Source organism: Delphinapterus leucas, chromosome 1 (genome assembly GCF_059928025.1).
Source record: "Delphinapterus leucas isolate spDelLeu-1000000601 "Yukka" chromosome 1, BTC_Dleu_Yukka2, whole genome shotgun sequence".
Classification (NCBI taxonomy): domain Eukaryota; kingdom Metazoa; phylum Chordata; class Mammalia; order Artiodactyla; family Monodontidae; genus Delphinapterus; species Delphinapterus leucas.
Window position 1 is genome coordinate 176210919 of NC_143129.1, and position 56781 is coordinate 176267699.

The 56781-nt window shown below is 53.8% G+C and overlaps 1 protein-coding gene across 2 annotated transcripts; it reads left to right on the plus strand.

Moving 5' to 3' along the window:
• The first annotated feature begins 7202 nt into the window (after nt 1–7202).
• On the plus strand, nt 7203–56546 carry IFFO2 (intermediate filament family orphan 2). Of its 2 annotated transcripts, XM_022551887.3 has the most exons (9): nt 7205–8211; nt 41186–41246; nt 42497–42592; nt 43760–43900; nt 45265–45404; nt 49497–49617; nt 49754–49846; nt 50778–50908; nt 52141–56546. In XM_022551887.3, the coding sequence occupies exons 1-9, from the start codon at nt 7556–7558 to the stop codon at nt 52244–52246; spliced, it is 1545 nt and encodes a 514-aa protein (XP_022407595.2). In that variant the 5' UTR covers nt 7205–7555; the 3' UTR covers nt 52247–56546. The 2 variants fall into 2 exon arrangements, with proteins under 2 accessions (XP_089756197.1, XP_022407595.2); XM_089900071.1 differs by lacking the exon at nt 42497–42592 and having other exon boundaries at nt 7203–8211.
• Nucleotides 56547–56781: the final 235 nt, after the last annotated feature.

The following is a 56781-nucleotide window of genomic DNA, read 5'->3' on the forward strand; positions in this document are numbered from 1 at the left end:
GTCAAAACAAGACAGCAAATGAAGAAGGAGACTGCTACCAAAACCAAGATCTGGAGGATAAGTAAGTGCTAGCTAGTGAGAAGGAGACAAGTGTCCCTGGAGGCGGAACCAGCATGTGCAAAGGCCCAGAGGCAGGGTTGCATGGTGTTGCTTCTCATCGTGGCTCTGGGCTCATCTGATGAAGCTCCTGCCCCTCGCTTCCCTGTGCCCCTTTCTACTCACTCGAAGGCCGTCACCGTGGAACAGGGTGGCAGAACTCACTTCAATGGCTCCCTTCTCAGATCAACATCTGACTGTTCCATCTTTGGGTTGTTGAGGAAGAGGCTGGAGCTGGAGCAGGTCGGATGGGACTTGGAGTTAAAAGTTGGGTTCAAAGCTCAACTGTTCCATTAATTGTGTGTTTTGGGGTAGGCCCTTCACCCCCTAAGCCTCAGCCTCCCCATCTGTAAGGTGGATCTTTAACAGGTAGGGTTTCAGTGACAGAGTCAGGGTAGAGAAGATGTTTAACAGATGCCAGTCATGTGGAAATGAAGGAATAAGGCCTGAAAGCAAGGGCCTCCCCAAATTTGTGGCTCCCCCTAAAATGATCCAGCATGACCCTGCTTAGCCTTCTGCAACCCTCAGCCTTGATTTCCTACCTCGTGGAGCTCAAACCACTCCCTAGAACGGTGCCTGGCAGGGTGCTGAGGAATGTTGACTCATGACAGCCGGTGCTTAATACATGTCAGGTGCTGCTTTCAGCTCTGTGGACTTGTTTCACCCTCAGGGTAACCCCATGAACGACTACCATCCCATTTTACAGAGGGAGAAACTGAGGCACAGAGCAGTTGAGTAACTTACCCACAGTCACACAGTTAATTGATTGAGCCTGGACCTGCATCCCCTGCTCGTAACCACACTGCCATACAGCCCAGCTGGCCTTCATGAGAGAGGCCTGCGGAGGCCTGGAGAAGGTGCTGGAAGCAACCAGGGCTCCCCCAAGGCTGCTGACCAAGATCAGGGATGTCCAGGCAGCCAGGACACTCTGGTGCCCTGACATCAGTGAAACCCACACCCTTTACGAGGAAGGCAAACCCACCCAGAATAATTGTTGAGCCAACAGGCAGCTTAAGCCGCCTGTAAGCCTGCAGATGTCCAGGAGGGATGAGGCTGGGCAACATGCTGCCGAAGTCGCCCTTTCTGCCAGAGTTTTTTTTTTTTTGACTGTTTTTATTGTCATTGTTGTTTTTGGGGAGGTGAGATGGGCCATCTCAAGAATTTCCCTGTGCCTTGTAAAGGATTAATTTTCACCTGTAGCATCACGTGGGACTAATAACCACTCCCTTTCCTCTGTGCCATCATGTTTTATTGCTTTCTTTCATTTCACCATGAAGAAACCTGATGGGAGTATTCTAGAAACTGCAGCCTGGGGTTGGGGATGGGGGACTCAGGGGGGGGGCAGTTCATTCTCCCTGGCAGTAGGACTGGGCTCAGATGCCAGAGAGGGCCATTGGGTGTGGGATCATGGGAGACGCTTATTTTTTCCCCTGCTTCTTAAGACATTTATGGGCTTTTCACACTGGCATAAGCAAAAAGAATGAAAAAAAATTATGGTGATAATAGCTAATATTTATTGAGCATTTACTTCATGCTGACTTTATATGCATTAACTCATTTAACCCTTACAACCCCCCTCTGGGGTAACTACTCTTATTAGTCCTATTTCCAGATGGGGAACTGATATGCAGAAAAGTAAAGTAAATAAGGTAATGAAAAATTCAAACTACCAAAATTTTAAAAGAGATTGGCAATAGAAAGCAAGGCCCTACCAATGCCATAATGTGGATGAACTTCAAAAACATGATGCTTAGTGAAAGAAGCCAGACACGAGGGATCACATATTGTATGATTCCATTTATAGGGAATGTCCACAAAAGGCAAATCTAAAGAGACAGAATGTAGATTAGTGGTTGCCGAGGGCAGGAGGTGGAAACAAGGAGTAACAGTAAATGGCGTGAGTGAGAGATCATACTGGGAGAGGTGACATATTCTAAAACTGATTTATAGTGATAGCTGTGCAACTTGGTTAATGCACTAAAAACTGTTGAAGTGGGTGGATTGTATGATATGTAAAAAAATGCCTCAATAAAGTTGTCAAACCAAGAAATGTAATTAAAATGTGAAAATCTAACCCTTATTGAACACCTCTTAGGCACTTTACAGGAATTTTTTCCAGTGCCAACAGCTCATTCAGTTGTTTACCTAAACTCATCTTTGTTGAGCACCTATTATGTGCCAGGCACCATGCCAGAACATGGGGGTACAGTAGTGAACTGGACCTGGTTCTTGTTCAAGATCCCTGCCCTGCTGGAAATCACGGTCTAGCAGGTGTTGGGGAGTAGGGCGGGGGTGGGGTGGAGATGACAATGAAAAAGCCAGCAATGGCAAGAGAGTGTATCTGGGGCTGTCATGTTGTAGGCATGGTGCTGGTATAGCCCAGAGGAAGCAACCCCATTCAGGCCTGGCAGGTGCTGGGAGGACAGGGAGGCTGGGACCTGAAGGATGAGGGGGTAGTTAGCTGGTGAAATGGCAGAGGGCTACAGTGGGGAAAATGAAAGTTGTTTGACTATTCTTTCTTTCTTTTCTTTCTTTTCTTTCTTTCTTTCTTTCTTTCTTTCTTTCTTTCTTTCTTTCTTTCTTTCTTTCTTTCTTTCTCTCTTTCTCTTTCTCTCTTTCTCTCTCTCTCTTTCTCTTTCTCTCTTTCTTTCTTCTCTTTCTCTCTTTCTCTCTCTCTTCTTTCTTTCTGTAACTGTTTATTGACAGCCTGCCAGGGGCCTGGCACTTTGACAGGGCAGGTGGCAGAGGCAGAGGGTATAAGGGCCTTGTGGGTGAAGTCATACCCATTTCACTGATGGGCCTCAGAGAGGTCAAGTGACTTGCCAGTTTACACAGCTGGAGCAGAGATACAAACCTAAGCCAACTTTTGTTCAAAAGCCCATCTCTGGAAGAAGAGACCAGGCAGGTCAGACACACTGCTGTGAATCTGAGGGCCACGGGTAGGTATCCTGCTAAGAAAACCCATCCTTGATCAGCAAGTGGAGGCTGGCATCCTTCCTGGGGATATTCCTTTGTCTGTTGGAACAACTCCTCCCTCCACCTGGTGAGGGCCCATCTGTAGCCCCTTTGGATTATTGATGGGGGAGGTGAGGGTACCCAGGGCTGAAGGGAAGGGACCACTGATTTCACTGTCTGGCTTGGGGTGGTACTGAGCATTGGAGAGGGAGTGGGGGCCAGAATTCTAGACCAGACTTTGCCACTAATTATCTGGGGCTAGTTCCCACCCCTCTCTGGGCCTCAATTCTCTTGTCTCTAAAATGGGAGCATTGGGCTTGCTGCACTCTAAGCTCTGTCTGGCTGACATTGATGACCATGACTTCTGGCTATAGAAGTCTCAGGAACTATATGGGCTGGAAGAAGAGTGACCAACTCATCCCGGTTTGCCTGGAACTTTCTGGGTTTTAGCATTGAAAGCCCCACATCAAGGAAAACTCCTTGATCCTGGGCAAATGGGGACAGTTGGTCACTCTAGCTGCAAGGGCATTAGGCTGGCCTCCCCTCTCATCTTGCCCACAAAGAGCAAGACACACAGCATCTCGCTTTTGCACCTATGTGGCCACAGAACTACTTTCTAGCCATTTTGTTTGTACAAATCATGTTTCTAGGACTCAGTTGAAAAGCCCTTCAAGTCCAGGTACCACTTCGTCCATTTCCTTTGGATCTCCTGGCCTTGCGCAGCCATCTCTTCCTGGTCAGGCTTCCCTCCGCTGCACTTCGGCCCGGTCTCAGGATGGTCCGTTGGGTTGTTTGTCTCCATTAGCTCCCCCAGGGCTCCTGGAGCTCTTGCATTGCTCACGGCTGTTTCTCTAGTGTTAGGGCAGGGTCTGTGCTAAAGCAGGAGCTCAAAAAATAATCTTGGAATGTCTGGATCTCTCCAGGCCCAGGACAGGGCTGGGTGCCTCCCACCCCACCCCGCCCCTCCAGGAGGGCTTCACACTCCAATTCCAGGGCAATGCTGTTGGCAGGGCAGATCCTTCAGAGAAAAGACAGCAGGGAACCACTCCCCAGGTGTGTCTTCTTAACCCTTTCTGTGGGTTAAGGCCCCTTAGGCATCTGGTGAAGCCTGTGGATCCACCTCATAATAAATTTTTAAAAATTGCATTCGGACAACAGTGAAAACAATTTTACTAAAATACAACTATCAAAGTACTAAAAAAATTTGTGATATAGTAACATGTGTTAATACATTAAGTAAGATTTAGTGGTGAGTCGAATACGATCTTAATTTCAGAGCGTGGTAGCTTAAGTGATACTTTGAGATATATAGAAACTGAAGGTGATGTGAAAATACCTGTGATTTCTATTAGTGACAAAATCACAGGGACTTCTATTTGTTGCCTGCATTCATGATCAAGGGAGATGCTGAATGCCATTTAGGGATTAATGAAAATAAAGATATAATTTTTGTCCATGGCATGGACCTCTCAGAATTCTATCCTCATCCCCCCCAGGGTCCGTGAACTCCTGTTTTAAGGCAAAGGGTTTTGATTCTTTAGGTTAAACAAGAAAATCACCAAGAGAGGAGAGAACAAAGAGTGAAGAGCAGTGACCACATTGGGTTGGGTTAAAAAGAGAAATGTTTCAAGACAGGTGAGTTTCAGCTCTGAGTGTTGGAAAGGTGAGCCTATTTTCGGAAGGGAGCAAGGAACTGGGGGTTGAGGGAAGGAAACTGGGGAGGGTTGGCTCCTGTGACTAAACAGCCGACTAACATCACAGCCACGACCTCACCCCAGAGTATGCTTGTGTCTCCTTTGTGTCTCTTCTGTCACTGAGAAAACCAAGCCATTGTCCCTGTGAGACAGGGTACCTGCCCGCAAGCTTACACACAAAGAAATGGAACAAACACAAAAATTAATAACAAGACAAAAATTAAATTGCAATTGAAAAAATGCAGCCTGAAGAATGTGGAACATGCCACATACCTGGTTATGTGCACACAGTGCAAGCCGCAGGCGTTCAAAGGTACGGGTTACCTCCCCTCTGAGGTTTTTTTTTTTTTTAGACATCTTTATTGGAGTATAATTGCTTTACAATGGTGTGTTAGTTTCTGCTTTATAACAAAGTGAATCAGTTATACATATACATATGTTCCCATATCTCTTCCCTCTTGCATCTCCCTCACTCCCACCCTCCCTATCCCACCCCTCTAGGTGGTCACAAAAACCACCGAGCTGATCTCCCTGTGCTATGCGGCTGCTTCCCACTAGCTATCTATTTTACATTTGGTAGTGTATGTATGTCCATGCCACTCTCTCATTTTGTCACAGTTTACCCTTCCCCCTCCCCACATCCTCAAGTCCATGCTCTAGTAGGTCTGTGTCTTTATTCCTGTCCTGCCCCTAGGTTCTTCAGAACTTTTTTTTCCCTTAGATTCCATATATATGTGTTAGCATACGGTATTTGTTTTTCTCTTTCTGTCTTACTTCACGCTGTATGACTGACTCTAGGTCCATCTACCTCACTACAAATAGCTCAATTTCGTTTCTTTTTATGGCTGAGTAATATTCCATTGTATATATGTGCCACATCTTCTTTATCCATTCATCCGATGATGGACACTTAGGTTGCTTCCATGTCCTGGCTATTGTAAACAGAGCTGCAATAAACATTTTGGTACATGACTCATTTTGAATTATGGTTTTCTCAGGGTATATGCCCAGTAGTGGGATTGCTGGGTCATATGGTAGTTCTATTTGTAGTTTTTTAAGGAACCTCCATACTGTTCTCCATAGTGGCTGTATCAATTTACATTCCCACCAGCAGTGCAGGAGTGTTCCCTTTTCTCCACACCCTCTCCAGCATTTATTGTTTCTAGATTTTTTGATGATGGCCCTCTGAGGTTTGTGGTGAGGATCCAACGGGGAAATGGACAAGAGGCCAGCAGCATCGGTAGGCGGGTTAGAGCATGTGTTTGGGGATGGATCGCTGTTCCTCTGGTCTCAGCGACCTCTGTAAAATCGGGATAACAACTATGGCACCTGACATATACTTAGCACTCAATAATGGGAACTACTATTAGCGTTCAAAAAATTACCATAGATGTTTGCAAACTGGTTTAAGAGACACCAGGAGACTGGAGAACTTCGTCTTTACGGTGGTAAATATGAAAACAGACTTGAATGAATGAGTGAATGAATGAATGAATGCGTCCTCTGGTGGGCTCCGCCCTCTATACCTGTTCTGCCCTCAAGCTGCCCCCCAAGCAGTTCGATGGCCCGCTCTGGGGTCAGCTGCATCTCAGCATATGAGTGTGCGGTGGTGGGGAGGTGGTCATTCAGGGCGGGGGCGCGGCAGCAGCCCAGGCTGAGCTTGCGGGTGTCACATTCCGGGAGGGTCTTCGCTCAGTCTCCCCACTCCTGTCCCCACCATCCGTGCGGCGCATCTTTGGACCCGGGGACCAGCGGGCTCGGCATTGCCCAGGCCAGTCTCGGGACGACGAGGCCCGCAGTTAGAGGCGGGGGCAAGCGGTAGAGGAGCGCTCCCGGGTCCACCGCGTGGGGGACCTGCCGCTGAAAACGCTGCCTTATCCTGGGAAGGTCGAACTAGGCCGCCCCAGGCTGGAGTGGGGGTGGGGTTCGGATACACCTTCGGAGGCTCTGGTCCCCCGGCTCTTCCAGGCCGAGGTCTCCCTCACCTCGTGGTAATCTGGGGCCGGGGAGTTGGGGTGGGGTGGAAGAGAAGCGGGGTCTCCTTGACAGAGGACGTGGGGGAGGGGACTTCCTAAAGGGGGAAACGAGCGCTGCCGTGGCTGCTTGTCCCTTTAAGAGGCCGGGCTGGCTCTGCGGCGGTTCCACCTAACCGCGTGCCTGGTGCAGCTCTGCGGTCTGTGTCCCCGGGCAAAGAATCCTAGCCCGGCTGGAGGGCTGGACCCGGCGCAGGGGAGGGAGTGGTCCAGCCCGGAGCTGGGCGGAGCCAAAGCTGCAGACAGCAAGTCCACCGAGCCGAGAAAACGGTGGAGCCCGGGAATGGGAGGAGCCACGGGGCCGTGGGCGGGGCCCGGCGCTGCGGGCTTCGGGGACCCTGCCTCCAGCTTTGGGAGCGCCGCAGAGGAGGGCGGGGTGGGCGGGGCGAGCTTGGGAGCGGGGCCTGTGTCTGCAGTGGGCGGGGCCCGCCGCAGAGGGGCAGTGCAGGCTGAGAGTCCTCTGCGCGCTAATAACCGCGGAGCCTCCACAGCGTCTCTGACAGCCCCGGCGCCGGTATCAGCGATCCTCGATACCTCGCGCAAGCCGCCGCGGCCTCCACCACGACCCAAGTCCAGTCCCTCGCCTCGGCGCCCACATCCGGGGGCGGTCCGGCTCGCTGTCTCTGCGGAGGCCGCATCTGGCGTGCATCTGGAACCGACCGGCAGGTCGCGCTGGATCCTGCGCCCTCCCTGGCCCGGCCGCGCCGGGAGCCCTGCCCGGAGCTGGAGCCGCACTTGGAGCCGCGGGCCCGGGTCCCTGAGCCGCGTAGCCGGCGCATGGTGAACTCGCTGATATTCGGGGAGATGGCCTTGGCCTCCGTCTGCCCGCCGAGCGGCTCCGGGGGGACCTGCCCCGGCGCGGGTGGCGGCGGCGGGGCCGGGCCAGGGCCATCGCCGGTGACGGCGGCGCTGCGGGACGACCTGGGCTCCAACATCCACCTACTGAAGGGGCTCAACGTGCGCTTCCGCTGCTTCCTGGCCAAAGTGCACGAGCTGGAGCGGCGCAACCGGCTGCTGGAGAAGCAGCTGGAGCAGCAGCAGAGCGAGCGCGAGCGGAGGCTGCGCTACAAGACCTTCTCCCGCGAGCAGGCCGTGCAGACCGGGCCCGAGCTGCTGCAGCCACCCGCGCCCGGCGGCGGGCACGGCAGCGGCGCGGCGGCCGGAGCCAACGCCAACGCCGCGGCTCTGGGCGGCCTGCCCCCCGGCGGCGGCTCGCAGCCGCAGCACTACGGCCGCCTGCCCGGGACCATCTGGAGCTACACGCAGGTGCGGCGCACGGGCGGCGGCGGCGTGGAGACCGTGCAGGGCCCCGGCGTGTCGTGGGTGCACCCCGACGGCGTGGGCGTGCAGATCGACACCATCACGCCCGAGATCCGCGCGCTCTACAACGTGCTGGCCAAGGTGAAGCGCGAGCGCGACGAGTACAAGCGGAGGTGAGTGGGACCCCGCTCCTGCCCCCGCACTCCCAGCCGGGGGGGGGTCTTCCCTGTCTCCGCGGCCAAGGAATGTGTGCGTTCGGGAGGGGCCGGGGGCGGCAGCTGGTTCTGGCAGGTGGGCTGGAAGCTGTATTTGCAGAACGCCCTACACACGCTTGGAAAACTCAGTTATCTAGTTCCAAGAATGGGAGCGGGCGCTAACTATGGTGGGGGACACCTCCGCTCCGTCACTGGACCAGGCACATTGTTTTCTAGGTGACATAGTGACCATTGGTGTTTTCCGTGCTCTCATCTAATCCTCATGGCAACGCAAAGTGTGGGGCATTCTTATCCTCATTTCGTAGATGAGAGAACCGAGGCACAGAGATGCAAGTGACTTGCCTAAGATGGCTTGGCTAATAGGTGGTGAAGCCAGGATGTGAAATACTACCTGGCTAGTCTGTCTTCCAGCTTAGGTATTTTCCCAAGGATGTAGAAGGTGGGCTCTCCTCTGTCAATGGATGAAAAGAAATAACTCTTAAGTAATCCACTGGCTTCTTGTTCCTTGAATTAAAAAGTCATGTGTTTAAGAATGGTTGGATCTGTCCACCGAGGCCAGGGTCTGCTGTCTTGCTCCAGCTCTGTAAGGTCCAGCTGGCTGGGCTGGATAACCAGACCTACATCAGACTGGCCACGAGCTTTTAGAAACAGCTACCTTCACCTCTCTTCTCCCCACCCCTAATTCTCATGGTTTTTTGGACCCCAACAAACTCAGCCCTAAAGGCCCACAGAAGGAGATAACCTTAGGCTGGAAGACTGGGCACCGAATGGACCCAGACCACTGTCTCTGCTGGAGTATGGCACAGACTGCCTGCTGAACTGGCTAGCACCTTCCTGCCCAGCCCAGATTCCCTAGCTGGGAAACTGACATTGCTTCCTGCCTGCAACCTGGCTGACAGTATTGTCAAATCGGCCTTCTGATAAGAGTAGAGGGGTCTGTCTGTAGCATCTCAGGCATGGATAGGGGCAGGGCCCTCTGCTGTCCCAGGCATGGGCAACTCTGCATTGGGAGCTGTGGCTCTGAACTTCAGGGCTTGGAGGATGCACTGAGAAGCATCTTTCCTCCATTCCTCGAGTCCTAGTGCTCACATGAGCACAGAGAGCTGGGCATGGGTCTCCTTCCTTTTCCTCTACTGGCAGGCTGGCCACTGGGCGGGATTCACGTGCCAGCTCCATTACCTGCCTGTGAGAACCACTGGCTGAACCACGTGGTCACGGAACCACTCGGAAGCCTGTTTACTTATCAGAGAAATGGGAATAATAAAATCCATCCACAGTTGCCCAAGGGGTGAGTAGGCTGGTGATGCTTTTTGGAAGGTATACAGTAATCAACTTGACATTACTAAAGATGATCAGCTCTGTCAAGCTGTCAGGGAGCAGTTGCCTGGAGTCTCAGGTCTCTCATGCAGGGCTTGGCTTCCTGGGGGTAGGTCTTGGACCCTGCGGGGAGCAAGCTACTCTTCTGGGCTGGTTGTTTCTCCTGAGGACTTGAGAATGGCCTGGTGCCTCGCCATGCGGCGGCCACCTCTCTGCCCCTAGTGGGCAGCTTCCTTGGGGTGGGGCAGAGAAACAGGCACTTGCTCTCGATGGTGAAACTTGGAGGGATGGGCCCTTCTGTCTGCCACTGTTGATTGTGTCGTCATGCCCCAGGCTTGCGCTGTGTTTGTTTTATTGTGTGTGTGCTTTTGGGACCTGGCTACTAAGGAGATGAAAAAACTGTGCCCAATCTTAGAGGGAGATGGGTCGGCATTGAGCAATGCCCTGTTCAAGTTGCACCCAGGGTGTGGGGTGTGATGTCAGCTTCTGGCACTGGCCTGGAGTGACATGGGTGCTGCTGAGACAGGTGGAGTGTGGGTGTCTCTCTTCCCGCCCTTCTGGGGTGAGTGTGTACCTTCTCTTTCCCCATTTTTTTTCTTTTTTTTGTGAACTGGGGAGGCGCATCTTTTCTGAAGTTGATTCAGGGCTCAAGTTGGATTTTTTCAAAGCAAGTTTACTCCCGTCTTTGAGCCTCAGTTTCCCTATCTGTAAAAGCGAGAGGAGGGTGGTCTAGAACTGTCCCTGAAGCCCCCGGCTGCCTCAGAGATACCTTAGGCAGTTCCTTGAATATTAAATAAAAGTTAATGTTTTAAAAATGTTAAAATGGTCATAAAGGTGTGCTCAGTCACTTTTAAGTTCTTAGTGTTAACTCATGGAAGTCTACTTAACATTGATTTGTTAGTACTTGGCCTCAAGTTAGAGCCTTCCCCTGCCTTCTCTTTGTCAGAAGAGTACTCTGAGATTACAAAGCAAACTGCTTAAAGCTGGTCCCATTTGTAGCTACTAATCTGTGTGAGTCAGGATTTTCTTAATACTCTGTAGCCAAAACCAGAGATAGAATTAAAGCGAAGGTGGACCTGTCATCCATAATCCCAGTTCTAAATGTTAATGGATCAAAATAGCCTTATCAACCTCATGGATTTAATTTAGAATAGGTAACTGCTATATCACTGAGCCTACAATATAAATGTATACAAGTAACATTCTGTTTTTACTTGTTTCTGTATTTGGGTTTATCATAAGAATTTTCTTTTGGGAAGAGGGCAGGCATACGATCAGCTTTTTGAAAAGCTTAAGAACCACTGGGTTAGATGATCTCAAAGGGTCTTCCCAGCCTTGACAATGTGTAAATCTGAGTTTGAACTCCCTGCACACTTCTGATCTCCTGTTCGTAAGAGAATGAGACCAAGGTGTTTACCTGGGCTCTTGGCCACTGAAGGCTTCAGATCGTTCCAGGATGTCTAGCGTGGAGCCCCAAGCAGTGGCCAACAGAAGGAGCCTGTGCCGGGAAAGGAAAGGTTCCAGGGTTTCCTCTGGTCCACCTGGAGGAACTCGCAGCCTTGGAGATGTTCATTCTGCGTCTCCAAAGGGCACCCTGGGTTGTGTAGCTCAGTGTTCTCCAAGCTGGGGACTTTTGGGGTTCCACCTCCATGAACTGTGGCCATATTCATGTACCACCATCCATATTATTTCTTACGTAAAATATTTTATATAGCCTTATGGGGTATAATTTACATATCATGAAATTCTCCCATTTTACGTGTACAGTTCAATGACTTTTAGCCAGTCCACTGAGCTGTGCAACTATCAGTACAATTCAGTTCTAGAACACTTGCAACACTTCTGCCCTTTTGCAGTGAATCCCTGTTCCCACCCCAGACCAGGCACCACTGATATGCTTCCTATTTCTATAGATTTGCCTTTCCTGGGCATTTCATATAAATGGAGTCATACAGTTTGTAGTCTTTTGTGTCTGGCTTCTTTCACTTAGATGATGCTTGTACAGTCCATCCATGCTATAGCTTATATCAGCAGTACATTCCTTTATAATGCTGAATAATATTCCACTGTATGGGTAGACTACATTTTGTATATCCATTCACATACATAGTCAATAAAATGTAAATTTAACAAGTCACCTGTGTGCTACGTCACATCATCTTGTGTGCTGTCAGTGCTACAGGATCCGTGCTTTGGAAATACCAACCCAAACCAGAGCCCCTGGCCTGGGGGTGACTGGGCCCTGGCCCCGATCACTCCTGCTTTGGTTTCCTTTTGGTCCAATCAGCTCTGAGCTCTTTACCATGAGGGAAATGTGGTCACTGAAACTGTAGCCGACAAGGTTGTCAAGCATTGATTTGAAAACCAAAACAAACATCTCTACCCTGTCACCATGCAGTGCCACCAAAATACCCTGTTCTGAGTTTGCAAGCTTTCCCTGGGAGATTCCTGCTGAAACTAGATAAACTTTAGACAGGCAGAGAGTTTTCTAAATGGGCATCCTAGAGACCCAGACTCCAGGTCTGGCTCTACCATTAGGCGCTGTGTGACCTCAGGCCAATTCCTGCCCTCTCTGAGCCTTAGGTCCCCTACCTATACACAACAGGGTTCCTTTAGGTGATCCCTGCCAGCTCGCTCTACATTTCGGTCTGTGATTTGGAGGGGCCCAGTTCAGGGCTGCTCTTTCTGCCTCCTGAGATGACAGTGTGGCCTTTCTCTGTTCCGGGCCTCCCCCTCTCCTGCCTCAGGCCCCGTGTGGTTTGGAACGAGCTGGTTTTGTTGCCTCCCCTTGCAAGTTGCTGAGTGTCTGTGCCCCTGACTCCAGTCAGCCTGAAAGTTCTTGGTTTGTTTTCCCTGGAGCTTTGTTTGAGAGCCAGGATGACCACAGTGATCATTTAGCCTAGTGGTTTGCAAGTGGACTCTTTGGAGCCCTGGAGTCTAGAAGAGGGTGTCTTGGGGATGATTCTGGGGACAGTCCGGGGGGCTGACCACCTAGGATTCGGCCAACATCAAACACAGCAGCTCCACTTTCATGATTCTCAGATTAATATTCTGAGGGAGATTCGATTGGAAACCAGGGTTTTACAGTTTAGAAGAAAAGAAAGAAAGAAATCACTGATTCAGCTAAATACTTTCATTTTAGACTTGGGGAAACTGAGGCCCAGAGGGAGCTGACCCACAAAGCCGAGCCAGGCAGAACTTCTGTCTGCCATTGAGAGCTTTCTTCCCTGCCCTGAGGTGATGGCCGCATCATTTGCCTTCCACTGGGGCTTGGCAGAATTCTCTCCACCTTTTTATGTGTCTGCCTTTAAGCATTTTTTAAAAAGCCACTTTCAGAGATAGGCGGGACTTTTGTCACAGCTATTTCTGATCATGAGCCGGAAGCGGCTGGGCCCGAATGGAGGGCTCCAAAAAGGGCTGGTGGGTGAGCCAGCTGGAGCGTCCCTTGCCTTTTCCCGTCATGTGCTGGGAGGCCCTTGAGCAGGTGGGTGCTGGCCCCTAAGTGCCCCAAAGCCACAAGACTGCCCTGGAAAGCTGGTCAGAGGGCTTCGTTCCCTGCCACTTCCATTGTTTCCGAAGCTGCTGATATGGAGTCTTTATTTCTGATTTTCCTGGGAGGCAGCCTGGGATGGTGGAAAAAGGGATTGAATCCCGGTTCTGCCACTCTCTGTGGGACTATGGGCAATTGCTTGGCCTCTCTGAGCTGCCTGAGACACTGCTTTCTGTAAAAGAGGGAGAATAACTCCCCTAGGGATCTGAAAGGAGTAAATAAGCTCATGTGTTAAGGCACATGAAGCTCCCGGGACGTCCCCCATCCCAGAGCCCTCCCCCCGCCCCTGCAATATCTGTTCCCTTCATTTACAAGGATCTCTCAGCACAGCGCTGGACTGACATATCCATTTCAGGACCCATCGTCGCTCTCTGTCCTGTGGAAGGCGCCAGAGATGGTGCTGGGGGCGGAGGGAGAAAGGGCTACTTCTTTGCCCAGCATCTAAGGAGGCTGTTCTTCCTAGTCTTAGTGGTTGATTTGTGCCTCCGGGAATCTCTGGCCACCCTCTGCCCTTTCTCCCAACCTCCTTTAAAAGAAGCACGCCCCCGCCCCCCGCCCCCAACCCCAACCCCGCCTTCATTTAGCTCCTCAGTATTCCAAGTCTCTTGGGTTAGGCTGGCAGACTCTTTGGGAACAAATTTGGGAGGGCTTTTCAGAGCTTCATGCTAGAAGGAGGGGAATGAGGTCCCAGAAAAGAAAAGGAAACAGGAAGCAGGAAGCAGGGATACAGCTGACACTGAAGATTCCTTCTCCCAGGAATTTGAGGCGGGGCTTTTGCCTTGGCCACCGGATACAGGCCCCTGGGCCCCACCAGCTTACATACACACACACACAGACACACACGCACACGCACACACACATGCACGCACGCATGCACGCACGCACAAGCGTGCTCTCAGGCTCTCTCTCCAAGCCCGTGGCTGCATCCCCACACGTGTCGGTATTTGAAAGACATAGAAGGGTAGACCCAGAACTTTCACACATCCCTTGCTGCTAAGAGATGCATGGACTTCCAAGGGAATTGATTTGAACCATGCCACGTGTCAGTGATACCGGAGGCTGCGGACTTCGCATGTGGAGTCCTGGCTTTCGATCACGTTGATGAGATTCAACCGGGTTGGTGCTCCGTTTATTTCCCAGGTCATAGATGGCAGGAGGCCCACGGCAGGGAAGGAGGCAGCCCTATTGTAACCTCAGGGTCAGGATATGTTGCTCTCCCCTGACTTTCTTGCATTGGGCATTCCTGAGCACCCACTGCCTCCCCATCACAGGACTGTACACCCTGAATTGTAATTGGCTGGGATGTATCTGCCCCCTCCACTGACTGTAAGCTCTGTGGGGGCCGGCTCTGGGTCTGTCTTCTTCGCCTTGTACACAGAGAACCCATCCAGGGCCTGGGCAGAGTCCATGCTGAGCAAGTATTTGTGCAGTGAGGGGCGCTCTGTGCCCGGCTGCTGCGTGCTGGTAGGCCCCAGTGAGGCTGGGTTGACACAATAACTGACACGCATGGACTCTACATCCGGCGGACTCACAGCTTGTGGAGAGCAGGGTCTGGACCTGGAGTCAGGAGACACGCGCTCCAGTCCTGACACATCAGTTCAACAAGTTTGAATGAATACCTGTCTCCTGGTGCCACATGCTGGGCCGCCAGTGCAGGAGTTAAAAGCTGAACGAGCTTGGGCTATCACTTTGCCTCTCTGAGCCTCAGTTTCCTCATCTGGAAAAGGGGGATGCTGAGATCTGTGTCCCAACATTGTGAGAGCATTAAATGGGCTCACAGAGCTACAGTACATTGTAGGTGGTGAAGTTCCAAGAGTTACACAGCCAGATTTCACAGGGCAGAAGGGGTGAGCAGTGCTGGCTTTGTGAGTTGGGCAGAAGTCAAGAACGGGGCTTGAACCTGGGGAGAGGGTAGTCCATGACCTTGCTGGCAGCATCTGGGGGTTGTGAAGCCTCTTGGCAGGACTGGTGCTTATAAGATTCCAGGCCAGGTGGGAGGCTGGTGAATATTTCTGATGCTGCCGCCTGCCTGCCAGGGCAGTGCCCTCCCAACCCCAGTGGGCACCCATGCTTGGCTTCCTGGGCAGGATGTAGTTTCTTGCTCTAGTTCTTGGTACAAGAGTAGTTGTCACCCAATACTAAATCTGGCAAATGCCTCAGGTTCCCTTGAGGGCCTGTGGCCTGGCTGAGCCCCCTGGGGTGTAGCAGGGGGCAGTTAGAGCCCTGTGGAGTCCAGGTCGTGGTCCTGGCTTGCCTAGGGTGTTGCCCACCTGGGCGTGGGGACACTGGGAAGATGGGCTCGCCCAGTGCCCTAGGAACACTGTTGTCTCTATAACTCTATTGGAGTGATCTGCATTCTGTGCATGCCATTTAATCTCTTGCACCTTGATGTGTTGCTCTGTAAAATGGGGATAAGTTTTCTTATGCGTTCTGCTTCCCAGTGTTGTTATAAGAATCAGTTGAGGGGCTTCCCTGGTGGTGCAGTGGTTGAGAATCCGCCTGCCAGTGCAGGGGACACGGGTTCGATCCCTGGTCCGGGAAGATCCCACATGCCGCGGAGCAACTAAGCCCGTGCGCCACAACTACTGAGCCTGTGCTCTAGAGCCTGTGAGCCACAACTACTGAGCCTGTGCTCTAGAGCCTGTGAGCCACAACTACTGAGCCTGCTTGCCAAAACTACTGAAGCCCTGCGAGCCTAGAGCCCGTGCTCCACAACAAGAGAAGCCACCGTGATAACAAGCCTGTGCACCGTAACTAGGGAAAGCCCGTGCACAGCAACAAAGAAAGACCCGACACAGCCAAAAATAAATAATAAAATAAAATAATTTAAAAAATAATAAAATAAAATAAATCATAGTGAGTTCATAGCCACCATTAATTGAGTACCTACTACGTGCTAAGCTCTGTGATGAATTCTTTAAATAAGTGAGATTTAATTATTAGAGCAATTCCAAGAGGTAGGATTGATTCTGTTCATTTTACAGATGAGAGTTTCAGAAGGGTGAAGAACTCTGCCCCAGATCTCCCAGCGAGTCCAGCCTCAGTCTCCAGACCCCAAGTTCAGTGCTCTGCCTGGCAGAGACGCAGGCTGGCTTCGTCTCATGCGGCCTGGAGGCTGGTGATGCTGGCACAGGGTGGAGGAAGCAGACGAGAGGCAGGCTGAGGTGTGGGTCTCCCCGGCACCTGTCACAATATTGCCGGGGCGGGTGGCGGAACAGGAGGTGGCCACCATGCAGGGAAGACTTCCTGCTGTGACTTTAGAGTAATTATTTCTGGCGAAGCCAATGAATCACTGGCAACGCAGGCAGATGAGCCTCCTGGGCCGCCATAGAGGGCAGGCCAGCCCCCCTGATCTCTGAGGATTGAGCTCTGGGGAGGGGGAGTTCCTGGGTTGGCAAAGCTAGGCTGGGAGACCTGGGGGTGAGGGTGGGGGAAGGGATGGCGAGCTAGGAACACTAATCATTACCTGTCAGGCACTTTCCATGTGATCTGATTTAAACCTTGTGACAACCCTGCACGATGGAAACCGAGGCTCAGAGAGGAAAATTAACTTGCCCCAAGTCACACAGCAAAGTCAGGACTGGATGTGGGTCTCAGACTCTAAGTTTCAATGCTCCTTTTCATGCCCAGCGCCTGAGCACTCCCAGGTCAGTGGTCAGGGGCTCACTGCCTGATGACGAGCAGGAGAGAGCAGTGGACATTCTGGTGGCCAGAGGGAAGCTGGCCTCCACCCTGGGCTCAGGTCTGACTTTTGCTTTCGGTTGGTGCTGTGAACTTTGCCAGGGTATAAGGAACTTGTTACAGTCATTCTGTGCCTCTTGTTGGGGAAGATGAGGTTGCTGGATGTGGGTGTCTGAGAAACCAAGGTTCTGTTCTCTGGACAGTGGCTGGGCACCCACCGTGTGCCAGGCCCCATGCTGGGCACTGGGGTGAAGCAGACACAGCCCCTGCCCTCAGGAGCTCGGTGTCTGGGGACACAGACAAATGGGACAATGTCACGTGACAAGTACCTGCCCAAATAGTGCCTGTGCATACTAGAGGCACAATAAATAGTAATTAATTTAAAAAATATTTATATACCATGTACCCTTTGCCAGGCTCCATTCAAAGCAGTTTACAAATATTTAATTTATATGACCTCATAACAACTCTGTGAGTTGGATACTATCATTAGCCCATTTTAGAGATGCTGAAACTGAACCATAGAGACACTGAGGGAAGCCGGGCCAAGACAGTAAGTGGCGAGTCAAGATTCAAACCCAGGAAGTCAGGCTCCAGATCCAACCTTTTATCCTGTGTGGTACCCGGGAAGGGGCATGTGCATTGCAAGCAGCTTTCCTGCTCTGAGCCTCAGTTTTCCCTTCTGTGTAATGGGGGTAATAAATCTGGCTTCATGAGGCCGTTTGGAAGATTAAACGAAGTGATGCCTGTGGAAGCATCTTATAAACTGTTGAGTGCTGTGCCCACGGTGACTAAGTGATCGGAAGCCCTGGGCCACACCCACACTGCTGTTTCTTCTCCAACTTCTCATGCAACCTGGGGCTACTTGAAGTTCCATGAAAGGTCTTGTCCTCCCCTTGCCTTTATATCACATCTCCCCTAGATCCCAAGTCAAAGGACAAAAACCTTTGGAACTAAACAGCTCGGAGCAGAGCGTTTGTGTGGAACTTGGAAGCTGGGAAGAGAGGAGTCCAAGAGTGTTTCCACTGCTTATCAGCTCCGTGACCTTGAGAGAGTCCTTGCTTCCTTACCTGCAAAATGGGGATGGATAGGCATATTGCATGGGTGGCATGAGAAAGGGACTGAGGTGACGGCCCTCAGACACTGGCAGCTGCTGTGATGATTTTTTAAATTAATTTTTATTGGAGTATAGTCGCTTTACAATGTTGTGTTAGTTGCTACTGTACAGCAAAGTGAATCAGCTATATGTATACATATATCCCCTCTTTTTTGGATTTCCTTCCCATTTAGGTCACCACAGAGCCTTGAGTAGAGTTCCCTGAGCTATACAGTAGGTTCTCATTAGTTATCTATTTTATACATAGTAGTGTATATATGTGCCATGGTGATTCTTCAGTGAGACTGGGGGTCCTGGGGAGAGAAGCAAGGGGGCACTCCGGTGGCACTGGGGCCCCGGCCTGGGCTGTGCTGGGTCGGGGCTGTCTCCAGGGCGGCTCTGAGATGCTTGCTCAGCGCTCTCTGGCCTGCGTGCTCTGACTGCAGGATGTACAGGTGCACACAGCCCCTGCTCATCTGCTGCGCGACGGAGAGACACCCCCACAGTGGAGACACTGCCTTCCACCCTCTTAATTGGCATTTTTATTACTTGGGTTATTGAAGGAGTTTCTTGGCTCGCTGCCACCTGTTTGCCGTCTAGGGGGAGGGGAAGAGCTGGGTCTAAGTGGACCTTGTGAAATTCCCCAGCAGACAGGCCTCTCTCTGGGCAGAGTCGGTATATCTTCCCGGGGCCCACTGGCACCCCCGTTTTGTCCCCGCCTGCTGTGGTTAATGGGCAGAAGGCCATCTGGGGGCAGGGTGTGGGTGGAGACTGAGACTGGAATAGATGTGGGGAAAGCTTCTTGCAAAGTCAGAACACTGGACCAGAGAGAGAGCCTTGGAGCACTAGGCGGGACACTGGTGGGACCCTGTAGTGCCTGAAATCCAGGGATTCTGGAAGACAGCTGAGCCAGCTTAGGGCCAGTCAAGGAAGGCTTCCTGGAGGAGACATCAGCTGAGTTGTGTTTTGAAGGTCCAGTAAGAGTGGAAGAGAAGGGGGAAGGGTGCTGCTGGTAGAGAGAACAGCTTGTGCCAAGACCTGTAGCTGAGATTGCCATGCTGGTGCACAACCCAGGCCCGGGCTGGAGTCAGGACACAGCCAGAACCTGGCCTGCCTGCTCTTTCTTCTCCGCCTTTCTGGCCTGCCTCCCTCCTCATGGCCTCCTTGGCTCTCTTTGCTCTGTTTTGCTGTCTCTCCTCCTCTCTCCTTTCCCTCTTTCCCTTCTTTCTTGTTTTGGTCTCTGTTCCCTATGGCTGGAGGCAGGGGAGGGCTGTGAGGGGGTCTCTGTCCCCCACCCCCGCCCAATGCCAGGCCTTGGTGGGGGGCTCTTTGTTTGCTGCTGGGGCGTTGTGAGCCCGTGCGTGAGCCCGTGGGTGTGCGCGTGTGTCTGTGAGTATGGGGCTGAGAGCCTCTTTCTACCCGCTGTGGACTTGGAGGCCCCGGGGTCAGGACCCCACCTCTGTCCAAGGCAGACCCCTTGTACTATGGGCCTGGGGTCTTGACATCAGTTTGGGTGAGAGGGGGGGTTGCCTGGTGAGAGGGATAGCTGCCAGGTTAGAGGTCAATGCCGTCATGGGGGCCTCAGCCTCCCCCGCCCCCATCAAGGTCTCGGCCTGTGATTAGACACCGGTCGGTCGGGGAGTGAGCTGGGGAGGCTAAGCTGCTCACCTTACCTCTCCCGCCTGACTGCCCCACCTGCCCCTTCTCCCTCACACCTGTGCCTTCCTCATACCCCCTGGTGGGCCCAGAGGGTTTGAGGCTCTCTCTGAGGTCAGTTAATCTATCCCCCTGCTTCTAGGAGACGTCGTTCCCCTGTCATCCCAGATGACTAAATGTGCCTGGTGTCTTTTGAAGAAGACCTTCTGAGAGTCCGTCCCTCAGTGTTTTATCTTTTTCTCTCCACCCCCACCCACATACCCATGACCGTTTTACAGATGAGAAAACTGAGGCCCAGAGAAGGAGAGCAGCTCCCTTGAGGTCACACAGCACAGTAGGGGCTAGAACCCAGGTCCCCTAAACAGAGTTCCTTTGAAACCCTTGGGCTAAGGGATCCTTCTGGAGGCTGCTGGTCCTTTAAGGAGGGCTTTGGAAAACTTGCAGAGGCCAGAGAACGTAGAGTGAAGAGGCCTCGGAGCCTGTCAAAGTGGAGCCCACACACACTGAGCCGTGCCCCTTGGCCAGACATCCGGGTCCTCAGTGCTGCCGATGAGGCTCTCTTGGCCTACAAAAGAGACACCTGAGTTTGTCTCCTCGTAACCAGAGGCAATTTCCTGAGATCGGCCTGGCGTCGGCGTCTTGACTGAGTGGCCGACTGACCTACTGTCCCTGTCTGCCAGCCGCGTGCTCAGCTGTGCATTTCTCTGTGCCTTGGTTTCCTCTTGTATAAAATGGGATGACGAGACCCACAGGGTTGTTGATGAGCCTGGCCCACTGAGGGCCATTCCCATCCCCTTTTCTCTGGGGTGAGCCCTGGAGTTGGAGGTCTGAGAACTTTGCCCACAGTGAGGAGTTGGGTGAACCACAAAGGCTGATCCCCCAGTCTTTACAAAGACCATGTTTCTTGAGTCCCCAGCCTGGGGCTGGGCCCTAACAAATAGTATGTTTGGATCTGTACACAGTTTTCTATGGAAAGTCTTGATATTACATTGCAACTGGTTTGACACTTGCCTTTAAAGAAAGTGTTGATGTTTAAAACATCAGGACTTATTCAAGTTGGGAAAACTGGGGTCAGAGCTCACCAGGCTACTGACAGAGCCACGATTAACCTGATGCTGAGTTCAGGGAAGCCCCAACGTGTAGGTTGTTCCTTTCTGGGCCTTAAGGCGTAGTACATCCATGGGGAATTAAAAAGAAATTATTTGTTCACTCTTCCTCGGTTGCATTGTCAGCCTGCGATCGGGGCCTTCACTCGGGTGGGAGCTCTGATCCTGGAGTGAGATCGCCTGGGTTCCCATCACCACCTCGGGGATGGGTGTAAAATGGGGATGACATCTGTAAAATGTCTGTAAAATGGGGATGACAGCCTTAGCTCACAGGTAGTAAAGAGGGTTCAGTGCGATGGTGCACGCCGAGGGCTAAGTGGGGTGCCGGCCCCGGAGTTGTTATTGCTCTGTCCCTTCTGTCCCAGCCTGGCCCTCACCAGCCCCCAAGCCCCCACACAGTGAGAACTGCCTCTTCCCTCCCCATTCCAGCTGCAGAGTGGCCTTTGTGTTCAGAGCACTTCCTTTCCCCAGCAGAGCTGCCTGCTTGGCTGGCAAGGAGGAGGTCGCATCCCCTGTCCTCCCCAGCAGACTGTCAGAACAGGATCACTGGTAGGGCAAGACCTAGCATTCGAGGCTGTGGCCAGCACTCTGTGTCACCTGCAGCCTGTGGCTTCCAGTGGCCTTGCTGGAGAGCGGTCTTGAATGGGGAGTCTGTCTGTGTCCCTGCCTCCCTGGGGAGGGGCCCCCTAAGTCCCAGCATCCTTGTGCGGATACGGAGGCAGCCTTGGGACCCGTCCCTGGCCTGAGGTCTCACTGTGAGGCCGGGGCAGAGCTGGGATTTGAACCTGAATCTGGTGGGCTCTTCCAGAATAATTCTGGCCACACTCCCAGGCTCAGTCTTTCAGGTTGAGGAATGGGCTGCATGTTCCTGGCCCTGGCCCTTGGGCTGAGATACAGGAGTTCAAGTCCTATCTTACACCTCGGGGATCACCGGGGCAGCTCTTCTTCCTGAAGGCCATGGGAATATGGCTCCCGGGTTCTTGTCCAGCCCACTGACTATCGCTGCGAGGCCTTGTGGGTGAAGCACCCGCTCCCAGACCTTGGCAGAGAGGTGACGGACGTTGAAGGCTGTCCTGGCATTGTTTTTCCAGAGTTGATGTCAAGGCAGCTGGTTTAGGGTTTCGCCTCTGAGACAAAGGCTGCTTTGTAGCTTCTGCTGGGTTTAAGTCCAGGCATATCACCCTCCTGAGGTGGGAAGTGAGGTGGAAGGGATTGTAGAGAAACTCTGGGAGGCTTCACTCACCCTCACCTCCTCCAGGAAGGAAGCCAGGATCTCATAACCCCATTATACTCCTCTCACCGTTCCCCGAGCACATCCCATGTGCCTGTTCAAAACTTCACGGATGTTTTGAACTGCACAAGACTCTTGAACCTCGTAAGACTCTTGAAGGGTAGCTGTGGTTAATGCGCACTGTACAGATGAGGACACAGTCTCGGCAGGTGAAATGACTTGTTACTTGTCATGGCCAGAAAGTGGCAGAGCTGGCATGTGAACTTGGGTCTTAAAAGATCGTCACTGGGGTTCCATTACTGTCCAGTCTCATTTCAAACCCAGCTTTGGGACGGTGCTTCAGGAGGTTGAGGCGCCCCAGGGGAAGGCTGGAGCAGATAGCTGATGGGATCCATAGCTTCTCTTCTCAGGATGTTGGGTCACGGTGCTTGGAGCATGTGTTGCATATTTAAGAATGTGTGTGTGGGTGTGAGCACAAGTTAGAGAAGGGGGCTGGATGCTGGAAGGTCTATAGTCATGGAAAGGTGATTCCAGGGAGCCCTTGAGGGCAAGTGTAAGGAATCATCCCAGGGGACACCTAGGACCTTCTGCTCTTCTTTTTCAGGAATTACTCTGCTTGATCATTCATTCATCCATCCATCCATCTATTCATTCATCCACCTATTCATCCATCCATCCACCCATCCATCCATCATTTTTAGGCTGCTTGTGCTTGGCCCTATGCTTGGGCCCTGGGGATGATGCTGCATGGACTGGAAAGGCAGACTTCTATCCCTAGGGAGCTTGCCAAATGACTGTGAAATCAGACTTGCAAGAGTCCTTAGAGATGTTTGATTTCTCCCCCAGCACACACTTTTCAGAGGAGTAGTGACTTGCTAAAGGTTACACAGCAAGTTGGTGGAAAACCTAGGACTCACAGCCAGGTCTGTGGATCCCAGCCCCATGTTCTTGCATCTCTGCTGTGCTGACAGACGGCTCCACTCCTGGCTGGCAGCCCTCTCACCTGGCCCTTCCTTCCTTGGCTATTTTGATGTGTTCTCGGGCTTTTCTGGAGTCCTCTGCAGCCTCTCTCCTGAGAGACATCCAGAGATCCTGGTTGGACCAGCGTACAGGCCCCAGGCTGGAGCTGGGCCTGGCTGTGCTGTACCCTGAGATGACACCGTTGTCCACTTGCAATGTCAGGTTGGCTGGGCACCCGAGTGCAGAGACTCTGAGGCCCTGCTTTGCTTGTGGACTCCAGCTTGCTGTCCCCAGAGGGTCTCCAGAGGTCATCTGTTCCTCCCTCACCTTGAGGGTAGGACCTCTGCAAAACCCACTTAAAGGTTTTACTGCCTGGGAAGGACATTCCAGGGCCTTCTAGCATCCTTGTAGGCTTTTCCATTGGGAAATGCTTCCTGGTCTCTAGCCATAACCCCATACGCTGCATTTCCCCTTGCTTAGCCTTCCATTGAGTAGGGGAATGGGTGGGCACTGCCTGGTGAAGACCCTTCCTGAGTTCTCCAGGCAGCATCAGTCCCCCACCGAATCTCAGAAGCTTACCTTCTTCCTGCCTGAAGTTCCTCTTGACTCATGCATGCTCTCGTTGGGACATGCTTTTTGTGTAGAAAGGATCTGGCTGGTCCCTCTAGGATTCCACAAGTTCCTGGGGGAGCCGGGGGCGGGGCACAGGGAGGAGGTACATTTCTTCTCCTGGAGTCATGGAGCCGTCTGAGCCGTAAGTGGCCCTGGAGCCCAGGGATCACCCCGGCCCCACCTTTCCTGATGGGGAAACTGAGGCCCAGAGAGGTTGAGCTAGCATGTCTGCGGCCATTCAGACAGCCTTCACAGGGCAGTGCTGTTTCTGGGGTTTGGGTCGGGGAGTGGGTTTTCCAGCCTGCTAAAGGTAGCTGGTGGCCCTCAGACCTGGCAGTCACTGCCCCAGATGGGTGTCCTGGAAGCGAGGCAGCTGGCTTCATTGTTCTCGACAGCCAGGAGCCAGTACCCACCCCGCTCACTCTCTGGGTTGGCAGATTCCTGGCGGGCCAGGCCACCCCTCAGAGCCAGGCAGTGGCACCTCCTCCACTCCCACATGCTCCGTGGTTCCCTCTCACCCCGCTGCCTCGCTGACTCCCTTTTGGCCCCTGGGAGGCCTCTCACCTCTAAGGGTGGAGGGCAGGAGGCCTGAGTGTTACGACGGTAATTAAGTTGCCCGGGGGATGCTAGCTCCCGTGCTAGGGCAGGAATGGGTTGAGCAGCTCTGTGTGCTGGGGCAGGAGTCCCAGCTGGTGTCCTGGCCCCTCAGGCCAACCAGGCCATCTGGCTTGGCAGACGTCACACCAAGTTTCATCTCTCCCAAGGCAAAGTCACCAGGAGGAAGCCGCCTGCTCCCTTTGTGGGCCTGCTGGGGTGGGCGTGGACCAGCCGTCTGTCCCTAGGAGGCCAGGCAGGTTGGGAAAGGGCCCACCACTGGCAGGCTGCCCAGGGGGGTGGCTGGTGGAGGGAGAGCCTGAGCTCCCAGGGATGGTCAGAGCTTCCTTGTGCAGATGGGTCCCGGGACGGGCTGGAACACAGGCAGAGCGGGACTTGCACCCAGGCCCTGCTAGCTGCTCCTCCCCGGGGCTTCAGCCCCCAAGCTCATCCATTCATCCAGTGCATAAATACCAGCTGAGGGCCTGCATGTGCTGGGTACTTGGTATCCAAGTCTACCAGACAGCGCCCCAGTCCCAGTGTGGGGGAGAGGGGCGCAGAGAATGAAGCCTCTGAGGGGCAAAATGGCACATCTCAGCCAAGCCCAGGACCCTGGACCCTGGACCAGCCCCCTAGCCCCAGCAGCTGGAAGTGGGATCTGCTCACTAAGGTGAGCAAAGTAACATGAGATGCTTGGTACTCATGATCTTGTATAATCTTCACAACCCAGTGAGGTAGGTACTGTTATCCCATTTTACAGATGAGGAAACTGAGACTCAGAGAGGTAAAGTCACTTTTACCAGGTCACCAGCTGGGGCATGGCCATGGCTGAGTCTCTCTCTCTGACTTACAAATCTTTTGAGATAAAGAGGCAGCAGTGGGGCCGTGTGAGTGGCCTCACCCCTTCCCCCAGGCTTCTCCTTCTCATCCCTCTGTCTTGGACCATCTCCTTTTTGGCTTCTTGCTGAGTCCAGGCCAGGGGTTGTGTGGCTGGAGGACCGAGTCTCAGGGGGAGAGAGGCCCCGATTGGGTTTGAGTTGAGAAGGGAATCTGTGCCGGTCCCTTGGCGGGGCTGGGATTGGTGGTCATCTGCCTCCTCCCCCTGGGCTGGGCACCTGGCAGGATCCAGGCAGCTTGGGGATCTTTAGTGTCTGCAGGAAGCCCTGCCCATCTGAGGGTCCTCGGGGCTGGGCCAGGCCTAGGAGAACCTCACTTCAGCAACCCCTCTGTTGGGGCCTAGTGGGGCCCAGGGTAGGGGCTCTGTGCTTCACTCTTACAGTTTGGAGGTGATGCCACTTGGGGTCTATTCTGACCCCCAGGAGACTGAGGTACATGCTCCCTGACCTTCTCCATCATGGTGCCACCTGGCACGGAGAAAAGGAACCTAGGCCTTGGGGTCAGAGAGACCTGTGTCCTACTGCAGCATCTGCTGTTGCATATGGAGAGCAGAGGCGGGCGAGTCTGGTGGTTATGAGTTTGGGCTCTGGAGCCAGACTGCCTGGCTTTAAGTCCTGGCTCCACCGCTTCTGAGCTCTGTGACCTTGCACACATTGCTTCACTTCCCTGGGCCTCAGTTTCCTCCTCTGTAAAATGGGCATAATAATAGCACCTACCTCATAAGGCTGTTGTGAGGATTAAATGAGTTGATAGTGCCTATCACATCCTAACATTTCATATTGTTAACTATTATGATTAGGGAACCTGGACAAGTTGCCTTACCTCTGTGAGCCTCAGTTTCCCCATTGGCAGAATGGGGGTGAGGAAACTAGAGGCTCCAATAAGGTGCTCTGCCAGGGGTGTTACTGTCGCAGAAGGTTCTCTGAGAGTCTGCTATTTTTGACCTCTCTCTCCTCTAGAGGTGTACCCCAGCCCTGTGGATGGATGGGAGGAGCGCTGTGTGTGTGTGTGTGTGTGTGTGTGTGTGTGTGTGAAGTGCCCTTCCCACTGGTTCACATCACGTTGAATGTCAGGGCTGCATGGTGGCAGGAGGCTGGTATTAAGTCATGAGTCCGTCCCCTTGAGCTGTGTGTAGTCACTAATCCCGCTTGGTGTGGTGACTGCATTCTAATTACCTGTCCCGGCTGTGCCTGCAGCCTTCCCAGCCAGTTATGACACTGATGGTGCTCCACATGCAGGTGGTAGCTGCCATGACCCATCCCTCGTCGCACCAGCTGCACATGTAATTGGTTCCTGGGGTCCTTGTCACTCTTCCCTCCTTCCTTCCTGGTGATTGCTCAGGACTGTCCTCCTCTCTCCCAGCGGCATGGCAGGAAACATACAGGCTCTGGGTTGCAGTCCCTGCTCTGCCGCTGCCTGGCTGTGTGACCTTGGGCACGTCACTTCACCACTCTGAGCTTCGGGCTTCTCATTTACAAATGGCCTGGGCTTCTGAGCATCCCCTTCTGAGGTCCTGAGGGCTCATGTTCTGTGATTTTTTTTCCCCCCATTACGCCTGGAGCCTGATGTACTTGCCAATCCTCATTTAATCCAAGAGGGGGGTCATTCTCCCCCATTTCACAGGTGAGGAGACTGAGGCACAGAGAGGTGACCTGGGGAGGTTTAAACCCAGGATGTGGTGTATGCCAACCCTTGCCTGGTGGGATCTGCTTGGTTGCCGACCCCTCATTGGTCCAGGCGTGCTTAGCTCGGAGTGAGTGACATGGCTGTGATGGGGAGATGGCATTGAGCTGCAGACCCGCAGTGTCGTGCATTTACCTGCAGGACGGCAAGGTCACTTGAAATAAACAACAGAGAGATCCAAAGTGCACATTAGGCTTCCAAAATAGCCTTGGGAGTTGCTGTTTTTCCTCAAAGCTATAAACATATCCTTGGGTGGGGCTCCCCCAGCCTCCTGGGCACAGACCCCCTGGGCCTCCAGCTTCTTGGCCTGGTGTCCAGACCCCCTCCTGGCTTCTGGATTTGAACAAGAGATGGAGTCCCAGAGGCTGAGAGCTGCTGACACCAGGGATGGGGGTTGGGTGGAGGGTCCCTGGGGGCTCGGCCAGGCCTGGGCAGAGAGGCTGAGTCCTGGGGTCGGAGAGCTGTGAGCACTAACCTGCCCATCGGGGGCCCCATGAGAGGCAGGCGCGGGTGTCAAGGTGAGGGAAGGGGATTGTTGGAGGAGATTAGAAGAGCTGGCAGGGACTGTGGAGGTTGTCTGGGAAACTGAGGCTGACGGGGAGGGGCGGGGTGGGCAGGGAGGTCATGTCCAAGGCCACACAGTGAGCTGGTGCTACACTGACTCCAGATAGGGTCTCCTAAGGAAGGCCCTGGAGGGGATATTCCATGGGCCCTTTATCCAGCGAACATATATTTAGTTCCTACTGTGTACCAGGATCTATACTGCACCCTGGAGTTGCAGCTGGGAGCCAGAGATGGGTCTCATCTTACAAGGGCTGAGTTAAGTAGAGGAAACGAACAGGTGAACAGATAACCTCAGTAGCAAATGACCAGTGCCTTTGGAGTACAGAAGAGGGGCGTTTGACCCTGACTGAGGAGCCAGGGAAGGCTTCCTGGAGGAGCGGGTATACAAACTGAGGCCTGAAGTTGGCATAAGCTTCAGAAAAAGCTTCAGAGAAAGAAATGACAAAGTGGCATGTAGAGGGAGCCTTCCAGGCAGAGTATACAGCACAGGCAAAGGCTTGGAGGTGCGATGCAGCTTGTCAGGCCGGGCTGGAGGTGCCCTAGGGGACGCTGTTTTATCTTGCCCCACCCTAGCACGTGGCCACTTGCTCCGGGGCTCATCACACACCAGGTGGGAATGTCTACCCTTTTGGAAGAGAGGTGATGGGGCCCATTTCTCATATAAGCCTGATCGCACAGCCCTTGCTCCTTGGAGAAGGCAGAGGGCCACCCAGTGAGGGCGAGGAAGGACAGTATTTATGGTGGGGTCTTCCTCCACCCATGGGAGAGGCAGCCTTTTGACTAATGGGGAAACTGAGGCACAAAACAATGTTGCTGCTGAGCTGGAGTCAGGACCCAGGGACCCTGCTTTTCCTTGGCTTGCTGGGCGGCTGCTGAGCCCCATGAGAGTACAGCTTTGTCACATCCAGAGCTTTTGAGGTTCACAGAAGCCTTTTCCATGTCCATACCCTTGAGACAGCAACCCACTCCATGGAGGTAACTAGACAAATATGCAGATATGTATGTACTAAGATCCTCTTACGGTGTTGATTAGATTGCCAGGACTTGGGAATGACACTGCAGGACCCATTAGGTCAGCGGTGCCACGGCCACCCGCTGTATCACCTGCTGGGAAGGGTGCTTGCTATGTGTTGTTAAGTGGGAAAAGCACACTTGAAAATCGCACATGGTCTGATCCCACTTTCACTATTAAAAGATCTCACACGAGAACAAAAAATCTCATAAGAAAGCATTGGGAAGGATGTGCAGCCCGTGTTAATGGAGATTCTCTCAGGGATGGAGGATTGGGTGGGTTTTTCAATTCTTTTTTTGTTTGTTTGGCTTACCTGATTTTTTTTGTTTTTTCTGTTTCTTGTGTAATCGTAAAATACTCAGGCAATTTAAAATAAGGGGAAAACGAATGGGTATTTTTGTCTTAATGGCTTTGTTTTTTTTGACTAGGAGATACATTACATGATTCGAAATTTAAACGATACAGAAGAAATTTGGATGCATGCTACAACATGGATGAACCCTGGGGACATTATGCTAAGTGTGACCGATAAGCCGGTCACAAAAAGACAAGTACTGTATGATTTCACTTATATGAGGAACCCAGAGTAGTCAGATTCCTGGAGACAGAAAGTATATAGAATGGTGGTTGCCAGGGGCTGGCGGGGAGGGGGAATGGGAAGTTACTGTTTAACGGGGACAGAGTTTCAGCTTTGCAAGATGAAGAGTTCTAGAGATGGGTGGGGTTTCCATAACAGTGTAAACGTACTTAATGCCACTGAACTGTACACTTAAAAATGGTTAAAATGACAAATTTTATATTATGAGAATTTTACTACAATTTAGAAAATGGTACAGAAGGGGACAGAGTGACGAGTCTCCCTCCCACCCTGTCCCCAGCCACAAGGCTCTCCCTCTGGAGGCAACCACTGTTTTCAGTGTCATGGTGGAGACTGCTTGCTTTCCGCCCTCCTGCCCTGGGTACCTTGGGCAGGGGCAACTCGGATGAGGCCCCTTCACTGATGAGCAGAGCAAAGATGCCTTCCATTCCAAGAGCCTGGGATGAGCACCCCCTCCCATCCCCACTTCCAGGGCACGAGGCAGCGGTGCCCAGAGCTTCTAGCCCTGTTGGGTTGGGGGATTGAGGACCGGAGGCTGGGAGATGGGGCAGAGGTCCTGCCTGGGGAAAGCCCCGGCACTCGCTGTCCCTCTCGCAGTGGGAGGAGAGTGTTCTTGATTCAGTCCTGTGCTTCTAAGTGGGCACTTGGGAAATGTTTGTTGAATCTGTCGTGGGAGAAAGAAGATAGAATCTAAGCCAACAGCCAGAGGGGTTGGGCTGCAGTGGACCCTGAGTCTGCTGGGCTGGGCATCCCAGAAACACCCCACACTCACTCACTGGGGCGTCCTCGGTGCCGGCTCTTATGCCAGCGCTGGAATGTGGCGCTGGATTGGACACGAGGGGGGTGAGACATCCTCCTGAAGTGAGACAAGCCTCCAAAGACTTGTTTGACGGCCCCATGTGTCACCAGGCTTTGAGAGCAGGGAGTCTGGTTTGGTACCCGGGGATGCTGCCTGGTGCCTGGGGCCCTGACCATCCACTCAGCAGAGCTGCCCCCCCAAGCTGAGCTGCCCATCCTCCATGGCAGGAGAGACAACATAAAGACCACGTTCCGTGGCTAACCAGTGTCCATCTATTGAGCGTTACTAGGAGCTGAGCTCTGTGCTAAGCGCATAGCGGATGCTGACTCATTTAATACACCAGCCCCACAAGGCAGGTGCTTCCACTGGCCCCCACCTTAAAGATGGGAATCAGGAGCACAGGAGGTTCAGTGCTTTGCCGCAGCCACGTAGGGGTGGGACGGGTGGCAGGGCTGTGGGCAGGTGTGTCTTGGCCAGTGGAGGTGGAACGCTAGGGCCTTTCTCCACCTGGGTTCTGGGGCCCAGGAAGTGAGTAAACAGGCAAAGCAAATGCCTGGCTAAGCGGCTCTCTTCCAAGTCAGTGACTGTGACCCAGGGGTACACATCGGTGCTGACCCTGGCAGGGTAATTTGGGGGTGTTTCCTGAGCAGCGTACTGGGAGGCATGGTAGGCAGTGGGGTTTATGGAACCGATGAGATGCTCTGACTACTGCGAGGCTGCTCAGACATGGGAGTCAGATGGACCTGGGCCTGGAGCAAGTCATTTCACCTGGGCCTCAGTTTTCTCACCCGTAAAGTGGGAAGGATAACGCCTGGTTCACAGAGCTATGGTCGGAGTAAAGTGACTAGACTAGCACAAAATAAGCATTTTACAGTGAAAGCAAGTCCTCCCTTTCTCCAGGAGAGCAGAGTCTGATGAGAGAGGCAGAGAAGTGAATATTTAACAGCACCTGCATGCCGTGAGGAAGGCATGTGCTGGGGCTGGAAATACTAGGATGGATGTAGTGACTCATCCTGGGGAAGTCCTGAAGGGCTTCCTGGAGGAGGTGATGAAGGTGTCGCAAGCCTAGAAGAGGTTGGAAATGGTGCCCCAGAAACTTCACGGTGGCCTGCACTTTGGGACACAGATTCCTCCTCACCATGAGATGCTCATTGAGCCACTTTCCTTCTCGGAGCGGCCTGCTTGGTGGGGGACAGTGCCCACTTGGGTGTGGTTTCTAGACAGAAGCACTGGAAGGACAGCAACCTAACCCTCCCCCCTCCCCACCCAGAGTTCTGGGTTACCGGCATCCACGGAGCTGCCGGGTCTCCAAAGGGGCTTTCAATAAATGACACCAAAGTGGGAGTGATGCTATGCACCTGGGCAGATATGGACACTGGGTAACTGGAATGGAAGACTGGTGTAAACAGCTGGAACCTCGGATTGGCAGTGGGACAGGTGACCAGGGGCACCTGTCGGCCTGGGAGAATGGCCTTCAATGCCTTGTGCCTGCTGGGGTGGCCCCATGAGAACAGCTGGGCTCTGGCTGGAGGGACCCCTCCTGCCTCAGTCTCATCTGCTGTCATGGCAGCCCTCGTCAGGACAGACTTCAAAGCCTGAGCACGTGCCCATTCATTCTTGGGGCACGTCTGGGGGCATGGCGGGCAGAAGCAGGACACTCGCTGGGTTTTGCCGGCAGTGGAATTGGCGGTATCAGCATCTGGCTCCCTTGGCCGCCCCCAGCCCCCTGTGCCCCTGGCCCCCCAGCCAGGTGATGGTGGCATCTAGGTCTTTCCCATCACCATCATCAACATGATGGTTATGGCGGCATAGAGGCTGTGGGGTCAGCCAGTCCTGGGTTCAGGTCTGGCCCTGTCACTTGCAGTGTGGTCCAGGACCATTCTCCCGGTGTCTCTGACCATCTGCCGTTGGGAGGTCACGGGGGTGAGAATGATGTCACTGACTGCACCCGTCATACGCGAGTCCACTGACTATTTGCAAAAAAAACCCTGTGAGACGGGTGGTCTTACTGAGGCTCAGAGAGGGTTGGCAGCTTGCACCAGGTCACAGAGCTGCAAGATGTAAAGCTGGGGTTTGACCCCAGGACCTTGTGGCTCCAGAGCCCCTGCCCATCCCTCCACTACACACACTGGTTTGAACCCAAAGGCTGATGTCCCAGCTGGCTTTGACACTCTGTAGTTTATCAGATAGCTTTGCCGTCAGCATGGGGTGTTTGTCCAGGCACTGTGGAAATTGTTTTCTGGCCTGGCTGGGTGGGCCCTTCGAATTTATCCAGTTTGACACCGTTGCATTAAGAATGGGAAAGTGATGCTAGAGGAGGGGAAGGGACTTGCCCAAGGTCGCACAGCAAGTTAGGGGCAGAGACAGGACCAGATACAGGGCTGCCTGCACAACTCAGGCTGCCTCGTTGCCTGAGGGGGTGTGGGTCTGGGGAATGCGGTCCAGGGACAGGCTTGCCAGTCTCTCCCTCCCTCCTCTCTAAAGGCCTGGTGGCTCCCTGCGGAGAGCCCCAGAGGCCAGCCAGCTGCCCTGTAAAGGGTACCGTGGTCACTGAAACAGGTAGGGAGAGTGACTCCCCGCAGCTCAGCACCGCTGTCCGTTGGCCAGGCTTGCGATCACCAACTTGCTGGGAAAATTCATTCGCCACCTCTCTCAGTTGCTTCTAGATCCCCAGAGGGTCAGGGCGGGATGGAGAAGTGTCCCTGCTTAGGTGGTCCGGGCCTTACGCACCCACCTGTCCCTGCCTCCCCCAGACAGGCGTAGGCAGGGCAACGCCAGTGATGAGAATGGCCGTCCAGCAAGGGCACCTGTGTACCTTCGCTCGAGCTCGTTTAATGTCCATGAGCCCTACAAGGTAGGATTGCTACCCCCATTTCACAGAGGAGGAAATTGAGGTTTCTAGCTAGTGGTAAGCAGACCTTCCGGGGACCACACAGTGGCAGATGGCTTTCTCAGTTTGCTGCCCTTCTCAGTGGGGCTGGTGGAGACTCCTGTAGCCTTTGATTCTATCAGGCCCGAGCAGCTCGTGGCAAGTGCTGCAGAACCAATCATGGAATGAGTGAGTGGACAAACGTTGAATCAGTGCATGCTGCCATCCCACCCCCTGCTTGCTGGTCACTGGTGATGAGGGCAGGGGCCAGCGGCCTGATGCTGTTACCCAGGGTATCTCTGGATGGCGGTGACATCCCTGAGGCTGTCTCCTCTTTTGGGCTCCAAGGAAGGGCCACATCCAGGGTCTGCACATCATATCCAGAGGGACTTTTAGAGATCATATTACAGATGGGAAGACTGAGGCCCAGGTGGGGAAGGGTCTTGCTGGGGTCGTGCAGTGAATTAGCAACAGAGCCAGGACTTGAAACAGGATCTCCTGCCCCCTCGCCCAGAACCCTCTCCCCCACTGGGTACTTCCCCATGGACGCTAGACCCCCACCCACCCCGAGTATCCTTGCACAGACCTCTCCGCTGGGATCCCTGGAGGCGCCTGGTGTTTCAGGTTGAGAGCAAGTCCGTGTGCGTTTGTGCGTGCGTGTGTGTGCGCGCGCGCGCGTGTGTGTGTGCGCGCGGTGGCAGCATGCCGGGAGAGGTGCACACCTGATGTGGTGGCTGCTCAGCCCGGCCCATCACCAGCTCCCAGCCTGTGCTCTGGCCTGCCCGGGCTGTTACTGCCCGCCTGTAATGGAATCAGCTGCCCTGGTTAAGTGCTCACATTAAATTAATACCTCCTCTGCAGAGACAATCAGCTGACGTTTAATTTGTGTCTCCTTCCGAGCAGTAGAGTACAGCTGGGCAGCTGCGCCTCGGATAGGCACGTCTGGGAGGAGTCCCTTCCCCGGATGAGGGGCTGGGTGCCTATGGGAGCACCAGGGTCCACGGGGAGGGGGCCGGGAGGTACCCGTGAGGGCGGGGCTCGGGGGGATGGAGGGCCTCTCGGCTCGCAGGCTGGGCGGCCCGGCCCTCCTTTTACTGGAGAGAGAAGATACAGCAAAGCAGATGAGGGGAGGCAGTCAGGAAATGAGGCTCCAAGTGTTTCAGCATTGGGCTGCCCGGAAGGAGGATCTCCCTCAGAGAAAAGTGGGTTCTCACCGTGTATCCCTGGCTCCACCCCACTCCCACTGCCCTTTTGCTCATCTGTATTTTTTTTTTTCTGCCACAAACATGAATTGTTTGTGATTTTCAACAAGGGTGGTGGCGTGGAATGAGGAAGTTGACCCAGTTGTGATTTTTAAGCTCTCTAGGGGGAGCTCAGCAGAAGCTAAGGGGTGGGGGCCTGCCGCGTGCCCACTCTGATCTGTTACCCATCGGCTTCTGCAAAACTGCATTTGAAGAAGGGTTCCCCTGGTCTGCCTCATCCTCCAGCTCGGATGTAAGTCTAGGGAAGGACCTGCCAGTCAGGTCCCCAGCTCAGCCCCAGCTCTGCAGCGAGGGTGGCGCAAGGCACATCCACGCGGGGAGGGGAAAGGCACCTCTGCACCTGTGGGTGGGCTCGCACAGAAGCCAGGGGCAGCGCAGAGCCCTGGGGACAGGTGTGTGGAGTGGCTCCAGCACACCCCCGGCAGCCTGCAGCCGGCTGTGCTGCTGTGGGGTGAGCTCCCCGTGCCCGGGTGAAAATTACCCTCCGCCAGAGGCAAGGCCCATGCTTGGCCCAGAATGAAGTTTTCCACTGACAGCTCTGGCCTAGCCTCACCTGAGTTTGCTTTCCATCACCTGAGTGGGTCGGCCTGGGCGTGCCGGCGGCCGACCTTCCTTGGAAAGGTGCGGACCATCCCTGTGAGGGCCTCCCAGCTCTCTGTGGTCTGGCCACTGGAGCCAGCTGTGGGATTCTGCAGTTTGAATTGAGCCTCGGAGCATCAGTTGTCTGCTGTGTGCCAGAGGTGGGACTGGGTGTTTTCACCCACACCATCCCACTTCATGTAGTTCTCACAACCCACCCTCGAAAGGGGTGGTGTGCTTCCCATCTCACAGATGAGGCAACTGAGGCCCAGAGAGGGTAATTAATTGACTTTCTCAAAGTCACACAGCTGGGAAGCGGCAGGGGCAGTATTCGAACCCAGTCTCTTGCTGCCCAGGAGTCTCTAGGACTTTCTTTTCAGAAGCCCCAGGGCTATCCCAGGAGCCTAAGTTGTTTTCCTGGGGCTGCACCCACTTTCCTCTGGAGCTAGAGCCCCGGAGCCTCTTTCTGTGAGTGCACAGGAAGTGCAAAATCTGTGAGTCAGTCCCGCTGCCAGTGACTTCAGCTTGGCTTTCCGCCCCTCAGTAGGCCAGGCTTTGTGGCCCCTTTCCGGTGGGTCTGTGTGTCATCCCGAGCTGATGGGGGAGGGGAGACACTGGCCCCGAGTGTCAGCTGGGGGTGGGGACTGGCATTGAAGCTGCCAATCCCCTCCCCCCAGTGGCTTGCTGAGACTTCCCGTCCATCACGTGGTCCAGCGGTGGTTCCTCAGGAATGCGGGGAGACCACATCTGGCTGAGGCGGGGCAGCTACCTCCCCCTCCTGGCCACCTCTCACACATGTGCTCCTTCTGCTAAGATGGTGGCTGAGCCCCGCCGAGATCTCAGCAGCGGTGTAGGGCTGGGGAGTCATTTCCTCTCCCCGCTCATTGCCCTGACATCCCTGCTTTCCCATCCCGGGCCTGGAGCTGTGGGAAGTGGGAGAGGGAAGCTTTCTCCTTCTCCCCGCCCACTTCCTGCCCTGGCCCGCCCTCCAGCTGGCCTGGCCTCTCCCAGGGGAAGCTCAGGAGCCAGTGGACGGAGCAGCCGAGTCCCCAAGCTGGGGCTGTGCAGATTGAGGATGTCCAAGGGGCCCTGGCTGGGGAGGGGCAAGCAGTGGGGCTGAGGAGTGATTGCGTCTGGGATCATTCATTCATTCAACAAATCCATTCAATAACTCTTTGACTCCTTACCAAGTGTGGGTGGGTTTAGGTGCAGGGAGAACAGCAGTGAGCACAGAAATGATAATTATAACCAGTTCTCCGGCTGGGGGAGTGGGCAGACCCCCAGCTTTAGAACCGACTCCTCCGATGACTTGTATAGTGGCAGCCCTCCTGTGCCCCTTTTCCCACCTAGAACAGGTGTCTCCCCCATGATTCCTCTGTGCTCCAACAGGCCAGGGCACCTGGCCTGGGCACCAGGGTGCTACCTGTACCCACATTCACATTCCCGATTTGTGGGCTCCCCAGCCTGAGCCCCTGCTTGTCCTTTGCATTGGCACAGAGGCCCCCCCAGGACTAACCCTCATCCAGCACTGCCGTGTTGTGGATCACACCCAGTGGGTTTGGACACTGGTAAGCAGGGGGATTGGAGTGACTGAGTCCGGGGGCAGGAGGCTGGGCTGGGGCTGGGAGATGGGCCTGGGGTCCAGTCCGGCCAGAACCAGCCCGTGACTGGATGCCAGTCACATGACCGTCAGAGAGTGTGGGAGCAGAATGGCTTTTCTGGAGCGAGCCTGGGGTAAGCTGGGCTCACACTGTGTCTCACTGACAGATGGAGAGATGGAGGCTCTGAGTGGGGGAGGCAGAGCTGGGGTTCAGACTCGTGTCCTTCCACCTCGCTCCTCATGAGCGCCGCTTGGGCTGGGGGAGGGGAGGGCACTCTGCTGTCCACTCCCTGGGTGACCTGCACCTCAGTTTCCTTATCTGTACACTCAGAGGCGTGGTCTAGGGGAACTCTGGTCCCCTTTTCAGCCTTGGCTTCTGGAGATTCTCTGAGTCTCTTGTTTCTGTAAAATAGAAACAACCCCCCCTTGCTGGCTGTGTGATTTGGGGGGAGGTGCTTCATGCTTTTGGACTTTAGCTTCTTCATCAACGACATGGAGAAAATAATAACCCGACTTAGAGGTTACTGTGAAACTAAAATGAGGCTCTGCCTGTGAAGCCCCTGAGGACGGTGCCAGGCACGTCGTAAGCACTCAGTCTGTGTTAGCTGCCCCATCACATCATCGCAGCAGCAGCAGCGTCAGTATCACCACCACCGTCATCCATCCCACCTGCTTCAGGGGCTGGCGTGAGCATCCATAGCCTGAGAGCGTTTTGAGGAGCTGGCATGCCTACAAGGCTGTTGTTGAAGGGTGTCTGCAGCTGGGGGGAGAGTGAGAGGATGCTGGGGGCGAGAGAAGGTCCCTGTGATGTGGTCGGGGCGGGAGCTAGATCTGGGGCCTGAGCACTCTTTGGAGGTGGAGAAGATGGAGGGTGGTCCATCGCTGTCCCTGGCATCGTGGGCCGGCTCTTTGGGTGAGAGCCATGCTTGATGAGATGCCACAGCCAAGCCGCCTGGGAAAGATGGCCTCCTGAGGTCTGCCGCCTCAAGCCTGAGCTCAAGGAGGGAGAACAATGGAGGTGGCTGCGGAGGCTCAGGGAAGAGATGACATTTGAGACGAGCCTGGGAGAATGGATAGATTTCAGAAGGCTGAAGAGGAGGGACGGAAAGGGGAATCGAGTTACCTCTGATTCTCTGTTTCCTCGTCTGCAAAATGGGGACCGTCCTTAGGGGAGGATTAAGTGATATTTTATCTTTTTTTATTATTAATTAATTAATTAATTTATTTATGGCTGTGTTGGGTCTTCGTTGCTGCGCACGGGCTTTCTCTAGTTGCGGCGAGCAGGGGCTGCTCTTCGTTGCGGTGCGCGGGCTTCTCAATGCAGTGGCTTCCGTTTGTTGCGGAGCACCGGCTCTAGGTGCGTGGACTTCAGTAGTTGTGGCACACGGGCTCAGTAGTTGTGGTGCACGGGCTTCAGAGCGCAGCCTCAGTAGTTGTGGCACGTGGGTTCAGTAGTTGTGGCTCGCGGGCTCTAGAGCACAGGCTCAGTAGTTGTGGCGCACGGGCTTAGTTGCTCCGCGACATGTGGGATCTTCCCGGACCAGCGAACGAACCCATGTCCCCTGCATTGGCAGGCAGATTCTTAACCACTGCACCACCAGGGAAGTCCCTTATCTTTTATATGTATATGAAGGCCCAACATGGTGTACACCACCAAGAAGGTGACCAGTAAATGTCCCTCTCTCCACTCCCTTCGAGAGAAAAGAATCTGGGGACTTCCCTGGTGGCGCCCACCACCAGGGAAGCCCTCACACCACAATGAGGAGTAGCCCCTGCTCGCCACAACTAGAGAAAGCCCATGCGCAGCAGCAAAGACCTAATGCAGCCAAAAATTAAAAAATAATACAAATAAATTTAAAAAGAAAGAGAAAAGAATTTGGAAGTTTTATGAGCTGGTGGGTCAGGGCGGGCAGGGATGGATCTAAGTGATTCAGGCTGTCTTGGCCTTGGCTAGAGTTTCTGTGTGCACTGGGCCTTCATTTTCCCACCTGTAAAATGGGGAGGAGGTTTCTCTGCAGCTCCACAGCCCACTGTGTGAGCTCCTGTGCTCAGCAGTGGGCCACACATGAAAGTCAGGAGGGCAAAGGCTTAAATGACATGACATCCACCAGCCCCTGACCCGTGGTAGGTGTGTCCCCTCTTGGTGGCAGCTGGCTACTCCCTGGCCTTCCTGCTGGCCCGTCTTTCCTGCTGCCTGAAACTTCCATCCTGCTGAAACCTTACTCCTGTGGGCAGATCCAGGTCAGGAGAGGGGGCTGTGCCTGGGAAGCAGGTTTTGGAATGTCAGAGCCCACAACATGGTTGACCAGTTTTTGGTTAAGCTGCATGCTCCCTCTCTCTGGGCTGAGTTGCAGTAAATGCAGGGCATCTGGGGTGCCTTAAGAAATATCACTCAACCATCCTTTCACCCCGGTCAGCCAGAGCAGCTGAAGGGCAAAGCTTTTCTGCACTGTCAACATTGAAGCCGGCAAAGCCAAGCTTTCCCGCTGCGGCCGGGAGGGGAGGTCAGCGTAGGCAGCAGGTTTGGTCTGTCAAGCAGCTGCTGTCAGCACACAGGGGTCCTTCTTGGGTCTGCTGGGGGCAGGTGCACCGGCTGCCCACCTATCCAGCTCTGGTAATAAAAGGCCCATGAAGTCATTTGTGCAAGCTCAACTGGGGTGCAGCTTAGGCGAGGGGGCCACCGAAGTGCCTTCTGCAGGGGAGCTCATTAGAAATGAGCCCCACACCAGACCTGCTGAATCCGGGTCTGCACGTGAACAAGCTCCCTGGGTGATTCCCATGCATATCACAGTTGGAAACTGGATGCTTTAGAGCATGAGCTTGGCTTGAGTCCCATCCTTGCTTACTAGCTGTGTGACCCTGGACAAGTTACCTCACCTCTCTGAACCTCAGCTCTCTCATCTACAAAATGGGTTTGGGGAAAATTTCTTTACCCGAGAGTGTTAATAATTCGCATGAAAGCCGATGAGATGTGTACAAGGCACTGAGCCCAGTGCGTGGGACTCAGACTGTGCTTGCCAATCAGTGGCTACTGCTACTACAGCTAATGTGTCTGGAGATCCAAAGACGTGGCTTAAGTTCTCGCTCTGAGTTGACTTGAGACAAGTTGCTTTCCTTTGCTGGGCCTCATTTTTCCCGTCTGTTCAATGGGTCTGTTGACCCCTGCCCCACCTTCCTCACAAGAAGTTTGCTTAAAGGAAAAGTGAGGAGGGGCTGGGCCTTATCCCCAAAAGCCTGTCTTGGAAATGAGTGCGTGTGGAGGAGAGATGTCCCCGGGTGCCCGCATCTTCAACCCTCACTGCCCACTCCTCTGCTGCCCCTGGTGTTGCTGCAAGATGCCGTAGTGAGGCTGGCCTCAGGAGCCAGGCTGCAGCCAGTGCCACACCGGGCTCTCCCTTGTCCCTGCTCTGCTCAGCGGCTTTGGAATTGAGCCCCCTGCCCCCCTCAGGGCAGCGTGGCCAGTAGAGATGATTCAGCTTGGGACCTGTGTTCTGGGCCTTGGCCTCCCTTGAGGGGAGCCCCAGATGCCCCATGCTGCTGGGCGAGGTGAGGGCAGCCTTGAACTTCTCCCCACCTGGGATTCCTGTTCCCCACCCTGGGCCTGGGGCTGGACTCAGTTTTCCTATTTGTACAACGAGGGTGTTAGACCCTTAGATTCTCTTGCTGCCCCTCCTTAGCTTCCTCTGTGTTCCTCATCCCTGCCAGGACCCCTACCCCAGCCCCACTGCCCACTGGGTTCTGAACTCTGCAGCCCACAGAAGATCTAGGCCTGGCCACCACCACTGGGGGCTGGTAAAGACCGAAGGGAACGGGGGATGGGGGGTGAGTGGCGAGTGTGTCCTCTGGGAGCCCTGGCCGGGGCCGTCGTGTCTCATGTGGGAGAGAGGAGGAATTTTCCTCTGTGTGTGCAAACAGTATCCGTTTTCTCTTGTTTCCAAAAGCTGGTGACGTAACCCACTCTTCAGCCATCCCTCCCCTCTGGCCTATTTTTAGCTGGCCCCGACAGCATCCTAAAAGGCTTCCAGACCTGCCTGCTCTGAGGCCATGTAGGGAGGCAGCCGTAGGGTGAAGAAAGAGAGAAACTCCTGGTCGGTCTGTCCCAGGATGGGGGTGGGGGGAGAAGGACCTGTCCCTCTGGGGAAGGAGGGGCATCTGGGTGGGGAGCGGGTTAGGGCTCTGATGGGTCCTGGGTCTACAGGAAGCCTGGCAGGGTTACAAGCACTCAATCTGGAGTCTCCAGCCTGGGTTTGAGTCCTGGCCCCACCTGTCCTCACCCTGACCTTGGGTACCTGACTCTTCCTTGCTTGCTTCACCTGTAACGTGGGGAGCATTGTGGCACCTAGGCTAGAGGGTTGTTTTGAGGATTGAATTACATCACGTAGAATGGTGCCTGGTACAAAGTAAGCACTCAGTTAAGGTGGGCTGGTATTGTTGTGGTAACTCTATGATCATCCTGTCCTGCCTCCGGTTAATGCTGGGGGTACACTCAGAGCCCCCATGTGCCGTCTCCCCTTTGTCCTTTCCTGTTCAACTTCCGGCCACATATATACAAACGAGATGACGTATGTAACACCCCTGGAATAGAGCCTGGCACTTAATAAGCATTAAATAAGGGAGAGTTATATTTATTTTTTGTTTTAATGTAATGAAACAGACCTGGTTTTGAAGTCCAGCCCCACCCCCTAACTAGCTGTGTGTCTTTGGGCAAGGTATTTAACCTCTCTGAGCCTCAGTTTCCTCATCTGTAAGATAGGGATGATAACAGCTAGGTAGGAGATGTCTTTGTTGGTTAGGGTAGGTTGTAGGACAAATTGACTCCGAGATTGCGATGGTTGGCACAATCAAATTTGTTTCTTGTGGTTGCAAAGGAGAGCCTGAAAGTGGTGCTGGCTGCAGCCTTGCCCCTGAGAGCAGCTTCAGCACCATGTCTTACAGGAATGGAAGGAGCAGTAGCATTTATACAATGCTTTACAGTTTGTGGGGGGGGGCTGGCGGTCCCTCCTGCCGTCATCTCCCAGTGGTGCTGTGCTCATGCCCGGAGCCTGGCACCCGTCACCACCACCTGGTATCATGGGTCACCTGGCTGTCCCACACATCTAGCTCCCTAGACTGGGAGTTCCCGAGGGGCAGGCAAGGATAGAGTCGCTGCTGCACCTTCCTTGCCCAGCCCGGGGACGGGCCCAGGGTGGGTGCTGGCATTGTGTCTCAGGCTGGACTGGCCTGGGGAGGCCGCCCTCTGACCACCTGTCCCTCTTGTCTCTTGCAGATGGGAGGAGGAGCTCGCCAAGCGCATGAACCTACAGACCATGGTGGACACGCTGCAGGAGGTGAGAGGTCCCGACCAGGAGAGGCTCGCAGGAGAACCACGTGGCCAAGGGGCAAAGCCGGGGGCAGTTCCCAGCACAGCCTCTGTGCTCTGCTACCTCCTGCTGCCTCAGTCTCTCCTCAATGGAGCCGGAGGCCTCTCCCGCCTCCCCTCCTTGGGGCTGGGAAGGCACCAGCACAGGAGTTGCAGAAAAGCTTGGGCACGGGAATCCTGGTGCTGCCCCTGGCGTGCAGGAACAGACTCGGGGCTGAGTGCCCTGCAGAGGGCGGGTGGCCACATCATCAGGTGGGCTCCCAGCCCTGGCAGGTGCTCAGCAGCGGGCATGAGGACATTCTTTTGCTCTTCTGGCTCGGTGGCTCTGTGTTCTGGGTGGGCCTGCTTCTCACTCGCCTGCTGTGTACGCTGGGCAACAAACTTTACCTTCTCGGCCTCTGTTTTCCTCTCAGCCAAATGGGCACAAGAATGGCAACCCCATGAGAAGGCATGGAAAGCTCTTTAATTGCCTTCTGATATCTAAAGTATTGATCCTCTAAATAAATAAATAATAACCAAAAAAAAAAAAAAGAAAGAAAGAAGAAAGAAAGAAAGAAAATGAACACTGATCTTCTAAGGAAGTTAGAGATAGATGAAAATAATGTCAATATGCAGAAGGAAAAGGATGAACGTCCCCCCACCCCGCTTTCTTTTATAAGAAAAGTACTTTTTGCTTTATACACATAACATGCTCATGGTCAAATACCTGGAAAATTCAGAAAAGCACAGAGAAGAAAATAAAACTCACCTCCAGTTCTCCCTGCTCCACTGTGGATAAATTGGTGTGTGACCTTCTGGTCTTTTCTGTGCAGACACACACAAGCCCGAGGTGTGCATGCTCGGTTAGGGTGGCACGTGCGACGTTGCCATTCTGGAGATCGGAGATGGTCAGATATATTGGCATTTTCACGTGAATTGACCTACTACTGGGATCCCTTTTACATCCACTTTTTCTCTTAACGTCTGCCATGGATTTTTCCATACAATAAATAATCCTTGGAGAAGTGTTTTAGGCTGAGCGATGCCCTGTGCTGAGCGAGGGCTGAGTGGGGACCCAGGCTGGGATGAGGTCCTTGGCACCCCTTCCTTCCCTGGCACAAAGGCACCCGGCTTGGTTGGATGTCAGGTGTCTGGGGCTCTGGACCCAGGTGTCCATCCCCTCCCCTCCAACAGGGAGACCAGCCCCCCTAAAACCTCCCCCATCTTCATCCCCCGTAGGCAGCGCAGGAAGCAGAAGCCATCCAGGAGGAGATGAATGAGAAGATTGAGCGTCTCAAGGCCGAGCTGGTGGTGTTTAAGGGGCTCATGAGTGACGTAAGTGCCACCGACCACCACCCCCAGGCATCATGACTTCCCCCCACAGCCATCATGCAAAACGCTTCATTCACTCCGAGGCTCCAGAGCTCGGCTTCTAGTTAGAATCCTGGCTGGCTGCGTTTGACCCGTGAGGATGACGGATGCATCGGAGACCAGGCCCCCCTTCCTGTCCCCTCCCCACTTCTGCTTCCCTTGGTCTGAGTAGAGATGCATTAATCCGCTGCTTTAACCCATCCTGCCCTCCCTGGGGCTCTTCTGATGGTCTGTGTGTGTTTGCTTCATCTCCTGCCAGCTCACCACGGTGAGGGCGGGTGGTGGCCATGGGCCTCTGTGTCTGGGCGCAGTGGCGGCCAATGGCAGGTTGAAGGAGACACCGGGTCTGATCTGCGCCGGCCTGAGAGGCTCCCCGGGCCAGCGGCCTTCAGCAGGGTTTGCTTTGTAAAGTCGGGACAGGCCAGTGTGCACATCCTTGGGACGATCGGAGCCCCTCTGAGTAACCGTGGGCAGGGGCAGCTGATGGCGGCAAGGGCCTTCTTCCTACTGGGGACCTGGTTTCCTGCCACCTTCAAGCAGCGGGTAGTATGTAGAGAGAGTCTCCACAAAGGAGAAGGAGTCCAGTACAGGTGACTCAGCCTGGAACAGTTCTGGTCCCGAGAGGCGTGGAGCTGGGGTGGCTGGAAGAGGCCATGTGGCTTCCCCTCACCGGGGTCCAGTGGACCCCCCATCCTAGGCAGCCCCAACCATCAACCGTGGGAGGAATCTCTGTGTGGGGTACAGGTGGAGCAGGCCCGGTGGGAAAGCAGGGGGGTCTTTCAGCAGTGGGACTTGTCTTTCTTTTTTCTCTGCTCTGACAAAATAAACACTGACGCTGTATCTGCTGAGAGGATGCCTTCCAGCCCTTAGGGTGACCAGCAAACACACTGTCCACTCGGCGCCGAAGCCCTAGGCTCCCACAGTCCCTCCGCCCCCTGCCCTGAACCCGAGCAGCTGGCCCGACCCTTCAAGTCCAGAAAAGGCTCAAGGACCCCCTCGGACTGCGGGGCCTCCCGCCCGACACCTGGGGGTCTCCCCACCCCTCTGTCCAGTCGGAGCCTGGGAGTGCCTCCCCACCCCCATGCTTGCTCCATCCCTCGCTCACGTAACCCCCTGCTGTCCTCCCTGCAGCCCATGACAGACCTGGACACAAAGATCCAAGAAAAGGCCATGAAGGTGGACATGGACATCTGCCGCCGAATCGATATCACGGCCAAGCTGTGCGATGTCGCACAGCAGCGGAACTCGGAAGACGTGTCCAAGATCTTCCAGGTGACTAGGGCTGCCCTGCTCACCAGCTGCCACTCCCAGCCGCCCACCGCCCTCCGCCCCTGCCTGGCCACCCAACCCCCGTTTTCCTCGCACCCTGCCCACGCCCCTTCCCCCCGAGGTAGCGTTTGCCCAACCCTCTGGCCTCCCCAGGAAAACGTAGAATCAGGGACGCATAGACTCATAGGCACGTCTGACTCCATCATCAAGGCTGACCGCTTCATCCTATGGCTGAGGACGCCGCTCACCCGGGCAGGTGGTGGGCGTGACAGGCTCCAGGACGGACATGGCAGAGCTGGGAGTAGGACTCAGGTCTCTGGACCCTCCAGGGCTCAGTCCATCCGTCCACCCTGCGTCCACTGCCCTGCTTCCTGCCTCTTCCTCTGGGAGCCGGAGCTGGCTACAAATGCCATGGTTGGGGAGCCCTGGCCAGGCTATGGGAGCACTGGGTGAGCTGGCCTGAGCCCTGGTCCACGAGCCTCAGAATTCAGAAGAGGAGCTGTTGACTGTTGACTCTTTCAGTCCCACATTGAGACTCACTCCATACCGCCCCCCGCCACCCCGCCTCCAACCGGCAAGGGACTGGGTGTGTTCCAAGCGAAGGCGATGGGTTAGCACTGGCAAATGTCCTCCAGGGAGGGCTTGGGGGCTGGTCCAGCTGCCCAAAGGGCGTGCGTCATTCTCTGAAGGCTGCTGCTTGAGTTTTGGGTTGTGGTTTGGCTTTTGCTTGAGCCCAGGGCAGTATGGCGTGTTGTCGCTTTAAGTATGTGACTTTGGATGTAGTGGGGTGAGGTCTGGGCTTCCCTGGGGCCCATTGTCCACCTCGTGCCTTCTTGCTGCCCCTTTGCGGGGAAGCAAGGGACCATTTCAGCCTTCGTCTGGTTTGTCGTGTCTTGTCTGCTTGGAGTGGAGGGAGCTTGTTGAACCTGGGGCTGCCTGCCTGTCAACTTTGCATGTGAACAGGAAGGCTCTGGGAAGCGTGGAGCCATCTGCGCCTCTGTAAGGGGTTCTCCGTCTCTCTGGCTGCCTCTGAGACATACCAGGCGACTCAGTGCCCCAGTCTGGCCTGCTCTTCACCCCAAATGATGGGGCTGCCTCTCTGGTGAAGGGGTGAGCTGAGCTAGCCCAACCACCAGGCCTCCCAGGGCAGGGAAGGGTCCAGGCCATCTGCCCCTCCATCCTGCATGTCTCCCCGCCTCACGCTTCCTGCGAACGCCGCCTGCTTCTTAGAGGACCCGGCATCAAGCAGTGGCTGCACCAGCCATGCTCCATCCATCCTATGGGACGCCGGCTTCCTTCCCAGTCCACCCCGCCCTCCATCCCAGCAGAGCCTCCCAGTGACCTTGATCTTTTCCCTTCCGGGTCAGGTGGTCCCCAAAAAGAAAGAGCGTAAGGTGGCTTTGGATGATGACATCTCTGAGCAGGACGGGGAGGTGAACCGGTTCCCAGATGACGAGGTCGGCTCCGTGAACATCACAGACGAGATGAAACGCATGTTCAACCAGCTGTGAGTATCCCTGCTGCCTGGGGCCTCCTCTCCGTTTCCCCAGGTTGGGCAGGGCAGGGGTGGCAAACCGGTGACCTGGGCCGGAAGTAGCCTGCAGTTGTTTTCTTTGGCCAGCACGTGCTCTGAAAGAATTTGGATTCGGAGTTTCACGTTTTCAGAAAGGGTCAGATTGGTAATGGTGGTCACATTTGTGGGCAGTTCTTTTTTTTTTTTAATTGAGATAATATGACTGACGTGTAACATTCTGTTAGTTTCATATATGCAACATCATGTTTTGGTATTTGTATATGTTGTAAAATGCTCACCACAATAAGTCTAGTTAACATCCATCACCATACAGAATTACAATTTTTTTTTTTCCCTTGGGATGAGCTGCTGCCCGGGTTAGTGGCAGAGTTGGGCTGGGTGTGGTCAGTGGTGGGCTGGAGCTGGCTTGTACCAGCTTGTAAAAGCTGATTGTATGCATGTCTGCCCACTCCAGGTTTAGCGATGGCATATTAGTAGCTTAACATTTGCCACGATGGGAAATTGTCAGGGGCTACCAGTCTGGGCAGCCCTCTCCCACCCCTGTGGACAGCTGACTTACTAGAACCTGGCTGCGCACAGTCATCCGGGGCAGGGGTGCATTGTAGCCTTGGTGTACGCAGTGCTATACTTGCAATCCTGATCCATCTTTGGCTCTAATCCGTAGAGTATCCCGGTGTGGGCTTGGGGAGGGTAGGGGTGCAGCTGTGGGCATTGGCTGACTCACCTAAGGGCCTTGAGTCAGAGAGCAGGCTGGGACTGGGTCTCTGACGTCCACCTTTCCCCCTGCCCCACTGGCCTGCTCTTGCCTGCTCTCTCCCCTGAGCCCTGGGAACTCAGCTTTTGCCCAGGACTGGAGTCCTCCCTCCCCACCCCTACCTCCCCCACCCCTTGCGTCTGAGTCTCAGGGCCCCAGCACACTTTCTGGCCTGATGTCCGTTCTCTGGAGTCCTGAGCTTCCAGCAGCGGGGCTGGCTGGATTCGAGTGCTTGCCTCTGATGAGCCATCACCGACCTTCCAGTCCCCTCCAGGAGGGCACCTCCTATCAGCAGGTGCTCCTGCCATCATACTCATTTCCAAAGCCAGGGACACAGGCCTCTCCTAATGCTTCCTGCAATGCTGGGGGCTGGCCTAGCATGGTAGAGTCCCAAGATCACTCTGCCCAGCCCCTTCATTGCACAGATGAGGCTCAGAGAGGGCTGGGCAAGTCGGGACAGAGCCGGGCCCCTGACTCCCGGTCCAGCACTGTCTTCGTGCTCAGAAGAGATTTCCTCTTCTGTTTCCTTGCCACCCTTCCGTCCCCACCCTGGTGACTTGTCAGGAAGACGGGAATTGGACCTGGGTGGGATGGGTTTGCCCAGCACTTACCTATACTTGCTGTTCCCTTGAAACAACATGGAGATGGGGCTGTGTTTGGGGCTTTGCTGTTTTGAGGGTGACAAGGAGATTCCTAGACTCTCGATTCATCTTTCACCATCTCCCCCCACACCCAGTTCTCATAGTCTCATCTTTCGCTGATGAGAGGGGCTTTGGAAGAGAACCCTTGGTCGGGTCTAGGTTTTCTGAACGTTGCTGTGGGCATTTCTGAGTGTAGGGCAGGGTTGTATGCCCCAGAGACCCAGGCTGGGTTCATTTGGTTGAAGTAAAGGGCTGCTTTGAAGAAAGTGTTGTCCCTGGTTTTCATAAAGTCACTGGGAATCCATAGACTGCCCAGGAAGTGGCGTGAGCTAAAAAGCTGTGCTCCCAGGTGTATGAAAGAGCATTCTTTCCATTGCTGCTAAAATGGGCACCTGAGCGTTGACAGGTCTGAACTGGGTTCAGTATCCAATTAGGTTGATCTGGTTGTAAAGTTGCCTAGTTCAAAAAAAAAAAAAAAGGCCAACCTCTGATCACCCCTCCACCCTTGTAGTTCTAGCCAAGGCCACGCAGAAGGCACCAGGGCAGGGCCCTGGCCCCCTCCCGCTGACATCTCCACGGGCTACGGGCTGAGACCCAAGCTAGAGCCCCCCACTGCCCCGGGCCAGCTCCTCTGAACTCCTTGAATAATGCACCCGTGTCAGGGCTGTTTTGTTTTGATCAAAATCAGTTGCTTGGGCTTCAGGCCCAGGAGAAGGGGAGAAATTTGCTACTTTCTCTGCACCAGTGGCCAGCCTTCCTGCTCAGCCCTGCCCTCCAGATCTGGGGGGAGGGGGGCGCCTCTTCCCAGCCCTTTCTCTTGTGCAGGCAGCTTCCTATCCTTTCTAGTTCCCCATTACTCAGCTGGGGTTTCCTTCTTGTCCCAGCTGCTGGGAAGGAAGTGAGGTCAGCAGTCTAGTATGTGAGGTGGCGATGGGTCGATGACGCTTGACCCAGGGGCTCGCCCCGAGCTGTCTTGCTGTGGGGGGCGGGGTGTGGGCAGCGCCTCACCCTGCAGCCCTGCCCCAGCTCTGGTCCTTGGATGCAGGGAGCCACCTGCAGGCTCCCGCAGGAACCGCTTCTTGGTGGGGAACCTGGCTCCCAGGGGTGCTCTTGGGCTCTGCCCGGTGGCTCCAGCCTGGTCCATTGTCAGCAGGTTGGGAGCAGTGCCCTGTAGGATCCAGAAAGTAGTTGAAGGAGTGAGCGTAGGCAGTGGGGAGAGCCCTGGGATGGGAATCAGGACTTGGGACCCACATCTTCCTCTGCAGCTGATTCACCGGGTCAAGCAATTTAACTCCTGCAGGCCTCAGCCTTCCCATCTGGATAATGGGCATATTGGACTGAATGATTTTTACAGTCCCCTCCAGTTGGGGTAACCAGTACACCTCCAGAACCCCTTCAGTCCCAGGCACACCTGTATGGTCCATCACCCTACTTCCAGTTCTAGTGAATAGGGAAGGCCAGAAATCGCTCAGGCTTTGCATTCAAGTCTGATTTCCAGCATGTATTATTCTAGAAGTCCACCTAATCCCTCTGAGCCTCAATTTCCTTACCTGTAAAATGGGACTAACAATCATGCTCACCTCAAAGGATTGTTGTGAGGATGGAATGAATTGCATTTTAATACATGCATGGTGGCCTGTCCCGTGCCCAGCACATAATAGGTGCTTGGTGATGTTTTGATGGGCAGGAAAAAGCCGTAGGAAACAGAAAGATCTGGCTTTCAGCCCTAGGTTCTTTTTTTTTTTTTAATTTTTATCAGAGTATAGTTGATTTACAATGTTGTGTTAGTTTCAGGTACACAGCAAAGTGAATCTGTTATACATATATCCACTCTTTTAGATTCTTTTCCCATGTAGGCCATTACGAAGTATTGAGTAGAGTTCCCTGTGCTATACAGTAGGTTCTTATTAATTATCTATTTTATATATAGTAGTGTGTATATGTCAATCCCAATCTTCCAATTTATCTCTCCCCCCCTTACCCCCTGGTAACCATAGTTTGTTTTCTACATCTGTGACTCTATTTCTGTTTTGTAGATAAGGCCATTTGTACCCTTTTTTTAGATTCCACATATAAGCGATATCATAGGATATTTGTCTTTCTCTGACTTACTTCACTCGGTATGGCAATCTCTAGGTCCATCCATGTTGCTACAAATGGCATTATTTTGTTCTTTTTTATCAGCCCTAGTTTCTGGTACAGCCTAGCTTAGTGTGGCTTTGGACAAGTGAATTATTCTTTCTGAGCTGCAGTTTCCTCATCTGTAAAATGGGAATAATAATAATACCCACCTTTCCAAGTTGCAGAAAAGGTTATATGAATCACCTCAGGCATAGCAGGGGCTCCAGGAATGAGTTATTAAATGAAAGGAAAACAGTCAACAAAATTGGACTTGGGAGGAAAATATCTTTAGTCTCCATTAATGAAAGCCTGGCATCTTTAGGAATGTACATTTTAAATTGTATAAATAATATGTAAATACACTCTGCATTTGAAAAGAGTTAAACTCCAAGGAGAAGGCATGCGTCCCCTTTGGCCACCGCCCCTGCCTTTTTGGATGGCCACCTGGCAGGAGCCCAATCATCAGGGCAGTGTCCCTTGCTCTCCCCTGTCCAGGCCCCTGGAGCCTGGCTCTGTTCACTCATGCCCTCCTGTGTCCCCCCCCAACAGGCGGGAGACCTTTGATTTCGACGATGACTGTGACAGCCTGACGTGGGAGGAGAACGAAGACACACTTCTGCTCTGGGAGGACTTCACTAACTGCAATCCGAGCATTGACCTGCAGGGCGAGGTGAGCCGGGCCTGGCTTCTTAGAGGCTGGGAGGTAGGCATCGGGAGCACCTCCTTTCCACGATCCCGCATCCCCCACTCTTACCCTGCAGCCCTTACCACCCAGCTAAGTTGTCCCCTCTTTTCTGTTTCCCCAGCAAGAGGAAAACCTGGGCAACTTGATCCATGAGACTGAATCCTTCTTCAAGACGAGAGACAAGGAGTACCAGGAGACCATAGGCCAGATCGAGGTGAGGCGTTAGCTTGTTCACATCACCCGGTTGTGACCCCCAAGACTCATGGTGATTAGGTGCCCGTGTGGACAGGGGCTGGGAGAGCGACGCAGATGCAGGATCAGAAGTCAGGACATCTGCTGATTCCCTGCCTAGTGTTGGGCAAGTCACACCCCTCTTAGGGCCTCAGTTTCCTAATCTGTGAAATGGGGGTGGTGATCCATGTTGGCCCCAGAGAGGTTTTTTTTTTAAGTTATTGACTGAGATGATGATCTCAAAATAATGAGAACTGACATTTGAGTGACATCAAGCGACACTGGGCACTCAGCCCTTTAAAAATACACCCTCCCTGGTATCTGCATACCTTATGTATGTACCTAGAGGGACCTGGGTGCCTCCACGCTATGCAGTAGGTACTGTGTGCCCCATTTTACAGAGGAGGAGTTGAGGTTAAAAGAGACCAAGTGACTTGCCCAAGGCCCCCCAGCCAGGAAGCAGCCTGTAAGCCCAGTTCTCCCAGCCCTGGAGCCTGTGTGCTGGGCCACATCTATCAGTGAGAGTCACTGCTGTTGTCACGCTGGAGAAAGAGAAGGCCAGCTCCTTTCCTGGGGGATGTATCACTTGGTAGAGGAGAAGGGTCAGAAACACGAGAGACTTCAGGACTTTTCTAATCCAGTCCACAGAAAGGACTGCAGGGATGCTGGACAGGGTGGAGTTGCTAGGGCTGCCCCAGTGGTTGCTAAGCAACCATTCACCTTCCACCAGAAGTGGTTCTAGGGGCCCTGCACCAGTATGTAGAGAGCAGGGAGCAGAGGGAGGGCCCTGAGGGCGTGGTGTCCTGGGGTGGCCCCGATGCTGCCGCCACCACTGAGGACGGGAGGTTGCTGAGTGGTCTGCTATGAGGGAGGACGACTTGGCCTCCCCTTTATGCCGTGTTGGTTCCTCTCAGCTGGAGCTGGCCACGGCCAAGAGCGACATGAACCGACACTTGCATGAGTACATGGAGATGTGCAGCATGAAGCGGGGCCTGGACGTGCAGATGGAGACCTGCCGCCGGCTCATCAAAGGCTCTGCAGACAGGTACCTGGCCTTGTCCTCCCTGGCAATGCAGTGGTGGCATCCTTGGGGTGGGTGGCGGGATTTGTGGGGCTGCAACTTATAGCCTGGTGGTTTCACCTGCCCAGGCCATTGGTCCATCCGTCCATCCACCTGTCCATGCATCCGATGACTATTAGCCTGCTACTATGTGTTAATGCCTCACACATCTAATCTCACGTGACCACTCACAACAACCCTGCCCCCATTGACTCAACAGCTACTGTTGAAGGCTGGCTCTGTGCAAAGCCATGGGGATACAGTGATGAGCAGAACATTCGCAGCCCTGGCCCTCCTGGAGCCCACGCCCCACTTCCTGCTGAGCTGGTGGGTGGAGGTGGTGGCCGGGGCTCACATGTGTCCTTAGGAAGCCGTTTTCCTTCCTTTCCCGTCTTCCAACCCGAGGCCATGTGGGTCTGTCCCCGGGAGACTGACATGCATCAGGCCTCTTTTATTTGCTGGGGGACACCAGAGCCAAGACAGAGCCCCTGCCCTCAAGGAACACGCAGCCTTTCGGGGAAGACAGACGTGCTAATAATAAAATGAGATAATACACGTAAAATGCTTGGCATCAAACACAGATATATTAATTATAATTGTTCTCTTATCATGACGATATTCTTGCAGGCCGTTGTTTGGGCTGTAAGAGAGGGAGAGGCAGGGGGAGGTTGCGTGTGTGTGTGTGTGTGTGTGTGTGTGGCCCTGGGCTTATTAGCATGTCACCTTTAGCTCACTGATTCCCAGAAGCCACTGTTGTTATTTCCATTGTTGGGATGGAGGAGCGCCCCGTAGGCAGGGAAAATAGCTTGCGCCAGGCCCGCCAGCTCAGCAGTGATAGAGTGAGGATTCAAAACCAGTGCTATTAACCACTGTCCTGTGTGGCCTCCCTTTGGGCTCTGAGTTAATTGTCCAGACATGTGTTAGGTGATGGGAGTGTAAAAACTGAGCTTGACCCGTGGTTTCTGCTCCCAAGGAGCTCTCAGGACCAAGCAATTACAGAGGCGGGTGCAGGGCGTCCCAATAGGTCTCTATAGCCATGTTCAGCTCCTGGGCTTTGAAGATTCTAAGGCAAGTGGTGCAAGGGCGGGCCTCGGGGCAGGATCCCCCTCTGAGGCTAGGTTTTCTAGGAACGGCTGCTCCATCTTTCCAGCTCTTTGAATCCCTTCAGAGGTCCTCAGGCTGCCCTCTGATGTCCCCCATTCTCTTGTGCCTTCCAGGAATTCACCGTCGCCTAGCTCCATGGCCAGCAGCGACTCAGGAAGTACAGACGAGATCCAGGATGAGTTTGAGCGGGAGGCGGATGTGGAGCCCATGGTCAGCTGATGACTGAGGTCCCCCAGCCCGTGCCTGGTGGTCTTGGTGATGGGGCCTCTGCCCGCCTCTCCCCACGGGGCCAGGAAGTGGGGCTCCAGCCCTCGCCACGCCAGACTTCCTATGCCCTCCCTTCTCTGGAGGCCCCAAGGGACCGCTGCTTCCTTCCTTCCTTCCGCCCACCACCAACCAGTGCCCCTTCTCCATCCACCCACCCAAGGAATGGTGCTGTCAATTTCTATTGTTCTCCACATTACAGATACAGACTTCTGTCCGGACGATGCAGTGTTAACTGTGCCTTTTCCCTTAAGCTGAGCCACTTTGAGCTCCAAAGAATTATTCCTAGCAGGTGTTTTTATACAAAACTCTAAGGTGAGGGCGGGGGGGCCCCTGGAGTGGTACAATGCCGTTTTCTACCCTCCCACCTGCTCCTCTGATTGGCCATAAGCTCTGCCCTCCCTCCTCTGCTGGAGTTGGACTTGGGATGGCCCACCTCCCCCCAGGAAGGAGCTGTTGGCCTTCGCGAGCTCTCCAGGCCTGGGAGCTGAAAGAGAGAAAAGATGGAAGGAGGGAGGGAAGACAAATTTTTCTTTTCTTTCTGGATCGAGTGGCAAAGCAGAGGGACAAGGCACTGTGGGGGAAGGCGGAACCTCACTGTGTTTAAACTACTATGCAAAAAACAAAACAAAACAAAAAAAGCAGCTTGCCTTATACCATTGTGGAAGGTAGGCCCTCTCCTAGATCCCTGGTTTTCCCCTGGAGCTGGGAGGGAGGAAGCTAGGGCGATCTCTCTCGCAACCTCTGGGGGTGAGCACTGACTTGGGAGGGAGTTTGGTCAAGGTCGTTAGCGAGGCCTGGGCCCCGTAAGGCCCTCGGCCACCTGACTGCTTGCTTTCTTGGGACCTCTGTGGGTTGGGGTTGGGGAGCGGGTCTTTTATTGCCCTGATGACTTGATGTTTTTCCCAGCCAACAGTAAGGGGTTATCGATCTGTAATTTCTCTGTGAGAAAGTCTGGAGGGGGCCAGGCCTGGTATCTACCCCCTCCACCTCGGAGCTGGGTCGGTACCGTCCGCCGCCATCTTGCTTCTCCACGGTGCCGCAGTGGCCCACTCTTTGGCCACTGGCAGGCATTGGGAAGGGAAGGGGAGGGAGCTAGCGGGGCCTGCTGGCAGAGAGGAGGTGGTGAGAGGAAGAGCTCGAGTGAGAGCCGTCCTTGTTCTGCTCATGGACATAAGCTCACCTTTTTCCATAATTCACTGATTGACCAGTTGGGGAGTTCAGCTGAGCCATATCTCCCCAGACTTGAGAGGGCCTGAGTCAAAGGGCACTGTGTGGCGGCCACCCCCAGATCTCAGCTTGGAGCCAGCAGAGCCAGCTTTGCTCGTTTTTTAAATTTCTTTTTGGACCCACTACTGTGGGTGTGATTGCTGATTTTTGTTTTTGTTGGCCCAGGAGCTCCCCCTGGAGGTCAGAGGAGCAAAATGTGCCCAAGGACCTGAGCTCCTTGCTACCCACTGCTTGTGTCTGCAGGCAGAGGGGGAAATCTGGCCTTGTGTAGATCAGGCCCCCTGTCTTTTCTCTCCCAGGGTACCAGTGATCTGTAAGGACCTCCTCTCTCTTCCGTTTTCCCCCACCTGTTTTTCAGTCTTAAAGTCATTGTACATAATATTCATATTATATAAATATATATCTATGGAGAGAGAGATTGTTAGTGATTGTGTGTAATTTTATTTATCAGAACTTGGTGGCCTTTATTGTGAGTTTTTTCCTTTTTTGTTGTTGTTGTTGTGGAGGAACCTCCTGCTCTTTCCCTGTGAAAGTCTGGCTGAAAGTCTTCCATTCCCAGAATCTCTTATTAGCCAAATAGTCCCTTGTCGGGTACGTGGAGGGACGAGGTTTCGGAGGAGAGATCACCCCTTCCCCTCCTCCTCACTGACACTTGTTCTCAAGGTTACAGGGTTCAAACATATCAGATTATTATTGTCATTATTGTTATTGTTGTTTTAGTTTTAGTTTAACCAAAGGTTATCAGAGCCAGTTGGGCTTGGACCTCAGCTGCTGAAAAGATTTTCCGTTTCTGGGAGGCTGGGAAACTGGCTGCCTCTCAGGCCTCCTCTGCCCAGGGTGAGGGAGGCATTGAATTCCATGGACAGGTAGGCAGAGTGGAGGCCTGCCCCGGGTTTTTCCTCAAGGTGGTGGGAGGGTGACAGACCTATCTTTAGAGTTAAGACAGTTAGGCAACAATGTAAGTATTGGGGGGTAACTAAGGTTACCATGGTGATTGCTGTCCAAAGGTATTATTTTTGCTTTCCCCCTTGGATACATAGGATATTTGTCTTTGGGGACTAGCGTACTCTGAATTTATCTGGGGAGTATGGAAATGGCAGGAGCCAGAGTCAGATGCTGGCCAGAAAGATCCATCTTGCTGGTTTTCAATAGCTGTTCTCGCTGGGGAGCAAGGACTTGGGGCTGGTGGATGGGGGGACAACAAGAGTGTTAGTGACCTGCCTTCAGGGTGCGATCCTGGTTTTGGCCTGGCTGCCTCCCTCCCCACCAAGTTCTTTTTTGAGTTAGTTGCCAGTGGGCCCCGCTTGTACCCTTGCCATGGGCCCACAGCTTGCCGAGAAAGACCCCAACGCTCGCTGGGGCAGCACCAGGTCCAGTTGGGATGAACTGGTCCATCCTTTGTAAAGATGTAAATACGTAATTTTGGTTTTCTATTTCTCAGCCCAGTGTCATATTGACATTGGTATTTTAGAATTGGTCTCAGATGGGCTCTCCTGTGCTGCCCTCTCTCACTCTCCTATTTTGGGGGGTTTTATAAAAAGAGAGGATTGGGGAGGGACAGGGAGAGTAGCTTCCTTTGGGCTCCCTGGTTGTGGAGCACACACACGCACACACACACACACACACTTCTCTGAGACTCTGGACAGGGAAAACAAATGATTGGCAAGTAAACACGTTTTGTTTTCTTGTGGCAGTGTGTCTAGAGGTGTCTGGCGGGCCTGTCCATCATGGATTTAGCTCTGTGGATGTAGCTCATATGACCTGTGGAGAATCAGACCACTTTGGCTTGGGATGGGGGAGAGGGTGTGGGGCAGGGGATCATATAAGGTGTAACTTAAGCTAAATGTAATCTATTTATAAAGGAAGAGACTCATCTATTTTTATGAAAGTTTTTTTTTAAATCTAGGGTAGGCAGTTATGGTAGCCCAGCATTTTTCTGTGGACAAGATGCATGTTGCTGCTGGATTTAATATAATCAGTACCCCTCACCTGTCTCCGCATCATCACCACCTACTCATCCACACCCACGGGCGGCTTCAGCAGAGTGTAGGTCACCCCTCACCTCATTTCCTTGTCCCTTGATCCCCCAGCTCCTTGGTCCTTGGAAGTCCAGGGGGCTGGGCGCTTGTGGGAGTGGGTGGGCAGTGGGGAATTCAGAACGGAGGTGGGTGGTGGGAGGGAAGGGGGGCACTAGGTAGGGGACAAGCTCTGCTTCAGAAGGTGGGCTCCGATTAGTTGCTCCAACTCTGGTCTGCCAAGATCCATTGCCAAGTCAGCTGTATTTGGAGAGAGCTGAGAAGCAGTAGGGTGTGGGTGGCAATGGGCTGTTGGTTCACGGAGCCCACAGCTTCCTTGGGGCCCGGGCCTCAGTGGGTCCAAGGTTGTCAGGCAGCTGGAGCAGGAGTGCAAACGCCATGAGATGCCTACAGCCCAGCCCTGGCTGTGCCAACCCCAGGCCAAGGCCTGGGATGTAGTCCTTGCTGTGCTCTTCCAGGGACCTGGATGAGGAACTAGGGTGCTGGGAGCTTCCTGGGTCCTCCACCTTGAGACACTAAGCTCTGGTTCTAGAGGGCACTCTCCTAGAGTGGGGAGTCTGGAAGCAGCCAGGTGGGTGTCGGCAAAGGCAGATTCTCTCTGGAAGGGAATTTTCCATGAGTGGAAGATTTCCAGGCTCGGGGTGGGCTGCTTGTTAGTCTCAGGCTAAATCCCTCACCATTCCCTCTGCCAAGCCCTCAAAGAGATGAGGCAAAGGCAAACCCACCCACAGACCCCTTCGTGGACATTTTAGCATCTACCTGATTTTTAGCCCCATCCAGGGAGACTTTCTATCCTGAAGTCCCATCCTACCCCACTGTTGCTGTTTGTCTGCCAGCTGGGTCTAGCGTCAAGGGGAAGGGGGGGTTTATATTCATGGAAAGACTACTGATCCTACCGGAAACCAACCTGTTTACTGTACTGTTGTAAATATCATGCCCTTTATATCCTGTATATTGGCTTCTTTTAAATAAAGTGAAATGTCTTAGAATTGATGGTGCCTTTTTTTTTTAAATTAAGGATAAAAAAAATTAAGGATAAAGAGGTGATGGGGAGGGGCAAGAGGATGGTGGGCCACATAACCACTAAAGTAATTAGCTGACTAGTGATCAAATAGGGAAGTTTCACATCACCTGTTATATTTGCATCTCACAATAAAATCTTCGGAAGTAGTTAAAGCAGAAATTATTATACATATTTTACAGAAGGGGAAGAGAGCCAGAGAG

What these genes read in the sequence shown, in the direction of transcription:
- IFFO2 (XM_022551887.3), top strand. Translation starts at nt 7,556, where the DNA reads ATGGTGAACTCGCTGATATTCGGGGAGATGGCCTTGGCCTCCGTCTGC. An exon ending in AAACGCATGTTCAACCAGCT is followed by an intron (nt 45,405 to 49,496) that starts GTGAGTATCCCT and finishes CCCCCCCAACAG; the next exon opens with GCGGGAGACCTTTGATTTCG. An exon ending in AGACCATAGGCCAGATCGAG is followed by an intron (nt 49,847 to 50,777) that starts GTGAGGCGTTAG and finishes GGTTCCTCTCAG; the next exon opens with CTGGAGCTGGCCACGGCCAA.